At 46.0% G+C, this 54,073-nt stretch overlaps 6 protein-coding genes across 6 annotated transcripts; all 6 read left to right on the forward strand.

Annotated features, from left to right (window-relative positions):
* The first annotated feature begins 1,427 nt into the window (after positions 1 to 1,427).
* On the forward strand, positions 1,428 to 4,123 carry PCDHB2 (protocadherin beta 2). Its single transcript, XM_017341109.4, has one exon. It carries the CDS (start codon positions 1,631 to 1,633, stop codon positions 4,088 to 4,090), a length of 2,460 nt encoding a protein of 819 aa, XP_017196598.3. The 5' UTR covers positions 1,428 to 1,630; the 3' UTR covers positions 4,091 to 4,123.
* Positions 4,124 to 7,464: 3,341 nt separating this feature from the next.
* On the forward strand, positions 7,465 to 11,641 carry LOC108176547 (protocadherin beta-3). The gene has a single exon (XM_051844361.3). It carries the CDS (start codon positions 8,989 to 8,991, stop codon positions 11,380 to 11,382), a length of 2,394 nt encoding a protein of 797 aa, XP_051700321.2. The 5' UTR covers positions 7,465 to 8,988; the 3' UTR covers positions 11,383 to 11,641.
* A 7,525-nt stretch (positions 11,642 to 19,166) lies between these two features.
* On the forward strand, positions 19,167 to 22,028 carry PCDHB4 (protocadherin beta 4). The gene has a single exon (XM_070076211.2). It carries the CDS (start codon positions 19,348 to 19,350, stop codon positions 21,877 to 21,879), a length of 2,532 nt encoding a protein of 843 aa, XP_069932312.1. The 5' UTR covers positions 19,167 to 19,347; the 3' UTR covers positions 21,880 to 22,028.
* A 3,816-nt stretch (positions 22,029 to 25,844) lies between these two features.
* On the forward strand, positions 25,845 to 33,649 carry LOC108176548 (protocadherin beta-5). Its single transcript, XM_070076212.2, has 2 exons — positions 25,845 to 30,283; positions 30,722 to 33,649. The coding sequence occupies exon 1, from the start codon at positions 25,991 to 25,993 to the stop codon at positions 28,448 to 28,450; it is 2,460 nt and encodes an 819-aa protein (XP_069932313.1). The 5' UTR covers positions 25,845 to 25,990; the 3' UTR covers positions 28,451 to 30,283; positions 30,722 to 33,649.
* Positions 33,650 to 39,265: 5,616 nt separating this feature from the next.
* LOC103347895 (protocadherin beta-6) lies at positions 39,266 to 43,658 on the forward strand. Its single transcript, XM_070076219.2, has one exon. It carries the CDS (start codon positions 40,649 to 40,651, stop codon positions 43,091 to 43,093), a length of 2,445 nt encoding a protein of 814 aa, XP_069932320.1. The 5' UTR covers positions 39,266 to 40,648; the 3' UTR covers positions 43,094 to 43,658.
* Positions 43,659 to 45,052: 1,394 nt separating this feature from the next.
* On the forward strand, positions 45,053 to 48,499 carry LOC108176476 (protocadherin beta-17). The gene has a single exon (XM_070076220.2). The coding sequence runs from the start codon at positions 45,450 to 45,452 to the stop codon at positions 47,886 to 47,888; it is 2,439 nt and encodes an 812-aa protein (XP_069932321.1). The 5' UTR covers positions 45,053 to 45,449; the 3' UTR covers positions 47,889 to 48,499.
* The last annotated feature ends 5,574 nt before the right edge of the window (positions 48,500 to 54,073 follow it).

A 54,073-nucleotide genomic window follows, 5' to 3' on the forward strand; every position in this document is an offset into this window, starting at 1 on the left:
GTAGTATACTTTTTAAAACTGATGAATCAAAAATGATACATTATTAATATTTAAAATCCATAGTTTACTTTAGAGTTCACTGTATTTATAGTTGCATTGGTTCTGACAAATGTGCAATATTGCATATCACAATTATTGTCTTATACATTAAAGTCTCACTGTCATAAAAATCCTGGCCGGCGCCGTGGCTCACTAGGCTAATCCTCCGCCTTGCGGCGCCGGCACACCGGGTTCTAGTCCCAGTCGGGGCGCCGGATTCTGTCCCGGTTGCCCCTCTTCCAGGCCAGCTCTCTGCTGTGGCCTGGGAGTGCAGTGGAGGATGGCCCAAGTGCTTAGGCCCTGCACCCCACGGGAGACCAGGAGAAGCACCTGGCTCCTGGCTTCGGACGCAGCGGCCATTGGAGGGTGAACCAATGGCAAAGGAGACCTTTCTCTCTGTCTCTCTCACTGTCCACTCTGCCTGTCAAAAAAAAAAAAAAAAAAAAAAAAAAAAAAAAAAAGGAACCCAGTTGGAGTTCCAGGCTTCTAGCTTTGGCCTGGCCCAGCCATGTCTGTCCCTTGCACTTGAAGAGTGAGCCAGTGGATGGGAGCATGCACTGTCTCTGCCTTTAAAAGAAATTTAAACACACACACACACACACACACACACAAACACAGAAACTTTAAAAACCTAACAACAAACCGAAGCATCCACTGTATTTGGAACTGGACTTAACAATCTCCACAAGGCATTTTAAAAGAATATAGGGGAAATTGGAGTATTTCTGGGTATTTGATACTACAAAATCATTAATAACTTTGCTAGATGTGATAATTGAATTGAGGTTATGTTAAAAACATGATCCTGTGCATTAGAAAAAAAAATAAAAGTACTGACACATTAATGAGAAGAAAGAATCCACCTGTTGTGGGACATTTTCAAAGGTGACACATCCAAGTTTGAGGCATGGTGAAGAGAAATACTCCAGTGTCTGTGAGCATCCTCATTGCGATTCTGTGCTTTCCTGAGTCTCTGTACTTTTCCATTGGATTTGAAAGGGAGAATAGTAACCTGATCACACTGAGTTGTACACACACCCAGGCTCTCATAAAGCTGGGAACTTGCTAGCAAAGCCTTGTTTGGATCCCATCCTAGGACTGAGGTCACTCCCAGATTCTTAATTTTACTTTCTCCAGTGTGAAAAGAGATTCTTGGATCTGTGAGGAAGCTGGACTGGAGATTTGTTTACATTTGCCATGTTGTGAAGACAATGAAAAACCTTTCCAAACACAGATGAGGCAGCTATGCTTAGAGACACTACATGAAAATACTCAATTTAGATTGCCATCAGGCTGAAAGAAAGGACTGGGATTTTCTCAAAGTTCAGGGAGAAAATAAATACTCGGAAAGGACGCAGGGTGGCGCTGCAGCCTTAGAAGTAGAGAGGAAACGAAGCGACCCGCGGTCAGTCCTTTAGCCCGACACTCAGCTAAACACACAAGCAAGAAGAGGGGGCTTTGTGAGGCGGTGGCTCCGGGAAATCGGGGCCCTAAGATCGTCCTTATCCCAGAATCTGCGAGACACGGGGGAACAGAGTCAGCGTCAGCGAGAGCCCGAGCTGGAGTGGGTTTGCTGGCCGACCAGACGGCGATGGAGGCCGGAAGGAGAAAGGGAAAGGCACGCGTGCTGAAACAAAGGCAAGTCCTGACGTTCTTTGTTTTGCTGGGCATAGCTCAGGCTCGTTCGGGGCCTGGGCACTATTCGGTGGCCGAGGAAACGGAGAGTGGCTGCTTTGTGGCCAATTTGTTAAAAGACCTGGGGCTGGAGGTAGGAGAACTAGCTGCGCGGGGACCCCGGGTCGTTTCCAAAGGGAAAAAAACGCGCTTGCAGTTGGATAGGCAGACCGGGGATCTGCTGTTACAAGAGAAGCTGGACCGGGAGGAGCTGTGCGGCCCCGTCGAGCCCTGTGTGCTGCCTTTTCAGGTGTTGTTGGAAAATCCTTTGCAGTTTTTTCAGGCCGAGCTACGCGTTAGGGACATAAATGATCATTCCCCGATTTTTCTAGACAAGGAAATGATTTTGAAAATTTCAGAAGGTATTCCTCCTGGAACGACTTTCCTAATAGAGCGTGCCCAGGACTTAGATGTAGGAAGCAACGGTCTCCAAAATTACACCATCAGCCCCAATATCCACTTCCATCTTAAGCTACAAGGGAGTCCTGATGGCACAGTACTACCACAGCTGGTGCTGGACAAAGCCCTGGATCGAGAGGAGGAGCCTGAGATCAGGTTAACCCTCACGGCGCTGGACGGCGGGACTCCGCCCAGGTCTGGCACCGCCCTGGTCCGCGTTGAAGTTGTAGACGTCAACGACAATGCTCCCGAGTTTGCACAGCTGATGTATGAGGTGCAGGTGCCGGAGAACAGCCGGATTGGATCCCAGGTGGCCACTGTCTCTGCTAGGGATTCAGACATTGGAACTAATGGACAAATATCTTATATATTTTCCCAAGCCTCAGAAGACATTCGCAAAACCTTTCAAATAAATGCAAAGTCGGGAGAACTGATTCTAACGCAGGAACTGGATTTCGAATCTGTTCAGACTTACACAGTAAATATCCAGGCGATCGATGGTGGAGGTCTGTCTGGAAATTGTGTGGTGTTCGTCCAAGTGATGGACTTGAACGACAACCCTCCGGAACTGAGCATCTCAACACTCATCAGTCAGATCCCAGAAAACTCGCAGGAAACTGTAATTGCCGTATTCAGTGTTTCAGATCCTGACTCGGGGGACAACGGAAGGATAGTTTGCTCCATCCAAGATGACCTTCCTTTCTTCCTGAAACCCTCTGTAGAGAACTTTTACACTCTCGTGGCAAATGCAGCCCTGGACAGGGAGATCAGGGCCGAGTACAACATCACCATCACCGTGTCCGACCTGGGCACGCCCAGGCTGACCACCCGGCACCACGTCGCGGTGCAGGTGTCCGACGTGAACGACAACGCCCCGGCCTTCAGCCAGGCCGCCTACACCCTGCTGGTGCGCGAGAACAACAGCCCCGGGCTGCTCATCGGCTCCGTGAGCGCCAGCGACAGGGATGCGGGCGCCAACGCGCAGGTGACCTACTCGCTGCTGCCGCCGCCACAGCAGCCCGACGTGGCGGCGCTCGTGTCGGTGCACGCGGACAGCGGGCAGCTGTACGCGCTGCGCGCGCTGGACTACGAGGCCCTGCGCGCCTTCGAGTTCGGCGTGCGCGCCGCCGACCGCGGCTCCCCGGCGCTGAGCAGCGAGGCGCGCGTGCGCGTGCAGCTGCTGGACGCCAACGACCACGCGCCGGCCGTGCTGTACCCGCCGGCCAACGGCTCGGCCGCCTGCCCCGAGCTGGTGCCGCGCGCGGCCGACGCGGGCTACCTGGTGACCAAGGTGGTGGCGGTGGACGGCGACGCGGGCCAGAACGCCTGGCTGTCGTTCGAGCTGCTCAAGGCCACGGAGCCCGGGCTGTTCGGCGTGTGGGCGCACAGCGGCGAGGTGCGCACGGCGCGGCCGCTGAGCGAGCGCGACGCGCCCAGGCAGCGGCTGCTGGTGCTGGTGCGCGACCACGGCGAGCCGCCGCTGTCGGCCAGCGTCACGCTGCACGTGCTGCTGGTGGACGGCTTCTCGCAGCCCTACCTGGCGCTGCCCGAGGCGGCGGCGGCGGCCGAGGCGGCGCGGCCCGACTCGCTCACGGTGCAGCTGGTGGTGGCGCTGGCGGCGGTGTCGTCGCTCTTGGTGCTGAGTGTGCTGGCGCTGGTGGCGGCGCGGCTGTGCGGCGCGGGCGGGGGCGGGGGCGCGGGCGGTGTTGGTGTGGGGGCGGGGTGTGCGGTTGGCGGCGGCGGCGGCGGCGGCGGTGGCGGCGCGGGTGCGGAGGGCCGCTTCCCGGGGCCGCTGCTGGACGTGAGCGGCGGCGGGACGCTGTCGCACAGCTACCAGTACGAGGTGCGCCTGACGGGCGACGCCGGGACCGGGGAGTTCAAGTTCATGAAACCCATTAGTCCCAACTTCCTTGTTAACGGTGCAGAAAGAGTTAATGAGATAAACCCGAGTTTCCGAAATAGCTTCGAATTCAGTTAAATATAAATAAAAGTCTGCTGATTCTAATCTTAATTTATGAGGAGTTTCTTTTTCTTAGTACTTTGCCCATTGGAAGTGACTTTTTATTGGAAAATCACCGTCGTGTTCCGCTACGGTGTGTATTACTGGTATTTCTACAAGTGAATGTGTCTTTGGAGTGAGTGTGGTAATGTAAAATGCAAATATTCTTTTTATTCTAATTTTGTTTATTCTCACTGTAACTTAAAATGTGAAAGTTAAATGCATATTTTCAGAAATCTTTAATTTTTAAGTTAAGGCACCTTTTAACATTCACTTTCCACATTTCCTGGTGGAATTTCAAAGATGTACATTTTTAAAATAAGATTTATTTATTTGAAAGCCAGAGTTACACAGAGAGAATTAGAGGCAGAGAGAGAGGTCTTTCATTCGCAGGCTCCAGGTCTCCCACGTGGGTGCAGGGGCCCAAGCACTTGGGCCATCTTCTGCTGCTCTCCCAGGCCATAGCAGAGAGCTGGATCTGAAGTGGAGCAGCTGGGACTCAAACCAGTGCCCATATGGGACGCAGCTCTGCAGGCGACAGCATCAACCATTACACCATAGCACTGGCTCCTAAAAATCTACATTTTAAAGTGTTTACTATTGTCAGCCCAGAATATTTGTACTTGTTTTATCCCCTTAGACTAGTGTCACTTTTATCTTCTGAATTTACATGGACTAAATCATTCACATAAGTATATTTGTGAATAACAGCATTCTTCCTTTGTTTATCCAAATACAGACATCTTTAAAGTGTTAGCGTATGCAAATATTGACTCTTTAAAGATGGTGAAAACTAAGGGTATTCTACAAAACTTTCACATTGTTCTCAGAAATTTCTTTGTTGAAAATCAGTATTCTAAAATGTGGCTAGGTAGTATATGTCTAGTGATTTTTCAAAAGCATGCTATTTATATTTTTCTACTTCAAATAGTTTTGTATAAACTCTCAACTTATTTTAATACCCTCTTTAAAATGTTTTAATCATGAGAAACCCTCTATAACTGAGTACTTAATTAAAATCCAAAAATATGAGGGAATATATATTTTCGTCCTTTACCAACTTTTAGAAACTTTGAATGTAGCTTGGCATTGCCTTTTCCTTTGGAAAAAAAGATTCATTTTATTTGAAAGGCAGAGTTGGGGGCGGGGGAGAGTGTGTCTTCCATCCACTTCCATCCCCCCACATGGCTGTAGTGGTCCTGGCCAAAGCCAGGAGCCCAGATCTTCATCCAGCTCTTCCATGTGGGTGGCAAGAACTCAAGCACTTTGCCGTCTTCAGCTGCTTTCTCAGGCCATTAGGAGGGGGCTGGCTGGAAGATGGAGCAGCTGGAACTTGAACCAGTGTTCCAGCATTTTTCAAAAATTTCTGGAGCACTTTGATTCAATTACAAATAAGCCTTTGAGGGTGGAAAGATTTATGTATCTCTACTCACTATTTGGTTTACACTGACTACTTCTATTTCACTCCTTCAATTCTTTTGACTTTCTAATGCTTTTTTTAGTTGTTTGACTTCAGTTTCTCAATAGATCTCTATTTATTGCGTGATTAGCACAATCACTAGAGCATCAGATGTTCTTAATAAAATGAATGGCCAATTGAAAGAAAGAAGAGTCGGGGCTGGCACTGTGGTCTAGTGGGTAAAGCTGTTGCCTGCAGTGCCAGAATCCCACATGGATGCTGGTTCGAGTCCTGGCTGCTCCACTTCTGATCCAGCTCTCTGCTATGGCCTGGGAGAGCAGTAGAAGATGGCCCAAGTCCTTGGGCCCCTGCACCCATGTGGGATACTCGGAAGAGGCTCCTAGCCAACTGGGAGTTAACCAGTGGACGCAAGACCTCTCTCTCTCTGCCTCTCATTCTCTCTGTGTAACTCTGACTTTCAAATAAATTTTAAAAAATAATAAAAAATAAAGAAGAGTCTTATTTAAGTGCATGAAAATATTTGAAGGATAAAATTTTAGTGGAATTAAATGATGTCTGATGTATTATGTTTTGAAAATTTTTATTCATTTGTTTTATTTAAGAGGAAGGGTGGAAGAGAGGAGGGAAGGGAGGGGAAGAGAGAGGTCTTCCATCCACTGACTCACTCTGGAAATGCTGCAACAGCCAGAGCTGGACCGGGTAAAGCCAGGAGCCAGGAACTCAGTACTGGTTTCCCATATGCGTGGCAGCATCCCAAGTACTTAAGTCTTCACCTGCTGCCTTTCCAGCTATGCAGTAGCAGAAGCTGGACTGGACAGCATAGCAAGGACTCCAGTATGGGATGCTAAGTGTCCCAAGCATGGCTAAACCTCCATGCAAAATGCCCACCCTGAGTTGCATTACCTTTGTTATTAGAACTGGTCACAGTTATTCAAACTTGTGCATGTTTTAGTCCTTGGTATCTCTTTCCTTCAAAATGTCCCCCCCCCTTTTTAGAAAAAACTGCTTAATTTCAGTCTTTTTTCCTGTTCCTTGGCTTTTGGGGGGCAATTGTGTATTCAAGCTTATAATTTAAATTTCCTTCTATAATTCCCTACATGACTCATCCAAAGTTCTTCACTTGTTGCAGTTGAACTTCTGATCCATACACTAAAAATGAATTTTATCCTCAGTGTTACTCATCTTAATGTTTTTATACCATTTTATGTATATTTGAATTGCTTACATTATTAAAATTACAGTATATACTTAAATGGTCTCATGTTGAAGTTGACAGTGCTGAAGAGTTCTTTTTTGTTATTGAAAGTCTGATCAATTTGGTTGTAGGACCTTTGGTGAGCCACTTGATTGTCCAATGATAGCAGCTATTTCTTCTTTCTTTTCTTTCTGTTTTTCTTTTCTTTCTTTTTTTTTTTTTTTACAGAGTGGACAGTGAGAGAGAGAGAGAGAGAGACAGACAGACAGACAGACAGAGAGAAAGGTCTTCCTTTGCCGTTGGTTCACCCTCCAATGGCTGCCGCGCGCCGGCGCACCGTGCTGATCCGATGGCAGGAGCCAGGTGCTTCCTCCTGGTCTCCCATGGGGTGCAGGGCCCAAGCACTTGGGCCATCCTCCACTGCACTCCCGGGCCATAGCAGAGAGCTGGCCTGGAAGAGGGGCAACCGGGACAGAATCCGGCGCCCCGACCGGGACTAGAACCCGGTGTGCCGGCACCGCTAGGCGGAGGATTAGCCTGTTGAGCCGCGGCGCCGGCTGCAGCTATTTCAATAGCTGGCTGTTATGCTCAAATACAATGCAAAAGTGTAACTGCTATTATCAATAACGTTCAAAGTAAACCTCAGTGGGTGAGCCAGCATATAACATATCTGATAATTGTGTACAAATACAAAAGAGACAAGATGGACTACATGATACTGTATTGTTTCAATTTTTTAATCCACAATCTTGCAATAGCTTCCTTTTATTCTTAAAATATAATCACTCATTATTTGGCCCTGCTTTTTCTCTCTAGCCTCTCCTCCCACTTAATCTTTTTTTAAAAAATAAGATTTATTTATTTACTTTGAAAGTCAGAGTTACACATAGAGGGGGGGGGGTCTTCCATCCACTGGTTCACTCCCCAATTGGTGCAGTGGACAGAGCTGTGCCAATCCAAAGCCAGGAGCTTTCTCCGGGTCTTTCCACATGGCTGCAGTGGCTTAAGTGCTTGGGCCATCTTCTACTGCTTTCCCAGGGCATAGCAGAGAGCTGGATTGGAAGTGGAGCAGCCGGGTCTCAAACTGGTGCCCATATGGGATACTGGCACTGCAGGCAGCGGCTTTATCCGCTATGCACAGTGCCACTCCCCCCCCCCCACTTACTCTTGAGACACTGTATTGGGCACACTGTACTTCCTTCATTGTCTTTAACAGCTATGCGTTACTCCCCCAGGACCGTCTCTCTTCCTGGCATGCTGCTTCTCATCCTTCGTGTTCCAGACTAAATGATGCATGTTTCTTAAACCATGCCCTTAGCTTAGATCTCCTTATTATATGCTTTCAGTGCATTCATTATATATTTCCAATGTAGCACTAATTGGAATATATTTACATATGTACACTCCATTCACTGTAAAGCAGTATAAGATGTATAGCTATTGCCTTGTTGCTATTAAATACCTAACTTCTACAGACACAATAATTACTTGTGGAATAAAGTTGATACAGATGAAACTAGTAATTGCAAAATTGCTATAAAATAGAGAAAGCGCTGTAAATGTTTTTGAGTCTCAAAATGTGGAAGGAAGTAGGCATTTGCAACCCCCTGGATCTCCCCACTGACATGATGTATTATAATTTTTAGGACCTATCTTGAAGTTGTATGTTCACAGTGTTTTACAAAATTTGGAAAACAGAATACGAATAGGATAGTCCGCATGTTTTCTGAGCAACAGGTTTTTAAGTTTGTGTGGGACAATCACAGCATGATGGGGTAGGGGAAGCAGCAGCGTAACGTGGGTACAACTCAGCAAAAGTCACGAAAAGGAGAACTATACCAGAGACAGTCGCTTTTTTCAGATAGAATCGCATTTAATTTCCCTACTTATTGGTTTACTTAACTCGTGTAACAAGAGAAACCCCACTAGTAGCTTCACCTGGGCTTGATTCGTGGCCATAAATGATCCAACAACCAAAACCAAAAAACAAACCTTTCTCCAAGGTTTTAAAACTGCAAGCAAACGCATGGTGGCGCTGTTGGCTAAAAAGGCGAAGGAAACCGCTGGCCTGGTACAAATTCTGTGACGCCACGGGTTCAGCGCGGCCATCTGGGAGACGTGAACCTGGGAAGATTTTTCAGCAAGCCGAACTGAGCCCCGGAAAAGAATTATTCGCTCGGCCACCTCTAAAGGTTGAGGGGTAAAAGGCTGCTTTCCGCCGCTTTGTCTGAGGCTCCGCTTGGCGACATTCCCTGGGAGAACATGGCAGCGAGTGCAGTGGAAGCGGGAGGCGAGCGCTTTCGGAGACAAAGGCAAGTCCTGCTTCTCTTTGTTTCTATGGCTGGGTCTCTGGCGGGGTCCGAGTCGAGACGCTATTCTGTGGCCGAGGAAACAGACAGGGGCTTTCTGATAGCAAATGTAGCGCAGGATCTGGGGCTGAGGGCGGAGGAGCTGGCCTCTAGGGGCGCGCAGGTTACGTCCCGGGGGAGCAGACAGCCTTTGCAGCTCCACCAGCGGACCGGTGACCTGCTCCTCAATGAGAAGCTGGACCGGGAGGAGCTCTGCGGCCCCGCCGAGCCTTGTATCCTGCATTTCCAGATACTGCTGCAAAACCCTTTGCAGTTCATTACGAATGAGCTCCAGGTGATAGATGTGAATGACCATTGTCCGGTGTTCTTTGAAAATGAAATGCAGCTGAAGATCCTGGAAAGCGCTCCGCCCGGGACGGTGATTCCTTTGGGCAATGCCGAGGACTTGGATGTAGGCCCGAACGGTCTGCAGAACTACACGATCGCTCCCAGTTCCCATTTCCACGTCCTCACCCGCAGTCGCAGAGACGGAAGGAAGTTCCCAGAACTGGTGCTGGACAAAGCGCTGGACCGGGAGCAGCAGCCCGAGCTCAGCCTGACGCTCACAGCGCTGGACGGCGGCTCTCCGCCCAGGTCCGGGACCGCCCGCATCCACATCCTGGTAGTGGACGTAAACGACAATGCCCCCGAATTTGCACAGTCGCTCTATGAGGTTCAAATTCCGGAGAGCAGCCCCATCAACACTGTCGTGGTCACTGTCTCCGCTTCTGATTCAGATGCGGGAACTTTTGGGACAGTCTCATATGCATTTTCTCATGCTTCTGAAGAAATTCTCAAAACGTTTAAGCTCAATCCAATCACTGGTGCTATGCAGCTGGTCAAAAATCTGAATTTCGAGGCAGTGACGACATACGAAGTCGACGTCGAGGCCAAGGACGGGGGAGGGCTTTCGGGAAAATCCACCGTCCTCATTCAGGTGGTGGACATGAACGACAACGCCCCGGAACTGACCCTGTCCTCACTCACCAGCCCCATCCCCGAGAACTCGGGGGAGACGGTAGTGGCCGTTTTCAGCGTTTCGGACCAAGATTCTGGAGACAATGGGAGAGTCGTGTGTTCCATTCAGAACGACCTCCCGTTCGTCCTGAAACCCTCTGTTGAGAACTTCTACACCCTGGTAACCGATGGAGCGCTGGACAGGGAGGCCAGGGCCGAGTACAACATCACCATCACCGTGTCCGACCTGGGCACGCCCAGGCTGACCACCCGGCACCACGTCGTGGTGCAGGTGTCCGACGTGAACGACAACGCCCCGGCCTTCAGCCAGGCCGCCTACACCCTGCTGGTGCGCGAGAACAACAGCCCCGGGCTGCTCATCGGCTCCGTGAGCGCCAGCGACAGGGACGCGGGCGCCAACGCGCAGGTGACCTACTCGCTGCTGCCGCCGCCACAGCAGCCCGACGTGGCGGCGCTCGTGTCGGTGCACGCGGACAGCGGGCAGCTGTACGCGCTGCGCGCGCTGGACTACGAAGCCCTGCGCGCCTTCGAGTTCGGCGTGCGCGCCGCCGACCGCGGCTCCCCGGCGCTGAGCAGCGAGGCGCGCGTGCGCGTGCAGCTGCTGGACGCCAACGACCACGCGCCGGCCGTGCTGTACCCGCCGGCCAACGGCTCGGCCGCCTGCCCCGAGCTGGTGCCGCGCGCGGCCGACGCGGGCTACCTGGTGACCAAGGTGGTGGCGGTGGACGGCGACGCGGGCCAGAACGCCTGGCTGTCGTTCGAGCTGCTCAAGGCCACGGAGCCCGGGCTGTTCGGCGTGTGGGCGCACAGCGGCGAGGTGCGCACGGCGCGGCCGCTGAGCGAGCGCGACGCGCCCAGGCAGCGGCTGCTGGTGCTGGTGCGCGACCACGGCGAGCCGCCGCTGTCGGCCAGCGTCACGCTGCACGTGCTGCTGGTGGACGGCTTCTCGCAGCCCTACCTGGCGCTGCCCGAGGCGGCGGCGGCGGCCGAGGCGGCGCGGCCCGACTCGCTCACGGTGCAGCTGGTGGTGGCGCTGGCGGCGGTGTCGTCGCTCTTGGTGCTGAGTGTGCTGGCGCTGGTGGCGGCGCGGCTGTGCGGCGCGGGCGGGGGCGGGGGCGCGGGCGGTGTTGGTGTGGGGGCGGGGTGTGCGGTTGGCGGCGGCGGCGCGGGTGCGGAGGGCCGCTTCCCGGGGCCGCTGCTGGACGTGAGCGGCGGCGGGACGCTGTCGCACAGCTACCAGTACGAGGTGCGCCTGACGGGCGACGCCGGGACCGGGGAGTTCAAGTTCCTGGAGCCCATTAGTCCCAATTATCTGGCTCAAGGCACTTAGCAGGACTGTAACAAAACTCCAGTTTCAGTAATACTTTTATCATTAACAAAAGAATCAAAAAGTTGTCTGACTATGCATGTTGCTTTTTAAAGTCAGTGATTGTTCGTTGATATATTCTTGGCTGATGTTTTTTAACTGTGTAGTTAATCTATGCATACTCTTTTTATCTCTTCCTAGCTTACCAATGCAGTTTCAATACCTTGTTTTCTTAATTCATAGGGAAGCAAAAATAAATTCATTTTCTTTTAGTGGTGATTTTAAATAGGCTTGTTTCACTCATCTCAAATTCTTATCTCAAAGTGTTATAGAAAGTATTCCATACCACAAATTTTAGAGTTTACGTTTTTGGATATATTTATATAATGTGCTTTATAATAATTCTGAGGTTGTTCTGCCCACAGTTAATGAAGTGTGAGGATAGATAAGAATGTGTTTTCTTTAAGGCAGAGTAATATACCACCTTTCTAGATTACAGTACTTATTTGAATGTAATACATTTCATTTTATGTACTGACGTTTGTAATAATATTTTAATATTGCACGTTTGTACTGGCTGAAAATGGGCAAAAAAATGTATTCTACTATAACAAATTAGTCTTAGGTTTGCCTGAAGTACATTCGCCTTGACTGACGGGAGAAAACCAGGCCATTGGGCTTTTCTTATTGGCATGAAAACATTGTGTAGTAAGGCATCTGGTTGGATGCAAATCTGGTTTTCATAATTTTGAGATGCAAATTGCTATCAACCGGAGGCCATTTTTTTCCAAGAAATTACATAAATATATGATCTCTGAAAGCCTGTTGGTAAAATTAGTGCCCACTCAGCACTACTTTTGTCAGTCTCTACTTGCTATTTATGTGGTGTTTTAGGGAGAAAATATTTTCTTTGCTTCTTTTCTTGGTTCCCTCCTTTCGATTTCAAGCTGACATGACTTCGGATTATATATGATCCTTCTGGGATAAAAACTGTCCATCCACATCAGCATTCTATCTCCTACATTGTAATTAAAAGGAGATAGAGGCTGGCTCTGTGGCATAGTGGGTAATAAAGTCAACCTGGCAGCCCATATGCATGCAGGTTTCAGTCCCGGCTGCTCCACTTTCCATCCAACTCCCTGCTAATGTGCCTGGAAAAGAATAGGAGGATGAGGATGACCCAAATGCCTGGACCCCTATACCCATGTGGGAAACCCAGGAAAAGCTCCTGGCCTCGGACCAGCCCAACTCCAGCCGTTGAGGCCATTTGGGGAATGAATGCCTTTCAAATAAATAAGATCTTTTTTTAAAAAAAAAAAAAAGATACACAAGGATAGGAAGAGGAGAGCACAATATTGTGAACGTTTAAGTTATCTACAAATAATAAAATCTGGAAGCAACTAAATCATCAAATATTTTGAGTGGTATTGAAAAAACATTTTCATTGATTTAAAAGGCAGAATTAGAGAGAGAGAGAAAGATCTTCCATCCATTGGCCCACTCCCTAAATGGCTGCATTGGCTGGAACAGGGAACCAGGAACTTCATCTAGGTCTTCCACATAGGTACAGGGGCTCAAGCACTTGGGTCGTCTTCTTCTGCTTTTCCAGGCACATTAACAGGGAACTGGATTAGAAGGGGAGCAGCTGGGACTCAAACTAGTGCCCACATGGGATGCTGGTGTCACTGGCAGTGGCTTTACCCCCTGTACCACAATGTTGACCCTGAAAAGCTTATTTTTAAATAGCAAAATATTTAATCTCTAATTATAGAAATTTAGGGAAAATATGTTTTCTTCTCACAGGTATTTTGTCATCCAGAGAAACAAAACTTTACAGGAATTGAAAACTTATGACTAGTAAAAGAGAATTGAAGTTCTCAAAGATTTTGAAAATTACCAAAAGAGAAAAAATTTAAGATAGACATGCTCAATTGTACTTGAAGTGTGCATATAATCACATTAAAATGGCATCATTTTATGAAACTGAGCATCAAATGCATAAATCCTTAACAATCAGGAAAAATGACATTTCCTTTCATTTGAAGTACTTTGTAAAGATATTTGAATCTGATTATTTTAGTCATATTTTTTCATTGGACCACACTTAGCTGAGTTTCCATGAAGATCGAGAAAAAGGCAAAAAAAAAAAAGTCACATCCAGGGAAGTATGCAGTTATGGAAAGAACAGAGGGTAATTCCTTATTCATTTTTGAGCCAATGTATTATATGACCCAAGACTAAAGTTGGAAGGGCTCTATGCTAAGGACCATTTAGACCTGGAAGATAGAAGAACAGGTATTATTATAGTAACTTAGTTCATAAATATATTGTTAAATTCTGTTTACCTTCTCAAGAATGTATAAATCCAAAGCCAAACAGTGGGAATCTGGACTAAAAGTTGAAAAACAGTTACACCTTATTCTTGATTCAAAGTTGATTTTCTTTCTGGGCCTTCAGAAATATTTTAACTTTCTGTTCAAAGACAACTTTCAAAGACTTCTTTATCTGAATATCTCATTACATGTAGGATGGAGAAGGCATCACATGTGTAGTTCTGCTACTTTCTGGAATTCTACAAACTGCATGTTTGGCCCAAGATAAAGGAGATGATTTTATGTTTTAATAATAGTGAATTACTATTTTTTCTTCTAAGAGAGCTGATATATCCATCAATGTAAATTATTTACAAATTTTTCAATGCTGCTCCAGTTTTCAAAAAAGTAAGAGAAATTAAGTAAAAATTTGAGCCCTTCTCTCCAGAATACACTCTATGACCTTACTGGATTCTAAGCAGCTTGAAAGTAGAGTTGGTTTCTGTTTTATTCACAGTCACATTTCTAACAGAAAGCAAGTGTTTCAGACAGTTGATGTTCAACTTATATCTGCTGAATAATTGAAACATCTCTGAGAAATCAATGAATTTTCTAAGGACTTGTTTATCTGAAACTAATCTACACTGAATTTCAAAAGAACTATTTGTGTTTAGAAAGACTGAGGTACAAGACTATAATTCCAGCTTCCATAGAACCAATTTATTATTTGATGGTTGGTCTCTCTGCTTGTTCAGATTTCTGGAGACTAGGAGAACTGTAAAATGATGTATGAATCTCCAATTTAGTTCCAAATATTGAGCTCATTCATATCTTTGATTTTGGAGACAAAGAATAAATTAAATTCAGTATTTTTGTTAATAGAATTAACTTTCTGTAATCTATATTTAAGTTCTATGGCCTCTACTTGGTGCTTTCATTCAACTTTGGTTAGTCTTTATGGTATCCAAATTAAGTGAATTTTGCACATCCAAAAGACTTTAAAAAACTCTCTGTAGCCAGTTTTTTTAAAGCATAATTCTAGATCATATGTACTCTCCTTTTTATTCCTACAAACACATCAGTTTAGAAATAATTTTAAGTATTTCCTAGATTTTCATTCTGGATTTTAAATTTTAATATGGGATTGCTATAAGACTAAGCTATATTCAAATATCAATCATTAAAACTATGCATTAACTCACCATACTTTTCAAAAATCTACAGCCCTCATGTACTGCTTCCTTTCATATTAGGACTTTTAAAAATGTTGTTTACCTATATATCCTGCCACTATATTATTAGGTTATCTTTGGCTTCTCAGAGTAAATTGTTAGAGCTTTTCAAATCCAAAACCCTATTAGTTGCAATTTAGAGTTAATTTTCTGTCAAGTACACATTTGTTTAATCAGTTTTATTTAAATAGATTGAAACATTTAAACTCATTTTCCTTTTATTCTTTGGGTTTTCAACACTTTTGATGAACAGTATGGTATCACTGTACTCATTTTTTTTAATCAGTAAATAAACTTCTTCACTTTCATTTAGATTTTTCTTTATTCCTGATATTCTGACATTTTCTAGGCTACAACCTGAGATTGACTTAGTATGCTTTTCTCAGTAACTATAGTTTTTTTTTCATGATTTCTATTTGTCAGATTTTTACAACTTGTTCTACAATTGCTATTTCCTTCTTTGTTTGAATAAATTATTGTAAGTTCTTTCCATATTGTTCTGAATCACTTTTTCTTATAGCAGAGGAATAGCTCTGTTATTTGTTGGGTCTATTTTTCCTGGTAGTCTTTCTCATATGTGATTTTTTTTTATTAATGGCGTTATCTCTTCTTGGTGGTTTCGTTCCCACTAGTACTGCTTTTGATAATCTTGGGGTAGGGAGGAAGAAAGGTCTCATGATGATTTTAGCTCCAACCTCTGCAAATCCAAACCTTAAATAAGAATTTTAACCCCACTTTGCCACATGTGGGTAGTAGTTCTGGAAAAACCTCTAAAGATTTGTTGGAGCTGGGTCCCAGGCTCCCTCAGGTAGAACTGCTCCGCATTCGCTCTATAAAGCAAGCATCTCAGGGAGGTTCTTTCTTCTGGGCTGTCATGGTGTCTGCCAAGGCTGTGGGTATGGAATCTAATGGGTAACTTTTTACTTTGCAATCTTAAGACAAAATAAATTGGTTTTGAAAAAAATGTAATAGTAGCTAAAGTAATTCATGCATGGGGGATATATGGAAAACTCAGTCTTGATTCAGGTTATAAATACACATTATGATGCTCATAAATAGAATAGTATAATCCAGGATTTCTCTGAAGTGGTGGTTCCTATTTTTTATATATATAAAATAGCTTGGGACTCTGGTGATGGAAAATTGACTTGGACCTTCCAATACATCATCTATTTAGGAAACAATCTATCAAAAATACCATCTGGTAACAGAGGTCAGAGTGACTTCCATTTTTTCCATAAGGGCAGGGTCTTAAATGCAGAAATAGAGCATAACATAACTACTGTTGTCCAGGAGTGTCAAAAATTTGCTAACACAGACCTCATGTACCTTTTTAGTTCACAAAAAAGTCCTACCCTTCCTGCTGGTAAAACTGGAGACTATCTAAGGACTAACACCTAAGTCATTTTTGCTCTGTTCCCCCAGGTTGTTATCTCAAACCTCTTTTTATGTATCAATATAAGCAATGGAACTGTATGTTTTGGTGTCTCTGGTTTTTAAAACTCTTGATGAGTTTGTGTTCACAATGTTCTGGGTTCTCTAGAATTGAGCAACAAGGCTGTTGTATGCAGTGATCCTGAATGACATGCACAGCTAGCTCTGTGACAGAGAAAAGTCACAGCAAAGCAGTTCTGCATTGTGCACAGAGCTGGCCAAGAACAGGGTCGTAACCTGGATGACAACTTGGGCTGGAATGTGTGATTATTTTATTAATGATCAGAGGCCTCAAAGTATTGGCTGTTTAGCACTGGCACAAACAGCTGGAAAATATGACATATGAAGCACATCCCAGCACAGCATTGTGCTATTATTAAGGAGTAACTAGAAGCCACCTCTGTCTTCCAGGATTACCCTGCTCCAGATGAAGGACTTCTCACTGCCTTCCCTGCTCTCATGCATAGGATACTCAAGCCAACAGGTTCCCCATCCTTAGGATCATTTACTTGATTCAGTCTTCTCTCTTGTTCAATTTTTTCTGCTTCTGAGATGTAGATGATGAACAAGGAAACTTTAATGGACTTCTGCTCATAAGAAGGTCCCTTTCTAAAAATTTGGCATATCAATGCTACTGGAATTGGTTTCAGAGCTGTCACTGTCAGAGGTTTATCACAGGGATGTCAGGAACAAATGTGTTCAAGTCTACAAAGTTAAACGTCTTCAGCATCAACTGTTGACGAGGAAAGACTTCAAGGAGAAAGTTAACTTCTAAGACAATTTCATGGTTATAAAAAATTAAAAACCATATTCTCTAGTGTCATTTTGGTTTTTTCTTATATTGCTTTATCTCTGGGGAAATGGATGTCTTCATCTTGAATGTCTCATCCTATTCAATTTAGAGTAAACAGCTGGCTGGGTTGATGCTTTGTTGCTCAAGTTTGTTATGACAAAATGTATTCCATCATATTTTACTGTAATTTTTTAAAAAAAATATTCTGGCCATCAGTGACAATAGTAGAGAGAGGACCTCTGAAAAACTCTTCTCCATAAAAGCAATTAGGAAAGAGGTCAGAATCAACTTTTTCTTTTTCTCTTTTTTTTTTAAAGATGTATTTGTTTATTTGGAAGGCAGAGACAAAAAGAGAGAGATCTTCCATCTGCTGGTTGACTCCCCAGATGGACTCAATCCCAGAGCTGGGCCAATCCAAAGCCAAGAGCTTCTTCGGGTCTCCCACGAGGGCACAGAGGCCCAAGGACTTGGGCCACCCTCCACTGCTTTCCCAGGCCTCAGCAAAGAGCTGCATCAGAAGTGGAGCAGCTGGGTGGGACTCGAACTGACACCCCTATGGGATACCAGTGCTGCAAGTGGCAGCTTTACCCACTGCACCACCGCACTGGCCCCCTCAAATTTTTTAAAAGGAATTTAACCAAAGGTTTGCAGCAATATTGGGAGAATTTATTGAAGAAAAATAGGCTTAACTCTTGGCTTAAAAAAAAAAACAGTGATTTTCTGGTGCTTTAACTTGCCCTATTCCCATCTGCATTTCTCTAACTTCCCGGTGAGCCTTAAAACCTAACAGCTTACAGTCACAGGGGAAACAGTCAGTTTAGCAGCTGCAAAAAAAGAGAACAAACTTGGAGCTCCTTCAAGCTCACAGAGAACTGTCATTGTGTGGTCAGTTTGCTGGTTTCCTGGAGGTCTCCACTTGCAAGGCTGTCTTTATCTGACCCAAACCAGAGCTTACCTAGTGAAGAAAATAATTTTCTTTGAGGGCATCTGTTGAAACCATTTAGAGGCATTTATTTAATTTTACAGCTCCCAGGGTGTCACACAAAATTTGGTAAAACAATAGGCTGATGGAGTAACTGAAATGAAAAATCTGAGGAGACATCCGTAAAGGCTTTGAAAAGTTCTTATATATTCCTCAGAATTCAGAAGGCCACAGGCATGTGTAGGCTTTTCATGTGCTCAGGGCTGTATGCATGTTAAGGAAAGACCTGAGGGGCATCAAAGCTCCCACTTCTGGATGGGCTTTGGTCTCTCTGTACAAGTAGGAAGGGAAGGCCAAGGTGGAGTTGTCAGTTGTCCCGCTGAATGTAGAAGGAACAGCCCAACGTGAACCTGGAGTCCCTTAGCAAAGACTAGAAGACCATTGGCTCCCTGAATGTAGGTGTGTCTTTGTCCAACCCTTAAGTAAACTGAGCAGAGAATTTTGTGAGCACATATCAAAGAACACAGAATTGACAGAAGCCATGCAGAATACAAGTCCAGTCACCCTGTGAGCTTCATATCCATAAAGCCCTTTTCATTTTCTCTCCGGCTCTCAGAAACTGTGGTTCTAATATTTGCCTGACTTCTATACTTAATGTGGGTTCACACTGTACACGACTCAATACAAACCAAGATATCTCTTATTCAACTGCATTGTTATTTGCACACTACTGTGGAAAAATAGAACCTAGTCCTTTAGACCATGTGGCATAGTACATCATAAACTTTTGCATCATCCTAAAGTCTCCACATTCTTGGAAACAAACACATATAGCTAATATGAATCAAACTGAATTTTTAGAAGAACTACCTCCCCTCATTAGTTTATGCAAAGGTAAGTGGAGTTCTTTGAAGTTCCACTGGTAAAGGTGTGGGGCGACTGCCTGTGGTACAACAACGTTATCAATTATACAACTGAAAGAAATAACACAGTTAGAGAAGAGTCTACACTTAAAAATTGGCTTTCCTTTGGAAACCTCAAAAAAAAACTTTGACTTGCATATATGAATTTCTCAGTCAAGACGCTGGGTGGCGCTGCAGGCTAAGATTGTAAATGCACAAAGAATCCTAAAAAGCTTGCGTATTCTTTTGTGTTGCAAAACGTAATAAAACACACACATAGGACGCTTTGCAAAGCAGTAAGGGATGACCACCGGGTTTGGGCAAATACATACTAAAGGAATTTAAGCTTGGGAGCTACTGTGGCGCTTTCTTCCAAGCAAGAAATCAGAACTGAATGTCTCGGGTCCTTACTGTGACTGCGGAAGGAATTAAGCACCCGGACTCCAACATGGAGCAGCCACAGAAAACTCATCCACACAGGCAAGTGGTGCCCTTTATTTTCATGGTGTTCTTGTCTCGGGTTCGTGCCGAGCCGATTCGTTACTCTGTGCGGGAGGAGACCGAGGGCGGCTCCTCCGTAGCCCGTCTGCAGGAGGACCTGGGCCTGGGGGCAGGGGAACTGGCGGCCCGGTCGGCACGGGTGGTGTCTGACGATGACCAGCAGCCTCTGCTGCTGGATCCTCAGACCGGAGATTTGCTTCTGAGGGAGAAACTGGACCGGGAGGAGCTGTGTGGCCCTGCGGAGCCCTGTGTGCTGCATTTCCAAGTGTTCCTGGAAATGCCGGTGCAGTTTTTTCACGGAGAATTATGGATCCAGGACATCAATGACCATTCCCCGGTATTCCCTGATAAGGAAGTGCTCTTGAAAATACCCGAAAACAGCCTGCCAGGGACTCTCTTTCCTTTGAAATTAGCCCAGGATTTGGACGTGGGCAGCAACGGGCTTCAAAAATACACCATCAGCCCCAATTCTCATTTTCACGTTGTCACTAGAAATCAGAGTGAGGGCAAGAAGTATCCGGATTTGGTACAGGACAAAGAACTGGACCGGGAGGCGCAGGCTGAGTTCAGCTTAACCCTCACCGCACTGGATGGCGGCGCTCCTCGCAGGTCTGGCACAGTCCTGGTTCGAATCCTGGTCATGGACGTCAACGACAATGCTCCGGAGTTTGTGCACACCCCGTATGAGGTGCAGGTCCCGGAAAACAGCCCCCTAGACGCCCCTATTCTTAAGGTCTCAGCCAGGGACTCAGATGCTGGAAACTTCGGGAGTGTTTCCTATGCCTTGTTTCAACCCTCAGACGAAATTCAACAAACATTCTCTGTAAATGAAGTCACAGGAGAAATACGCCTGAAAAAGAAACTGGATTATGAAAAAATAAAATCTTACAGGGTGGAAATCGAAGCCACCGACGGAGGAGGCCTTTCTGGGAAAGGCACTGCGGTCATAGACGTGGCAGACGTGAACGACAACGCCCCGGAATTGACCCTGTCCTCACTCACCAGCCCCATCCCGGAAAACGCTCCCGAGACGGTGGTCGCCATCTTCCGAATTCGAGATAGAGATTCCGGGGACAACGGGAAGACGGTTTGCTCTATTCCAGATAACCTGCCATTCCTGTTAAAGCCGACTTTCAAGAACTTCTACACCCTGGTAACCGATGGAGCGCTGGACAGGGAGGCCAGGGCCGAGTACAACATCACCATCACCGTGTCCGACCTGGGCACGCCCAGGCTGACCACCCGGCACCACGTCGAGGTGCAGGTGTCCGACGTGAACGACAACGCCCCGGCCTTCAGCCAGGCCGCCTACACCCTGCTGGTGCGCGAGAACAACAGCCCCGGGCTGCTCATCGGCTCCGTGAGCGCCAGCGACAGGGACGCGGGCGCCAACGCGCAGGTGACCTACTCGCTGCTGCCGCCCGCCGCGCCGCCGTCGCCGTCACAGCTGCAGCAGCAGCAGCCCCAGCCCGACGTGGCGGCGCTCGTGTCGGTGCACGCGGACAGCGGGCAGCTGTACGCGCTGCGCGCGCTCGACTACGAGGCCCTGCGCGCCTTCGAGTTCGGCGTGCGCGCCGCCGACCGCGGCTCCCCGGCGCTGAGCAGCGAGGCGCGCGTGCGCGTGCAGCTGCTGGACGCCAACGACCACGCGCCGGCCGTGCTGTACCCGCCGGCCAACGGCTCGGCCGCCTGCCCCGAGCTGGTGCCGCGCGCGGCCGACGCGGGCTACCTGGTGACCAAGGTGGTGGCGGTGGACGGCGACGCGGGCCAGAACGCCTGGCTGTCGTTCGAGCTGCTCAAGGCCACGGAGCCCGGGCTGTTCGGCGTGTGGGCGCACAGCGGCGAGGTGCGCACGGCGCGGCCGCTGAGCGAGCGCGACGCACCCAGGCAGCGGCTGCTGGTGCTGGTGCGCGACCACGGCGAGCCGCCGCTGTCGGCCAGCGTCACGCTGCACGTGCTGCTGGTGGACGGCTTCTCGCAGCCCTACCTGGCGCTGCCCGAGGCGGCGGCGGCGGCCGAGGCGGCGCGGCCCGACTCGCTCACGGTGCAGCTGGTGGTGGCGCTGGCGGCGGTGTCGTCGCTCTTGGTGCTGAGTGTGCTGGCGCTGGTGGCGGCGCGGCTGTGCGGCGCGGGCGGGGGCGGGGGCGGGGGCGGGGGCGGTGTTGGTGTGGGGGCGGGGTGTGCGGTTGGCGGCGGCGGCGGCGGCGGCGCGGGTGCGGAGGGCCGCTTCCCGGGGCCGCTGCTGGACGTGAGCGGCGGCGGGACGCTGTCGCACAGCTACCAGTACGAGGTGCGCCTGACGGGCGACGCCGGGACCGGGGAGTTCAAGTTCATGAAACCCATTAGCCCCAACCTCTTTGTTCAGGACCCTGGGAGAGAAATTAACGAAAATCCTAATTATAGGAGTAGCTTTGTATTCAATTAAGTGTTGACCACGGCTAAATGAATCTCATTACTTTTGCCAACTTCTCGTTGCAATGTTTGAAGATATTGTATTGCTATGTAAATACTCATAGTACAATTCCAAACCTATGCACGTCTCTGATCACGCTGTTTACCTTTTTTATTGGTGTTATTTGCATTTAGTATTTTTAGTGATACTGGCTTTATTTCCTTCATATTTGACCTCTTGGCGATTATTCTTTGCACAACTATAAATTACTCAAGCAGTATAAAGAGAAATTTTATTTTAATGATGCTCTTAAGTTTTTTTTTTTTTTTTTGACAGGCAGAGTGGACAGTGAGAGAGAGAGAGACAGAGAGAAAGGTCTTCCTTTGCCGTTGGTTCACCCTCCAATGGCCGCTGCGGCAGGCGCACCGCGCTGATCCGATGGCAGGAGCCAGGTACTTATCCTGGCCTCCCATGGGGTGCAGGGCCCAAGTACTTGGGCCATCCTCCACTGCACTCCCGGGCCACAGCAGAGAGCTGGCCTGGAAGAGGGGCAACCGGGACAGAATCCGGCACCCCGACCAGGACTAGAACCCGGTGTGCCGGCGCCGCTAGGCGGAGGATTAGCCTAGTGAGCCACAGCGCCGGCCAGTTGGTGTCTTTTTTAATGAAATCTTTTGAAGCTTTTCCGTGATCTTGATTTTTTTATATTGGTGATGCCTTTTTTACCATTTATCTTTCACGTTTCAAGTTCCTAGTAGTTCCCTCCACATTTACTGATGATGTCCTGCAGGGTTAAGACTCCTAGAGCCCTGGCATAAAGTGTGGCACGCTTGTGTCTTCCAAATTTTGTATGAACATGCACTTTTCTTGTCGTGAGCAGCCTTCATACTCAAGATTGCATTGTTTGGTTACTACCTACCTAGCTCATTCTAAATGCCTCATAAATACTAATAATAGATTTCTACAATAATTTTTATTTACAGCGAAAGACACTATCTCATATGATTTGCCATCCTTTTCATTAAGAAAATCTATTCAATAACTGATTGATATTATCCTCTTTTAAAAATCTCAGACCTGAAATAAACCATAAGCTTCTCTCAAAGAATACACAAAGCTTCAGAGCATCATAGTTTTCCTTGCTTTTGCCACGTCCAAGTGCACATTAATGTGTGCATTTTCCTTTGGTTTTTCTGCAGCTTTTCCCAGATTTTAAAAAGAGACATGAAATTTCTTCTGAATCTTTGCTGCTCTGCTTCATTGGGATGATCAGTTGATCTTAGATTTTTCACTTTATTTTACTTTGCAGGTATAGACAAGTCTTTATCAGCAAAATAGTGCTTTTTATGTTTAACCACCTTTTGTCTTTTTTTAAACTTCAGTTATTTTGAATCAATATAATTTATTAATAATACCATTACATTAGTATGAAATATGCAGATATTTTGTCCCTAAGTAGATTGGCGTGATAATGAATTTAGCTGAATCATAATTCCTTTATTTTGTGTTATGTAAGCCACTTCTAACTAGTTAAATGTATGTGTATATAGCTCTAAGACAGTTCTGTTATAAGCTTGCTTAATAATCTAACTTTTGTTTCTAAATAAGAAGTGTCATCCTACTGCAGTATACATGCACTTTTGACCAAATACTATAATTAAATAAAAATGGAAAATTGTTCAGCATTTAAGTCATTCAGCAAACAATTTTTGGTCTGTATTCAATTTAAATCTTAAACTTTTTTGAAAACTAAAAGAAAATTTTACTTATCTTATTTTTTAAAAGATTTATTTATTTATTTATTTGAATGTCAGAGTTACACAGAGAGAGGAGAGGCAGAGAGCGAGAGTGAGAACAAGAGAGAAAGGTCTTCCATCCATTGGTTCATTCCCCAATTGGCCGCAATGGTGGGAGCTGGACCGATCTGGAGCCAGGAGCTTCTTCTGGTTCTCCCATGGGGATGCAGCGGCCCAAGGACTTGGGCCATCTTCTACTGCTTTCCCAGGCTGAGAGCTGGATCAGAATTGGAGCAGCTGGGACTCAAACCAGCACCCATATGGGATACCAGCACTGCAGGCACTGGCTTTACCCCCATGCCACAGCGCTGGTCCTAACTCATCATAATTTAAATATTTAAAACCTTCCTACTCCAATTCACATTGGTGAATTCTTCCAACTACTTACCTAAGAATTAAACCAATTTATGCAAACTCATAGGATAGAAAAAACAATGTCCAAACCTTTTCAGTGCCAGCATAATCTGAATAGGTTATGACAACTGAACCTGAATAGGATTTTGTGAAAAAGGAAAATTATAAGCCTATCTCTTTCATAAACAAGGACAAATAATCTTTTAAAAGATCAGCAAATTAAATTAAATTTGCAAATCTATAAAAGGAAACAAATTATGAGAAAGTGAGGTTTATTTTAGGAATACAAGTGCATTTACTATTTGAAAATTAGTAGTATGATTCACCATAAACACAGATAAAGGAGGAAAAATATAATCATCACAATGGCTATATTGAAAGTGATATGATAGATCAGTTAATGGTAAAACTTAGCAAATAAACTGGAAGGGAACTTTCAGAGAATCTTTAAGACCTACAGTAAATATCATTAATAGCAAATTATGAAGAATTTTGCCTGGAGATCAAGAATGAAACAAGGATGCGCACATTTACTCCTTCAGGTTTTTATTATAGGTTGTAACTGGTGAAATAAGACAACAAATAAAATATAGAAGTTATGGTAGTTTCAGTACCCAGGAACAAATCTAACACAATATTCATAATACTCTACACTAAAAACTGTAAAACATTGAGAAAATAAATGAAAATCTAAATACAGCATTTACTAGTTGGAAGACTCAATGTTGGGAATACATCAGTTTGTCCCCAAACTATCAACACAAGGAAATCCTAAACAAAATTTATCAGCTATCTTTGTAATAGTCAATGAGCTGAATATAAAGCTTATGCAGAAAAAAAGGACAAAAGTAAAGAAATCTTGAAAAGAAAGAAAAAACCCAGAAAGGCACGATCCAAAGGAGAAAGGATTGATAGGCTAAACTCCCTTACAACTCTATGCCCTGCCATACGTGGTTCTAGCAAGAGAATGCAAAGACAAGCCACTGGCTGAGAGCAAATATCTGCAAAACACACATGTGATCAAGAACTATTAAAGCTCAGCAATAAGGCAACAGACAACTTCATTTACAATGGACCAAGGAGGAGAACCACGCGGAGAAGCAGGCTAAGCCTCCACTTGGGACATCCAGATATCCTGTTGGAGTGCCTGGTTCAAGTCCCAGCTTCTGATCCAGTTTCTTGATAATCTGCTTAGGAGACAATGATGATGGCCTGACCAAGTATTTGGGTTCCTGTCACTCATGAGGGAGACCTGGCAGGAATTAGTACCTCCTGGCTTCCACCTGGCCTAGCATTTGACAAGTGAACCAGCACATGGAAGATATCTCTGTCTCTGCTTCTCTGTGTCACTCTGCCTTTCAAATAAAAAAGAAAATATTTTTATAAGTGGCCCAAAGACTTTAGTAAAAACTTTACCAAAGATTTTTATTTGACAAATAAGCATATGAAAAGATGCTCCACATCTTACATCTTCAAGGAAATGTAAATTAAAATAACAAGGAAATACTGGACCCTATTAGAATGACCAAATTCCAAACACTGACGTCAGCAAATGCTTGCGAAGATGTGGCGCAACAGCAGCTCCTGTTCACTGCTAGTGAGAATGAGAAATGGTGCGGCCACTTTGGAAGAGAGATGGGAAGCTTTTAATGGAAGCACACATGCTCTCACTGTGTGATCCTGCAATCATTGTATGGAACGAAATAGCACAAGTTGCATGCAATAGTAACTAAGGACGCCTGGTGGCGCTGCAGGCTTGCGAGTGTGAACGACCGGCTCTCCAATTACCCAGGTCGCCATTAAGCTGCGAATCAGAACTCTGAAGGCTCTCTGAAAGAAGGAAGCGTTTTGGGTGAGCTCCAGGGGAGAGATGCTCAGTGAGCCTCGTTTTCAGTGCAAGTCGCTGAGGAAGGTCTAATTCGAGGTAACCGAACTATCTGGGTGGACGGTGTACTGAGTGGAAGAAACTGCATCTTCTGGACCAGCTCAGAACAATGGAGACTGCGCTCGCAAAAAAGCCACGCAAAAGGCAAGTTGTCTTTCTTGTCGTACTGTTGCTTTTGTGGGAGGTTGGCGCTGATGTACTTAGATATTCCATTCCAGAAGAAACAGAAAGTGGCCATTTTGTGGCCAACCTGGCTGAGGACCTGGGGCTAGGGGTGGGAGAACTGGCGGCTCGGGGCGCGCGAATCCATTACAAAGGAAACAAACAGCTCTTGCAGCTCACTAGAGAGACTGGCGATTTGCTTCTCCGCGAAAAACTGGACCGGGAGGTGCTGTGCGGGACGACAGAGCCCTGCATTTTGCATTTCCAACTGTTACTGGAGAACCCAGTGCAGTTTTTGCAAGCTGAGCTGCAGCTCACAGATGTAAATGACCATTCCCCCGAGTTCCTGGAGAGGCAGATGCTGCTAAAAATCCCTGAGAGCGCCCAGCCGGGCTCCGTGTTTCCTTTGAAAACAGCCCAGGACCTGGACACGGGTAGCAACACTGTTCAGAACTACACCATCAGCCCCAACTCCACATTTCATGTCGTTACTCAAAATCGCGGAGACGGCAGGAAGCACCCAGAGCTGGTGCTGGACAAAGCGCTCGACCGGGAGGAGCAGCCCGAGGTCGTGTTAGTCCTCACGGCGCTGGACGGCGGGGTTCCGCCCAGGTCGGGGACTGCCACAGTGCGCGTCGAAGTCGTGGACATCAACGATAATGCCCCCGAGTTTTTACAGACGGTGTACGCGGTGCAGGTTCCCGAGGACAGCCCCGTGAGTTCCTCGGTGGTCAAGGTCTCTGCCCGGGATTCGGACGCAGGAGCGTACGGTAGAGTAGCCTACGCTCTGTTCCAAGGTGATGAGGGTGCCCAGCCATTTGTAATAGACGAGGTCACGGGAGAAATTCGTCTGAAGGGGGCGTTGGATTTCGAGACTACTAGAGGTTACAGCGTGGAAATTATAGCCACAGACGGCGGAGGCCTATCAGGAAAATGCACCGTGGCTGTAGAGGTGCTGGACGTGAATGACAACGCGCCGGAACTGACCATGGCCACGATGACCAGCGCCATCCCAGAAAACTCGCCCGAGACCATGGTTGCCGTTTTCAGTATTTCTGATCCGGACTCCGGAGACAACGGGAAGATGGTTTGCTCCATCCAGAACGACCTTCCCTTCCTTTTAAAGCCCACATTCAAGAACTTCTACACCCTGGTAACCGATGGAGCGCTGGACAGGGAGACCAGGGCCGAGTACAACATCACCATCACCGTGTCCGACCTGGGCACGCCCAGGCTGACCACCCGGCACCACGTCGCGGTGCAGGTGTCCGACGTGAACGACAACGCCCCGGCCTTCAGCCAGGCCGCCTACACCCTGCTGGTGCGCGAGAACAACAGCCCCGGGCTGCTCATCGGCTCCGTGAGCGCCAGCGACAGGGACGCGGGCGCCAACGCGCAGGTGACCTACTCGCTGCTACCGCCGCCACAGCAGCCCGACGTGGCGGCGCTCGTGTCGGTGCACGCGGACAGCGGGCAGCTGTACGCGCTGCGCGCGCTCGACTACGAGGCCCTGCGCGCCTTCGAGTTCGGCGTGCGCGCCGCCGACCGCGGCTCCCCGGCGCTGAGCAGCGAGGCGCGCGTGCGCGTGCAGCTGCTGGACGCCAACGACCACGCGCCGGCCGTGCTGTACCCGCCGGCCAACGGCTCGGCCGCCTGCCCCGAGCTGGTGCCGCGCGCGGCCGACGCGGGCTACCTGGTGACCAAGGTGGTGGCGGTGGACGGCGACGCGGGCCAGAACGCCTGGCTGTCGTTCGAGCTGCTCAAGGCCACGGAGCCCGGGCTGTTCGGCGTGTGGGCGCACAGCGGCGAGGTGCGCACGGCGCGGCCGCTGAGCGAGCGCGACGCGCCCAGGCAGCGGCTGCTGGTGCTGGTGCGCGACCACGGCGAGCCGCCGCTGTCGGCCAGCGTCACGCTGCACGTGCTGCTGGTGGACGGCTTCTCGCAGCCCTACCTGGCGCTGCCCGAGGCGGCGGCGGCGGCCGAGGCGGCGCGGCCCGACTCGCTCACGGTGCAGCTGGTGGTGGCGCTGGCGGCGGTGTCGTCGCTCTTGGTGCTGAGTGTGCTGGCGCTGGTGGCGGCGCGGCTGTGCGGCGCGAGCGCGGGCGCGGGCGGGGGCGGGGGCGGTGTGGGGGCGGGGTGTGCGGTTGGCGGCGGCGGCGGCGGCGGCGGCGGCGGCGGCGGCGGCGGCGGCGCGGGTGCGGAGGGCCGCTTCCCGGGGCCGCTGCTGGACGTGAGCGGCGGCGGGACGCTGTCGCACAGCTACCAGTACGAGGTGCGCCTGACGGGCGACGCTGGGACCGGGGAGTTCAAGTTCATGAAACCGATTTATCCCAATCTCTCTCCCCAGATCGCTGGAGAACAAATAGGAGAAAACTCTGCCTCCCGGAATAGCTTTTTATTCTCTTAGATAACTGATATGAAGCAAGTTTTCTGCCCTTTATCCCTACTTGCACAGACATAGGAGTTGAGAATGTCACTGAAAAAAAAAATCCACTTTCAAGTGTAGCTTTGTTTTCCCCTCTGTAATTGATCTATCTGTTTATCTTCTCCTATTTTGGAAAATTCCTTTCTACTTCCTTGCATATATTTACATATTGAAGTTCCACACCCTTGCATGCTGTAGATTTCCTCTTCCTTGGTCTTTAATCTGATGAACTGTCTGTCTTAATAAAGTCAAACATTAATTATATTTTCTACAGAGTGTACCCATTCTGATTCATCTTACTCTATTTGTATTTGGTGCTAACTGAAAAAAAAATTTCACATCATTTTTTGATAGGAATACATACATATGGTAACAAATCAAGTAGGTGAGAATAAAGGATAAAAAGAGCATAAGTTTGGCAGCAGTAATATTGCAGCCAGGGCTGCCTGAATGTCAAATCAGAGAGCCTGGGTTCCAGTCCTGCCTGGCTCAGCTCCTATTTCCAGCTTCCTGGTAGTGCTCCCCGCCCCCAGTGGGGTTGGTAGTGGTGCTGGTGCTGGTGCAGTAGTCACGGTTCAGGTTATTGAGTCCTTGACACATGGGAGACCTAGATTGAGTTCCTGGTTTCTGGCTTCCACCTGGCCCAACCCTGGCTGTCATAAGCATTTGGGAATTGAACCAGTGGTTGGAGCACACCCACCTTGCTTTTGAAATAAATAAATAAATAAATAAATAGTAACAAATAAAAAGGCTCAGAATCATCTACTTTATTTCTGTATCTTTAATTTGTTGTTTGAAAGAGTAGCAGAAAGAGAGTGAAAGATCTTCCATCTGGTAGTTCACTCTCCAATGGTCACATTGGCTAGGGATAGGCCAGGCTGAAACCAGGAGCCTGAAACTATCTGAGAATCTCATGTGGATGACAGGAGTCTGCTACTTTCCCAGGAGCATTTGCAGGGAGCTGGATTGGAAGTGGAGAGGCTGGGACTTGAACTGGTGCTCATATGGGATGGCAGCTTCTCAGGCAGAGGCTTAACGCACTGTGCCACAACACTGGCCCCCAAACTATTTTTAATTGAATTATGGCATATATGCAGAAAAGTGAATAAATCCTTTAATGTACAGTTTACTATACTTTCACAAAATAAACATGCCTGGTGGCAGTAGACTGATGAGGAAAAGAAACATTATGAGTGCTCCTGTTGCCACACAAGTTACTCTGCAATCAGTACCATCCCAAGTTGTCAATTATGCTTTCTTTATTAAAAAAAGATTTATTTGTTTGAAAGTCAGTGTTACACAGAGAGAGGAGAGGCAGAAAGAGAGAGAGAGGTCTTCCATCCACTAGTTCACTCCCCAATTGGCTGCAACAGCTGGAGCTGTGCAGATCCAAAGCCAGGAGCCAGGAGCTTCTTCTGGGTCTCCCACACAGGTGCGAGGCCCAAGGACTTGGACCATCTTCCACTGCTTTCCCAGGCCATAGCAGAGAGATGGATCAGAAGTGGAGCAGCCAGGACTAGAACCAGCACCCATATGGGATGCCGGCACTTCAGGCCAGGGTGTTAACCCACTGCACCACAGCTCCGGCCCCTATACCGACTTTCAATATCACAGTTTAGTTTGCATCTTTTGAATTTACATAAATGGAATAATAGAGTAAGGACCACTCTGCATCAGCTTCTTTCATTCAACACTATGTTGATCAAGTGTATCTATAATAGTTTTTCTTTTTAGTTCCTTCATTCTTGTTGCTGTATAGTTGCCATTGCATGAGTGTGCTACAATTTATTATCCTTTAGAGGCATATTAGGGTAGGTGCAAGGTTTGGTGTCACAAATGATTCTCCTATGAACATTCTTTTTTTACTTTTTTTTTTTTTTTTTTTTTTTTTAATTTTTTGACAGGCAGAGTGGACAGTGAGAGAGAGAGACAGAGAGAAAGGTCTTCCTTTGCCGTTGGTTCACCCTCCAATGGCCGCCGCGGCCGGCGCGCTGCAGCCGGCGCACCGCGCTGATCCGATGGCAGGAGCCAGGAGCCAGGTGCTTTTCCTGGTCTCCCATGGGGTGCAGGGCCCAAGCACCTGGGCCATCCTCCACTGCACTCCCTGGCCACAGCAGAGGGCTGGCCTGGAAGAGGGGCAACCGGGACAGAATCCGGCGCCCCGACCGGGACTAGAACCCGGTGTGCCGGCGCCGCAGGGCGGAGGATTAGCCTATTGAGCCGCGGCGCCGGCCTAGAGGCATATTAGGGTAGGTGCAAGGTTTGGTGTCACAAATGATTCTCCTATGAACATTCTTGTACATCCTTTGGCAGGAGGTGGATATGTGGTTCTGTTGGGTATATATCTACAGGGGCGATCGCTGCTTATTTAATAAATACAGTACATGTTCACTTTTGATGATATTTTGAAATAATTTTCCAAAATGGTTGTACTCACACCACTGCATCAGTGACTGGATGTACAAGTTCCTCCACACATTTGCCAGCATACGATACTGTCTCTTTGTTTCATTTTATCTCATTGGAAATCACTTTTAAACATTTATAAAAGCCCTTTTTTATTTACTTCCTTATCACTAAGGAATATGTTGTTAACAAAGACTGAATTGTGCTCTCTAACTAGGTTAATATGTTGATGCTCTAACCTCTACTACCTCAGAGACAGGAACTTTAAAGAGAGAACTACATTAAAATGAAAGTAGTTGCAGTGGATCTTAATCGAATATTACTTACAAAAAGAGGAGAGTGGGAGTGGAGGTGAGGAAGAGGGATCGTGGGAGGATATGGGCACACACACAGCAGTGATCATGTGCAGACACCAGAGGAAGGTGGTGATGCGTCAGGCAAGGACAGAGGCCTCAGAGCAGGGGACCCCGCCAGCACCCTACTGAGACCTCCAGCCCCCAGAGCCCTAGGAAACAAATCCCTGCTGGTTAAGCCTCCTGTTCTGTGCTGTTTGGGATGGCAGCCCTATAAAATGAATGTAGTATTTTTTCTTCCATAAACTTTGCACCAATTCCTCTTAGGATTACTGAGTACCCACCTCACTTAAAATAACTGCGGTCATTCATTCTTCACACCCAGCTTTATCACTATTCTTGGGTAGTTCCATAGTCAAACGAACCTGTGATTACTGTTCAATTAATAAGAGTTTCACTTAATTTTTTGTATGAATGAAAAGAATAACCTTTATATCTGCTTTTCCTTTAAACCTTCCAACCTCTCTCAATTAAATTATGTTTGAATGGCCAAATTTTGATGACATTTTACAGTTCTGCAGCCATAGCTAAGAATTCCTTGTGTTGCCTATAGATCCATTTCAGAAACTGATAAAATATGTATGCCTTCCCCTTTCTCTCTCAGATTTCAGAATTTTCTCTTTCTTCGAGGTGACTTAAATTTCATAATATCTTGATCTTTTTAAAATTCATTTTGCCAGAAACTGAGTGTACTGTTGTTCTAATAATTCATACCTTTCACCTCTGGAATTGTTCCCACCATTATTTCCTACATAATTGTATCTCTGGAGTTGGCATTTGGTTAAGATGCCATTTAGGTTGGCAGTACTTAACATGTCACCTAGGACGCCTGCTTCCCATGTTAGTGTCTGGGTTTGAGTCCCAGCTCTACTCCTGATTCTGGCTTCCTGTTAATGGGCACCATGGGAGGCAGCAGGTGTTGGCTCAAATTCTTTGGATCATGATACCCACATGGGAGACCTTGATGGAATTTCTGGCTCCTAGCCTAATCCTGGCTTTTTGTGGGCATTTGAGTAGTGAACTAGTATATAGCAGACTCTCTCCTCTCCTCTCCTCTCCTCTCTCCTCTCTCCTCTCTCCTCTCTCCTCTCTCCTCTCTCCTCTCTCCTCTCTCCTCTCTCTCTCTCCTCTCTCTCCCCCCACCCTCCATCCCTCCCTCTCTCCATCCCTTTCAAATAAAATGATTTTTAGTTGTATCCTTAGCTTTACCTTCCTGTTCTGAGTCTTGAGCTTGTCAGATATTGACAATTCAGAATTGTATCTCCATGTGTCTTATATTTGTTTTATCATACATCTCTGTCTTTTCCTCTACATTCTGACAAGTCTCATATTATTTTTTAGTATTTCTAACAAATTATTAATTTTGGAAGTGTATTTAAATACCTAAGAATGTTTTTGTGACTTGATTATGCCTTTTCCATAGTATTGCTTGGCATTTTCAAAGTTCCTTTTATTTCTAGTATCATCTGTTTAGTACAGTGTTCATATTTTTCTTTATCTTTTTGTTGGTAAGTGTTTCTGATTTTCCTGTCTGATGAGCTGTGCTTACCTGTCCACATGTAAGGAAGAACTGTGTAGATGACACAGCAGGGCAGTTTTACACATCTCTGCTCTTGTATGAGGCGGTCTCCACAAAGGCTTCTGCCCTAAGGAGAAATTCCCACAGGGTGCTTGTGTGAAGCAGTGCAGGGCCAGGTTTGCAAAATGTCAGACTTTAATTTAGGGTGCACTGTGACGAGCAGGCAGGGAACTTTTTATAGGCTATGGTTCTTTCAATGCTGGAATGTCAAAGGTTTTATGCTGAGATTCCAAAATCTCTTCCAAATGTCTTAGTGTTCACCAGAAGATTTTTTTGATTTATTTAGAAATGAGTCTTAAGCATTTTTTGGGGGGAAACATTTCTTGAGGGAAAATAATAATTATTAATCATTATTATATATTATAGTTCATTATTATACTTTCTATGTATTTGAATATTTTAACAATTATTTATATATACTTCATTTAACCCTTGAAATAATGTATAGTTGATTTTCTATTTGTTGTACGAACAATCTGGAACACACAGAGATAAAGCAACTTGCCCAGGCTGCTGATTTAGTTCGGGCTGCAGTAACAAGGTACCACAGATTTGGTGGCTTACCAGGGCAGGCACTTATTTCTTACAGTTCTAGGGCCTGGAAACCCAAAATCAGAGTGCCAGGATGACTGCATTCTTGTAGGGCTCCTTGCAGATACAGCCTGCTGACTTTTCATTGTGTTCTTCCATGGCACACAGTGGGTGAGAGAGCTATCTGGGTCCCTTTTATAGGGACCCCAACCCTATTCATGAGGGATCCACCCTCCATACTTAATTACCCCCCAAAGGCCCCATCTCCTAATGTCATCCCACTGGCAGTTGGGATTTCAGAAGGTCCCCAGCTAGTAAGTGCTAGAATCAGAATATGAATCCAGACAATTTCCACAGAAATTGCTTCCCTATTTTATTTTACTTTATCATATTTTTAAAATTTATTAGAAATTCAAAAAAGTATATACAATACTACATCTATTAACAAATTATGTCTACATGTATAATTTTCAAATAACTGTTAGTGAAATAATAGGCCATGTACCCATTACCCATTTTAAGAATCAGGTCAATGCCAAAATTTTGGAAGTTCCCATGTAGCTCCATCATAACTTCCTTTATCTCAATAAAAAACATGCTATAGCCTAAAAGTTTAATTTAATCATTTGTTCTCTATAATTTCAGGAGATATGCATATATTCTTTAAAATATATATCGTCTAATGTAGTCTGTCTTTGTAGCAGAGAGAAATGGCTTCATATATGGGCTTTCTTTTACTTAGTCTTTATCATGTTGAATTCATGAATGGTAGTACAGTTCATTTATTTATATAACTTTATAGTAGTCCATTGATAAATACACTTTTACCTTCATATTAATTTTACTATGGATTGACTTTCTGATGGCTCTAAAAGTTTTGTTAAATGGACACTGGTGGTATAAGCATTCTTCAATATAGCTCTGCATGCGTTCAAGTAAGATTCCTTTTGGCTGAATACACATCAAAGAAGGGACTATTTTTTTCATATCAAGAAAATCTCAAAGTGAGTTCAATAGACAATATATTCCAGCATCAAGATAACAGAGATGTTAGAATTATCTGACAAAGATTCAAAAAGATTTCATGAAATGTTTCAACAAGCAATTATGAACATAACTGAAAGAAATGAAAAAATATGGAGTCCAAGCAATGAAATATAAAGTCACAGCAAAAAAAAAAAAAATTGGAAGATATAAAACCACCAGTGGGGGCTGACACTGTGATGTAGTGGGTAAAGCTGCTGCCTGTAGTGCTAGCATCCCATATGGGTGCCAGTTCACATCCAGCTGCTGCACTTCTGATCCAGCTCTCTGCTGTGGCCTGGGAAAGCAGTAGAAGATGGCCCAAGTCTTTGGGCGCCTGCACCCGTGTAGGAGTCCTGGAAGAAGCTCCTGGCTTCTGATCACACAGCTTCAGCTGTTGTGGCCATTTGGGGAGTGAACCAGTGGATGGAAGACCTCTCTCTCTCTCTGCTCTCTGCCTCTCAAATAAATAAATAAATCTTAAACACACATACACACACACACACACACCAGTGGAGGGCTGGCACTGTGGTGCAGCAAGTGGTGGGAAGCTAGCAACCCATATCAGAATGCTTTGAGTCCTGGCTGCTCTGCTTCCAATCCAGCTCCCTGCCAATGCACCTGGGAAGGCAGCAGAACATGGCCCAAGTACTCGGGCCCCTGCCACCCACATGGGAGACCCCGATGGAGTTCTGAGCTCCTGTCTGGCCTGGACCACCCTTGCCATTGTGGCCATTTGGGGAGTGAACCAGCAGATAGAAGATGGATCTCTCTGTCTTTCTCCTCTCCCCCATCACTCTTCCTTTCAAATATGTAAATAAATCTTTAAAAATAAAAACATCAGTGGAAATCTTAGAAAATAAAAATACATTTGAAACAATTCAGTGGGTGGGCTCAATAGCGGAATAGAGAGGACAAAGAACAAGTGAACTAGAATCTAGAACAATAGGAAATACCCAACCTGAACAACAGGGAGAAAATAGACAGTAAAGTAATGAATGAAGCCTCAAGGACCTTTGGGACCTTAATGAAGTTCTGAGATTTGCATCATTTGAGCCTGGGAGAAAAGAAGAAAGAGGGTGTGATTGAAAAGTTATTCAAGATCGCTGAAAACTTTCCAGATTTGGCAAAAGACATAGACCTAGAGGATGAAAAAGTGAAACAAATACCAAAGAGGATAATCCCAAAGAAATCCACACCAAGAGACATCATAATCAAACACAGGAAAATTAAGATCGGGGAAATATCTTGAAAGCAGTAACAATTTGAATACCACAACCACGGAAGTCAGAAGGAAGTTGCACACTAGTTCTCAGTGCTGAAAGGCAAGAACTGCCAGAGCGAGACCCTCTATCCAGTGAACATTGCCTTCAGGAGATTTTCTTGCCTCTCAACCTACTCTGAAAGAGTGGGTAAAGGAATTTCTCCAACCATATGGGAAACCTAGAACAACCACTATACAAGCTATACCAAGTGATACTCTAAAAAACACTATAATTAAAATGAAAATCTAGAGAAATGTTCTAATAATCCCCAGGAACTTAGAAAAATCAGAGGAAAAAAAAACCAGAGCAAATAGGAAACAAAAACAAAAAGTCAAGTTTAATCTCTACCATATGAATAATTACATTAAATGTAAATGGTTAAACTTACCAATTAAAACCAAAAATTTTAGAATGGGCTTGAGAACATGTTGTCTATAAGAAACTACAAATAAAATCATATGTATGTGTGGATATATATATATATATATATATACACACACACACATATAGGGAGGTTGAAAGTAAAAAGATGGGACAGCTTACAAACATTAACAAAAAATTAAACAGAAGTGATTTTATAAATATCAAGTAAAGTAGAAGTCAGGACAGGGAAGATTTCTGTAGATAGAGTACAACATTGTAGAATGATAAAGGAAGAAACATAGCACTTCTAAGTAAACACCAAATAACAGAGCTGCAAGTTATAGGAAGCACAACAGACAGCATGCATTGAAGAAACACAAATCTACAATTATAGTTGGAGACTTCAACTACACTCTCTCAGCAACTGATAAAACAACCAGACAGAAAATCAGTATGGAATATGCAAGAACCTGTACCCTCATTCACCAAAAGGACCTAACCCATATTTATGGAAAACAGAACTGACAACACCAGAATACACATTCTTCTCAAGTGCTCATAGAATATGTACAAAATAAACCACCCTGGGTCACAGAACAAATCGCAGTCAATTTAAAAGTGAATCATACAGAGTGGGTCTTCAATGACAGTGCAATCAAACTGAAAGTCAGTAATGGAAGGACAGCAGGAAAACCTTCCACTTGGAAACTAAAGGTCACACTTTGAAATAATACATGAGTCAAAGAGGAAGTCTCAAATGAAGTTTTGAAAATGTACTTAATGGGGGGCCAGTGCTGTGGTGCAGTGGGTAAACACCCTGGCCTGAAGCACCAGCATCCCATATGGCCGCTGGTTCGAGACCCGTCTGCTCCACTTCCAGTCCAGCTCTCTGCTATGGCCTGGGAAAGCAGTAGAAGATGGCCTAAGTCCTTGGGCCCCTGCACCCACGTGGGAGGTTGGGAGGATGCTTCTGGCTCCTGGCTTCGGATCAGCGCAGCTCTGGACATTGCGGCCATCTGGGGAGTGAATCAGCCGATGGAAGACCTCTCCCTCTCTGCCTCTCCTCTCTCTCTGTAACTCTTTCAAGTAAATAAGTAAATCTCTAAAAATAAATACACAAAATGAAAGGAATGGAAATTTAAAAGTGAAGTTTTATATGCTTTAAAATCCTCCATCAATTAAAGCACTATTTCAGGACAATGGTAATTAGCCTGCTAAATTACTGTTTAAAATATCTGTTGGGGCCAGTGTTGTCTCATAGTGGGTAAATCCTCCAACTGCAATGTCAGCATCCCATATGGGTGCTAGTTCGAGTCCCAGCTGCTCCACTTCCAATCCAGCTCCCTGTTAATGGCCTGGGAAATGCAGTGGAAGATGGCCCAAGTGCTTTGGCCAGTGCCACACATGCAGGAAACCCAAATGAAGTTCATGGCTGCTGGCTTCAGCCTGCCCCCAACCCTGGCCATTGCAGTCACATGGGGAGCGAATCAGTGGATGAATGATCTCTCTGTTTCTCCCTCTTTCTCTGTAACTCTAACTTCCAAATAAAACTTTCAAATAAACATTTGGGCCATCCTCCACTGCACTCCTGGGCCACAGCAGAGAGCTGGACTGGAAGAGGAGCAAGTGGGACAGAATCTGGTGCCCCAACCGGGACTAGAACTCAGTGTGCCAGCGCCACAGGTGGAGGATTAGCCTAGTGAGCCATGGCGCTGGCCCCAAAAGCTACATTCTTGACAGACCCCACTGATATATTTTTGGGGTATGTTGAGATATTATATTCTTTCTGTCATAGCTACCAATGTTCTCAGGGGAATTTGAATGACCTAAATTGAGTTTAACCCAAACTATATTGCTGATAACATTTGCTTTAAAATAAAAAATAACTAAAAATCTGTGTTTGAGGATGCCTGGTGGTTCTGTAGGAAAAGAGAGAAAATAAATGATGCTGTGGATGCCATCAAGCTGGAGTCAGAACTCAGGATGTCGATTCAGAAGGACACATTTAGGGGTAGTTGCTGTGGCACAGCACATTAAAGCCCTGGCCTGCAGCATGGGCATCCCTCATGGGTGCCGGTGCAAGTCCCTGCTGCTCCCCTTCAGATCCAGCTCCCTGCTAATGTACCTGGGAAAGCAGCAGAGGATGGCCCAAGTGTTTGGGTTCCTGCAACCTGGCCACTTGGGAAGTGAACCAGCAGATGGAAGACCTCTCTCTCCTCTGTTTCTACCTCTCTCTGTTACTCTGCCTTTCAAATAAATACAATTAAAATAAAATAAAGGACACATTTAGAAATGAGCTGGAAGCAGCCTGTTTCAGAGAAGACACTAAACCCAGCCAAGCACGATGTTTATTGGTTTGGCTCCATCAGCTCATTTTGTTATCCATAACCTCAAGACTCTGTTCTCAGTAACATTTACCAAGTGAGTCCTGGAGGCCACATTGATATTGTTATCTCTCTAGCTCCTTTCAGGTGTTTTTTTTTTTTTTCTTGACCGGCAGAGTGGATAGTGAGAGAGAGAGACAGAGAGAAAGGTCTTCCTTTTGCCATTGGTTTACCCTCCAATGGCCGCCACTGCTGGCGTGCTGCGGCTGGTGTACCGCGCTGATCCAATGGCAGGAGCCAGGTACTTCTCCTGGTCTCCCATGGGGTGCAGGGCCCAAGCACTTGGGCCATCCTCCACTGCACTCCTTGGCCACAGCAGAGAGCTGGCCTGGAAGAGGGGCAACCGGGACAGAATCCGGTGCCCCGACCTGGACTAGAACCTGGTGTGCCAGCGCCGCTAGGTGGAGGATTAGCCTATTGAGCCGCGGTGCCAGCCTCAGGTGGTTTTTAATTACAAAATGAGCTAAGCTGTTTAGATTTAGATTTATTTTACCTAGAGTTGAAGTATTTTGAAAAATACTCACTTTTGGTCTTCTATCTTCTTGGCTATGTTACTTGAAGATAATTTTTCTTGAACTCAACTGATTTGACCTCTTGATAAATGTGAATCCTGAAATGAATTATGTTTGGCCTGTTTTGTTTTATGTGTGCACTCAGCCACATGTTATTTACAGATCCATTTTCCAGTTAATCAGAAACTGGTGAGATAGGAATGGATCGAGCCATAGTGTTCCATAATTGATGTCATTCACCAAATTGTCAGTCACCTCATTTTTTAAAAGATTTTTATTTATTTGAGAGGTAGAGTTAGGGAAGCAGAGACAGAAGGTCTTTTTTATAAAGATTTATTTATTTGAAAAGGAACACCAAAGCCAAATTATTTATTTATAAAGAGACAGAGGCAGAGAGAGAGAGAGGTCTTCCATCCACTGGTTCACTTCCCAAATGGCTGCAACAGCCAGAACTGAGCTGATCTGATGCCACGAGCCTGGAGCTTCTTCCGGGTCTCCCACACGGTACAGGGCCCAAGCACTTGGGCCGTCTTCCACTGCTTCCCCAGGCCACAAAGAGAGAGTGGACTGGAAGAGGAGCAGCTGGAGCACTAATCAGAGCCCATATGGCATGCCAGCTATGCCACAGGGCTGGCCCCAGTCATCATTTCAAATCAGGTTATCTGCCCGTATTAATAAAGGATTTGATGTCCTCTGCTGCGAGAGGATCATGGAGGTGATTCTTGAATGCTTATTTTTCTGCATTACATCACGTTCTTAAAACAGAGTAATATATTTTGACCTTAATTAAAGAGTGCAATTCAACAAAAAATCGAATACAATGCACAAGCCCGTACCATGACCAAATGTACCCAAACAAAAATGAAGTGGAATCCCAAAATGCTTATGATGAGTAACACTTGGTTACTCTTAGATCCCCATTTAAATAGCTTGATTTGCTTAGAATAGCTAGTTCTCTCAGGGGTATCTCTTGATCTCCATTCTCCTGCAGGTAGCCCAGTTGTTCCCTCTCCTGCGTAGGCATAACTGCATGACAAAGTAAGTCTATTGCTCAGGCATTCATGAGTCCTGTGACTTACAGAATTTGCTGTTTGTTTTACATTACGGTTGCTAACCAACTTTTACATTCTGTATAGCTTGTTGATGTGTTTTGGGGACAATTATAGAACATATCTCTGGGACTCACAAATGCAACTGCTTCTCAGATGTAAATCGCACTGCTAAGGAAGTTTACCTTGCCTGAGGGAATGGTTCTTAAACACCACTTATGCATAAGAATCACTTCAGGAGACAGACTGAAGTGCGGATTCCCACAAGAAGCACCAGAGAATTACATTCCAGAACTGAAGAGAGCCCAGGAATCGGCTTTGAAAGCAACACCAAATCCCAAGGGCAACGACAGGGCTCCCCGGTAATTTTTTATGCATGTGGCTCACACACCAGCCTAAGATGCAGTGGGAAATGATGTTGACCTGAAAACACCCCCTGAAGTTACTAGCTTGACCGCATGGTGGCGATGCAGGCTAAGAGAATGAATGAAAACTAGAAAGCTGGAACGCTTCCGTGGACTCCATTTCACCCAGAAGCTGAGGTAAAAATACAGAAGGCAATCCAAGCTAGGCGCGTCCGGGGAGGCAGTTGTCGCCGGACGCGTAAGAATCGAATCAAAAGTCGACAGCACAGACATTGCAGAGGGTCTTGCGTGGTCGTGGTGATTAGGAGCTGGGAAGGATTCCTCCTCTGGATTCCGGCGTGACAACAAGGATGGCGGAAACAAAAGCGCAGTACAAGAAAAGGCAAGTGGCACTCCTCATGGTATTGTTGCTTTTGTGGGAGGTGGGCTCAGAATTCATGCAGTATTCTGTACTGGAAGAGTCAGAGAGTGGCACGTTTGTGGCCAACTTGACAAAGGACCTGGGGCTTAGAATGGGAGAGCTGGCTGCACGGGGCGCCCGGATTGTTTTCAAGGGGAACAGACAGCATCTGCAGCTTGACCCGCAGACCCATGATTTGCTGCTAAACGAGAAACTGGACCGGGAGGAGCTGTGTGGCTCCGCTGAGCCCTGCGTGCTGCCTTTCCAAGTGCTGCTGGAGAACCCTCTGCAGTTTTTTCAGGCTGCCTTGCGGGTCAGAGATATAAATGACCACGCCCCGGAGTTCCCTGCCAGAGAAATGGTCCTGAAAATATCAGAAATTACTGTGCCAGGAAAGGTATTCCCTTTGAAAATGGCACAGGATTTAGACAGCGGCAGCAACGGCCTCCAGAACTACACCATCAGCTCCAATGCTCACTTCCACGTTGTCACTCGCAATCGCAGTGACGGCAGGAGGCTCCCGGAGCTGGTGCTAGACAAAGCGTTGGACCGTGAGGAGCAGCCCCAGCTCGGACTGACCCTCACGGCGCTGGATGGCGGGTCTCCGCCCCGGTCAGGGACCACGAAGATTAAGGTACTGGTGTTGGACATCAATGACAACGCCCCGCAGTTTGCTCAGGAGCGCTATGAGGCACAGGTGCCTGAGAACAGCCCCCTGGGCTCTCGCGTTATTACTGTTTCAGCGAGGGATTCGGATGCAGGATCCTTTGGGGAGGTGTCTTATGCGCTATTTCAGGTAGATGACGTCAATCAACCGTTTGAAATAAACGAAATCACAGGAGAAGTTCGACTGAGACAGACTTTGGATTTTGAAAAATCTCGAATTCATCATGTGGATATTGAGGCCACAGACGGTGGGGGCCTAACAGGGAAATGCTCGTTAATCGTCAAAGTCCTGGATGTGAATGACAACGCCCCCGAGCTGACCCTGTCCTCACTCACCAGCCCCATCCCTGAAAATGCGCCAGAGGTCATAGTGGCAGTGTTCAGTGTTTCAGACGCAGACTCCGGACACAACCAAGACGTCGTTTGTTCTATAGATGATAATCTCCCCTTCTTTCTAAGACCATCCGTAGAGAACTTCTACACCCTGGTAACCGATGGAGCGCTGGACAGGGAGGCCAGGGCCGAGTACAACATCACCATCACCGTGTCCGACCTGGGCACGCCCAGGCTGACCACCCGGCACCACGTCGCGGTGCAGGTGTCCGACGTGAACGACAACGCCCCGGCCTTCAGCCAGGCCGCCTACACCCTGCTGGTGCGCGAGAACAACAGCCCCGGGCTGCTCATCGGCTCCGTGAGCGCCAGCGACAGGGACGCGGGCGCCAACGCGCAGGTGACCTACTCGCTGCTGCCGCCGCCACAGCAGCCCGACGTGGCGGCGCTCGTGTCGGTGCACGCGGACAGCGGGCAGCTGTACGCGCTGCGCGCGCTCGACTACGAGGCCCTGCGCGCCTTCGAGTTCGGCGTGCGCGCCGCCGACCGCGGCTCCCCGGCGCTGAGCAGCGAGGCGCGCGTGCGCGTGCAGCTGCTGGACGCCAACGACCACGCGCCGGCCGTGCTGTACCCGCCGGCCAACGGCTCGGCCGCCTGCCCCGAGCTGGTGCCGCGCGCGGCCGACGCGGGCTACCTGGTGACCAAGGTGGTGGCGGTGGACGGCGACGCGGGCCAGAACGCCTGGCTGTCGTTCGAGCTGCTCAAGGCCACGGAGCCCGGGCTGTTCGGCGTGTGGGCGCACAGCGGCGAGGTGCGCACGGCGCGGCCGCTGAGCGAGCGCGACGCGCCCAGGCAGCGGCTGCTGGTGCTGGTGCGCGACCACGGCGAGCCGCCGCTGTCGGCCAGCGTCACGCTGCACGTGCTGCTGGTGGACGGCTTCTCGCAGCCCTACCTGGCGCTGCCCGAGGCGGCGGCGGCGGCCGAGGCGGCGCGGCCCGACTCGCTCACGGTGCAGCTGGTGGTGGCGCTGGCGGCGGTGTCGTCGCTCTTGGTGCTGAGTGTGCTGGCGCTGGTGGCGGCGCGGCTGTGCGGCGCGAGCGCGGGCGGGGGCGCGGGCGGTGTTGGTGTGGGGGCGGGGTGTGCGGTTGGCGGCGGCGGCGGCGGCGGCGGCGGCGGCGGCGCGGGTGCGGAGGGCCGCTTCCCGGGGCCGCTGCTGGACGTGAGCGGCGGCGGGACGCTGTCACACAGCTACCAGTACGAGGTGCGCCTGACGGGCGACGCTGGGACCGGGGAGTTCAAGTTCATGAAGCCCATTAGCCCCAACTTCCCTCCGCAGCTCTCTGGGAGCGACGTGGAGGAACGTCTCAGCATTCGGAACAGCTTCCCATTCAGTTAAGTATTCTACTAAACCTTGTTTGGAGACGTCTTTTAAAGTTACTTGCTGATGCATGTTAATTGATTGTTCTTGTCTTGCTTATTTTACTACCATTTTAGGTTCAAGTTTTTACAAAGATGCTAGGGATACACAGTTTTTCTCTAATTTGTTTTATAGTTTTAAGGTACTCCCACTTCTCTGTTTTTGACAACTTAGAAACTAACACTTTTTGCACAAGTTAAAAAATTTGAAATTGTCACCTTTTAGGGAATGTTCCAAATTGCTTTTTTGAGATTGTTTTTCTAACAGTTGGCTACAGTTGTTTCAATACTGCTGCATTGGAATATTCTTAAAATGTATTTGAGCTTAATTTTCCAATAGAAGTTAACTTGCTGGTAACCTCTCCATGTGTACAGAACTAAAGATGGCTGAAGCTCACAGGGCCTTTCACAGCTATATGTATACGGTAGTAGCGCATATTTCTATAATATAAACATTACTGTGAACTTCATTTAAAAACATGATGGTCTTTTGAAGAAACACCATGTCAATTGTAACTTTCGAATAAATATTAGCTGAATGAAAATTTTGCATTTCCTATGAGTCTAGAAATGCTAATATGTTGTTATATTAAAACACCATTGAAATTATTAAATAGAAAGGTTATTTTTAAATTTCATGAAAATTCATATTATGAAGAAATGCATAGATTTCAATATTTTTTGCAGAAAATAAAGTTGCCATTCAACTCCATTTTCCCAAGAACTTTCCGCATCCCCTAGTTAAATGAGTTATGTTTTCCTTCAAAACAGAAAACACCCTTCCACTCACCGTTTATTACAAAACATAGAATGCTTGAGAAGACATTTTGTCTCCTTTGTTTAAAAATAGAAAAACTCAAAAGTATTGTTTTGTCAACTTCGATTTTTCATACTCTTTCTCTTGCTTCCTCAAGCTTCTGTGGGTGCTATCTGCCAAGATCTAAGTCAGATTTAGTGGCCATTTATCAATGTAAGATTTTTCCTTCTTGTGCTGTGTAAGCATCATCTGTCTGTAATTAACACAAATTATTTACTCTTGCAGTTTAGCCAAAGTTTGGTCATTTGTGTACACGGTGATTCTGCCATATTTTATGAAAAAAAAAAAAAAACTCTTTAACTTCAAGAGCAGGCAATTTATAGTCACATGATAATTGAGTTTATTTTTATTTTCATATTTAATTAAAATGGAACTAGGACTATCTAAAGTATATTTGGCTGTGTTTTGTGGCCAAATAAGTGAACTGACATGGATGGCTACCAGCTGGTTACTGTTTTACTTTCTCAGATATTTACTGTGTTCCTTGGAATAGGATTCTTCTTGGGGGGGGGGGTGCTTTCTCCACTGTTCCTACTCCAGCCACCATTTCAGTGGGCGCACTGGGGATCTTCCACAACCCCTTCCTCATAGTCCCAGAGGATACACACAGGGACGGGCGCCCAGTCCAGTGCAGATCGGTCAAATCCTTCCTCAGAATGTGTAGTTTTGATTCTTTTATCTTCTTCATGTTTGTAGAAAAGATGTTGCCTAGATTCTGAGCTTACCTGGTTTCTAATAAAACAAATGGTTGTTTTCCCTCACCTTCACTGGGCATTACACACATTGAATTTATAAAGAAAAAATATTTCCAAGGGTTACATAGCCCAAAGACTGACAAGAAATCACACTTAAATTTTATTTCGGAAGTTACAGGCACATTACAATTTGCGAGTAGAATTTTAAAATCCATAAATTTGTCTAACAAAAACAGATCAGCATTTTTGTAATAAAAATGTAAACTCTCCAAGAGCAAGGATTTTTGTGTTGTATTTACCTGCGTTATCTCAAGAAGCTAAAAGAGTGCCGGCACAGATACTTATTAAGTGAATACAAATTTATCTCAGCAGAATTTTATGTACTGAACGTGTACATTTATAAAGAAAGTGAATACAGACATGGGTAACACTTCTGATTTCACAACTACTGTTTGTTACCTGAACAGGACTGCGGAACAGGTAGGAAAAGGGGGGGTTATAATCTGCTGTGACCTGTTAAGCCACAATGCATTTCTTTACAAACGTGCTTTGAAGCGAAAATTATCTGAAGTTGTAAAGCAGAACGCTTGGTGGCGCTGCAAGCTAAGAAAATGAAAAAACGATGCAGAATCCGTGCCTCCTTAAAAACTGAACAGTCTAGGAGCTTGAAAAGGAAACATTTTACACTACTGGAGACGGAAGGCTTCAGAGAGGTAGCTATTCTTACCTCGTCAAGGAGAACAACTCAAGATCGCTACATTTAACCGAGCTGGCTTAGAGCATTTGTGGTGATTAAAGACTGCGCCTTTGGACCCTGAGGAACGATGGCGACGCCGCTCCCCGAAGCGCTGCAGAAAAGGCAAGTGACCGCCATTACGTTCTTATTACTATTGTGGGGGGCGGGCAGCGCGACCCTGAAGTATTCTGTTCTGGAAGAGAGGGAGAGTGGCTTTTTCGTGGCCAACCTAGCAAAAGATCTGGGGCTGGGAGAAGGGGAGCTGGCCGCGCGGGGCGCCCGGATTCTTTCCAAAGGGAACAAACAGCACTTGCAGCTGGAACCGAAGAGTGGAAATTTGCTCGTCAAAGAACAAATGGACCGGGAGGAGTTGTGTGGTGACACGGATCCATGTATACTGCACTTCCAGGTATTGCTGAAAAACCCAGTGCAGTTTATTCAAGGTGAACTACAGCTGCAAGATGTAAATGATCATGCTCCAGAATTCTTGGAAAATGAAACCCTCCTCAAAATCTTGGAAAGCAGCCACGCTGGGTCTCTGTTTCCTTTGAAAATAGCTCAAGATCCGGATGTGGGTAGCAACACGGTTCAGACCTACACAATCAGCACCAATTCCCATTTCCACCTTTTCACCCGCAATCACAGCGATGGCCGGAAATACCCGGAGCTGGAGCTGTACAAAGCCCTGGACAGGGAGGCGCAGCCAGAGTTCAGGTTAACCCTCACAGCGCTGGACGGCGGGTCACCGCCCAGGACGGGGACTTCGCAGGTCCTCATCCTAGTCCTAGACGTCAATGACAACGCCCCCGAGTTTGCTCAGCAGCTGCACCATGTGCAGGTCCCAGAGAACAGCCCCATAGGTGCCCTCATCACCACTGTGTCCGCTAGAGACGTGGACGCTGGGACATACGGCGAGCTCTCCTACTCATTTTTTCAATCCTCAAATCAAATCATGCAGGCCTTTGAAATAAATACAGCCACAGGAGAAATCAGATTAAAAAGACTACTGGATTTTGAGGAAACTCAGTCTTACCGAATGGAAATTGAAGCCTCAGACGGCGGAGGTCTCTCAGGAAAATGCACTGTGGCCATAGACGTGATAGACGTGAATGACAACGCCCCCGAGCTGACCATGTCAGTACTCACCACGGACATCCCCGAAAACTCCCCGCAAACCGTGGTCGCTGTGTTTGGAATATCAGATCCAGACTCAGGAGACAGTGGAAAAATGGTGTGCTCCATTGAAGAAGATCTCCCCTTTCTTCTGAAACCGACCTTAGAAAATTTCTACACTCTAGTAACCGATGGAGCGCTGGACAGGGAGACCAGGGCCGAGTACAACATCACCATCACCGTGTCGGACCTGGGCACGCCCAGGCTGACCACCCGGCACCACGTCGCGGTGCAGGTGTCCGACGTGAACGACAACGCCCCGGCCTTCAGCCAGGCCGCCTACACCCTGCTGGTGCGCGAGAACAACAGCCCCGGGCTGCTCATCGGCTCCGTGAGCGCCAGCGACAGGGACGCGGGCGCCAACGCGCAGGTGACCTACTCGCTGCTGCCGCCGCCACAGCAGCCCGACGTGGCGGCGCTCGTGTCGGTGCACGCGGACAGCGGGCAGCTGTACGCGCTGCGCGCGCTGGACTACGAGGCCCTGCGCGCCTTCGAGTTCGGCGTGCGCGCCGCCGACCGCGGCTCCCCGGCGCTGAGCAGCGAGGCGCGCGTGCGCGTGCAGCTGCTGGACGCCAACGACCACGCGCCGGCCGTGCTGTACCCGCCGGCCAACGGCTCGGCCGCCTGCCCCGAGCTGGTGCCGCGCGCGGCCGACGCGGGCTACCTGGTGACCAAGGTGGTGGCGGTGGACGGCGACGCGGGCCAGAACGCCTGGCTGTCGTTCGAGCTGCTCAAGGCCACGGAGCCCGGGCTGTTCGGCGTGTGGGCGCACAGCGGCGAGGTGCGCACGGCGCGGCCGCTGAGCGAGCGCGACGCGCCCAGGCAGCGGCTGCTGGTGCTGGTGCGCGACCACGGCGAGCCGCCGCTGTCGGCCAGCGTCACGCTGCACGTGCTGCTGGTGGACGGCTTCTCGCAGCCCTACCTGGCGCTGCCCGAGGCGGCGGCGGCGGCCGAGGCGGCGCGGCCCGACTCGCTCACGGTGCAGCTGGTGGTGGCGCTGGCGGCGGTGTCGTCGCTCTTGGTGCTGAGTGTGCTGGCGCTGGTGGCGGCGCGGCTGTGCGGCGCGGGCGCGGGCGCGGGCGCGGGCGGTGTCGGTGTGGGGGCGGGGTGTGCGGTTGGCGGCGGCGGCGGCGGCGCGGGTGGCGAGGGCCGCTTCCCGGGGCCGCTGCTGGACGTGAGCGGCGGCGGGACGCTGTCGCACAGCTACCAGTACGAGGTGCGCCTGACGGGCGACGCTGGGACTGGGGAGTTCAAGTTCACGAAACCTGTACTTTCTAACTTCCTAGGAGAGAGGGTGGATATGAACACTGAGGAAGACTCTAACTTTAGGAATCATTTGGCATTAGGAATCTAACTTTGAGAGCATGTGATAATTCATGGTATTCACTAACCTGGAATTTTCTAACCTTTTCATTCCCATAAATGGTGTGCACATTCAAACAGTGATTACTGTTATATAGCTATTTCAACCTATTGACTTATTTTACTTTTCCCATGTTGGGCATCTCATATGCATGTGGACACAAAGAGAAATCGTGTTTCCTGAATTTTCTTTCGGTGAGATTTTCAGAAGTCACAGATGTTTTCAAGTTTCTGCTGTTTGAGCTTGTTCGTTGATGTATTGTTAGGATTAAGAGAACTGTGTTCTAGACTTCCTGAGTAGCATCAGCATGAGCTATTATAAATGATGGCTTTGAGTTCTAAAAATATTTTTCATTTATGCAAAAATTCTAGTAAGATAAATTGTTGGATTTCTGTTTTGTCATTTCCATACACTCTTGTTTTTCCTCAACTGGACCAGTATCTATTTGGATGTTGTTTTCGAAACTGAGTAATTTCTTTGAACAGTAGAACATCTACTGTTATTCTAAATGATTCAATTCCTGTTACATTAAGAAAAAGGATAGAAAAAGTGTTGGTCGACTTGTGGCTACTTTTTCCTAATAAATGGCTTTGGCATGTAAATAATGACTCTCATTCTTTAAAAATAATATATAGAGGACAGGTGCTATGGTGTGGTTGATTAGGCTTATCACTTGGGACCCTATGTAAGAGTGTCAGAGTCCTGGCTTGTCTGACTTGGATCCAGCTTCCTGCCAGCATGCCTAGGGTGGTGGGGAGTGATCCCACAAGTGTTTAGATCCCAGACACCCGCATGGGAAACCTGGGTGGATTTTGGGGCTCCTGGCTTCTGCCTGGTCCAGCCCTGACTGCTGTGAGCATTTAGGAAATGAGCCAGTGAGTGGAGGATCTTTCTCTCCCCCTTCTCCCTCTCCCTTCTCTTCTCTCTCTGTTGCTCTGCCTTTCAAATAAATAAATATTCAGAAAAAATATATAAAGGCAGGCATTTGATTCAGAAGTTAAGATGCAGTTTGCTACTCCTACACCCATATTAGAGTGCCTGGGTTGGAGTACCAGCTCCACTTCTGATTCTTGCTAATGCAACACCTTGGGAGGCAGCAAGTGATGGCTCAAATATTTGTGTCCCTGCCACCCTTGTGGGAGACTAGGATTGTGTTCCAGGATCCTAGGTTGGCATGACCCAGACCCAGCTGTGGCAGGCATTTGGAAGATGAACCAAAAGATGGAAGACTTGAGTCCACTTTTTCAATAAAAATTCAATGAAAATATAATAGTATGTAACATGACTCAAACATATATAGTGAATACAAAGAAGAAAGGATGTTAACATTATTATACCATTCAGAAATAATTAAGTCAAAATCGTTTTAATGATTTGTATGATGCATATAAGAATAGACTAATAATTTTATGAAACAGATCTATAATAACTTGATAGTTAATTAAAACTTTCAGATTGAATATAATAAAACAAAATGTGAAGCTATGGAACTTAAGCTTAGATAACAAGGTTAAAAATATTTTGATCCATGTGAAGATACTAGCATCTCTTAACTACCCACTTAAAAATCAATACACTACCATTCTTATACCTCTACCTCCTTCTCATCACTCAGACTTTTTGCATTTTTATCTGATGCTGCCTTATAAATGTTTGTAATATTTGTATATTTTGAAAGGAAAAGTCCCATGATTTTATATTTAAAATTTTTAACCTAAAGTCACAAAATGCTACATTTCTAAAAATTTGCATTCAAATCTGACCATCCAGAGGTAACCACTTTTAAGAATTTTGGTTTTTTCCTCATTTCTTCCATATTTTGTGAAAAGACTTATTTACTTATTGGAAAGGCAGAGTTACAGAGAGAGAGAAGGAGACACAGAGATTTTCCATCTAATGGTTCATTCCCCAAATGGCCTCAACAATCAGGCTTTCCAGGAGCTTCTTACCAGTCTCCCATGTGGATACAGGGGCCCAAGGACTTGGGCCATCTTCTACTGCTTTTCCAGACACATTAGCAGGCAGCTGGGTTGAAAGTGGAGAAGCTGAGAATCAAACAGGTGCCCATTTGGGATGCCAGCACTGCAGGCTGTAGCTTTAACCTGCTGTGCCACACCACCAGTCCCAGTTTCTATTTCTTTAGTGAGATAAAGTTTACATGTCATAACATTTAGCTTTAAAATATAATTCAATGAGTTTTAACATATTTAAAAGCTTGCATAATTATTGTACCACCACCTAATTTCAGGACATTTTCCAATTTTATTGTCCCCAAAAGAAACCTAGTACCCATCAGCGGTCACTTCTAGCTCCTAGTTATCATTAATATTCTTTCTGTCTCTGGATTTGCCTGTTTTGGACATTTCATATAAATGGAATCATACTGTATGTGGCTCTGTGTCTGGCTTATTTATTTTCACATGATGGTTTTGAGATTCACCAATATTATAGTATCTATCATTACCTCATTCCTTTTTATGACTGAATAATATTCCATGTTATGGATGGACTATATTGTTTGTCAATTCATCAGTCGTTGGACATTCAGATTTGTTCTACTTTCTAGTTATTTTTAATAATGATGGTAATGAGCACTCTAAGTTTGTGTGTGGGCACATGTTTTCAATTCTCTTGAGTATATATCAAGGATTGGAATTTCTGGATCATATAGTTACTCTATAACCTTTGTAACCTTTTAAGAAATTGTCAAACTGTTTTTCAAAGTGATTTTACAATTTTGCATTCCTGTCTAGCTTGTTTGAGGGTTATAATTTGTTTATATCTTGAACATTTATTATTTTCTTTTTGCCTGTAACCATCCTAAAAGGTGTGAAGTGGTATCTTTTTTGGGTTTCATTGGCATTTCCCAAATGAGTGATGTTGTGATGGGCATTTTTTCAGATGATTATGGGCCACTGGAATATCATCTTTGGAGAAATATCTACTCCAATTCTTTGCTGATATTATAGGTGACTTTCTAGTCTTTTTATTGTTGAATTGTAGTCATTCTTTACATATTCTAAATACTATGATTTACAGATATTTTCTCCTGCCCTGTATGTTGTCTTTTCCATTTTATTGATAATTTCCTTTGAAGCACAAAGTTTTTTGTTTCTTTCTTTCTTTCTTTTTTTTTTTTTTTTTGATCCAATCTATTTTCTCTTTGGTTGCTTGGACCTTAAGGATTTATATCTAAGAAATCATCACCTAGTCCAGGGTATGAAATTTTATACCTGTATTTTTTGTAAGGATTCTTTGGTTTTAGTCCTTACATTTATGTCATTAATTTATATACAGCTTTCTTTTTTTGTTTTATCACATAGGATAGGTCTTTCCTTATACCTCTGAAGATATTTATTTTATCTTTTAATTTTTTTCTTCTGATTCTAGCATTCATTTGTCTTCTGAGTTACATTCTTCAGCTTTGATCTCTGCCTTCAAGTTAGTGATTTTCTTTATTACACTGCTTGGGTATCTGTTTTTAATTTTTAATACACCCTAAAAACTGACTAGTCATTGTATGTTTTGGTAACGAAAGGAGGGAGATGACTTTTACCTGCTGGTTCACTCCCCCAAATGGCGCAACAGCCAAGGCTGGGCCAGGCTGAATCCAGGAGCCTGGAACTCCATTCAGGTCTCACACATGGGTGACAAGGACCCAAGTACTTGTGCCATCTTCTGCTGGCTTCCCAGCCACATTTGAGGATGCTAGATCTGAAACAGAGCAGCTGGGACCTGAATCATCATTCCAGTGTGGGATGCCAGCATTGCAAGTGGCAGTTCAACCTGCTGTACACAACTCCAGTCCTGGAAACATTTTTGTTTAGGGACCAAAAGTCAGTATCTGTAAATCTTTTCTCTTGAGCCCACATCATTCTTGGGGAATTAATTCAATGAGCATAAGGATGACAGAGATAGGGTAGATACTGTAAAGGTGGCCTCCAGCACTTTGAGAACTCCTTGGCTTGGGGAAGAAATCCTAATTAGCATGTAATATTTCACCCTCTTCTCATTAATGTCTGAATCCTGTGCTGGTGTCTGTCAGTCCACAGGCTTTTATATTTAATTTCTGCAGATATTATACTCCCATTTTCTGTCGCTATAAGAAAGTACAAGGCAGCTTGCTGTACTGACTAAGAAAGGAATTCTCAGATTTAAGTACTCATATAGATTTTTAGTCAAATGTTGTGGGTTTTTTTTGCCTCTTCTTTGATCCAAAATATGAACCATTACTTTAGCTATATTTTATTTTCTGTTTGTAAACTTTCCCACTTCTCATGTGCAAGCAGAAAGAAAGGAAATCTGTCAGTTACCAAAGCTTTGCATTTTCCAAAATGCTAGTGACTGTCTCCTCTCCTCTCCTCTCCTCTCCTCTCCTCTCCTCTCCTCTCCTCTCCTCTCCTCTCCTCTCCTCTCCTCTCCTCTCCTTTTCCCTCCCCTCCCCTCCTCTCTCCTTTCTTTCCACTTCTCTGATTCTTTCCATTTTTATAGATTCATATTTAACCTTTTATCTCCATCATTTAAATTGAGATAAACTCAGGGGCTCAAAGTGTAATTCAATATAATCCTTATTGTCAGTCCTGTTCCACCAACTTCTCCATGACTGAATCATTATTGCTGTTTTATCTCTTGACTTGCTTCATTTCATCAGATGTAGTTCTTCAGAGTGTTTATGGGTGCTGTTTGAGAAGTAAAATATAGCTGGGTATAAAATTCTTCACTCAACTTTCTTTTCCTCAAAGACTTTTTTACATCAAATATTACATTAATTCTTTCAACATAGGTTCTCCATTCATCTGCAGGTTAGCTGAATTTCATCCTAAAGCAATTTTTTTAGTAAGCACTCATGACTCTAATTCAGTCTTTTATGAATTCTTTCCTTCATTTATATTCATACTTGAGCAACATCTTAGTCATAATCTGTTTCCCTCAGAACCTTGCAGAAATTTCCATTATTTTTGGTATTAAATGTTGTATTAAATGTCTGGAGCCTGTTTTCCTCACCTGTGGGTAATTTGCTTCTACCATTGACATTCATTATCTTTACCAGATTATGTCTTACTAATTATCACTGTTTCCTGAACTTAGTAAGCCTTTTCACTCTGTTGCAAGTATGACATTTTTATTTACATATTTTAGAGACATAACTAGTATTTAAAATCTGTTTGACACTTCTTTTTTAAAAGATTTATTTATTTATTTGAAAGTCAAAGTTACACAGAGAGAGAAAGAGAGGCAGAGAGAGAGAGAGGTCTTCCATCCAATGGTTCACTCTCCAATTGGCTGCAGTGGCCAGAGCTGTGCCGATCTGAAGCCAGGAGCCAGGAGCTTCCTCCAGGTCTCTCACACGGGTGCAGGGGCCCAAGGACTTGGGCCATCTTCCACTGCTTTCCCAGGGGATAGCAGAGAGCTGGATGGTTCTCGAACCAGTGCCCATATGGGATGCCAGCACTGAAGGAAGCAGCTTTACCCACTATGCCACAGCGCTGGCCCCTATTTGACACTCCTAATATCTGAAGTGTGTGTGGACCTATCTGCTTATTTTGTTTTCATGTCTTCTCATTCATGTTGTGTTTGTTTCTTTATGTGACTCATGTGGTTTTTTACCCTTGGAAATTCATATGACTGTACAGCCTAGACTACATTTAATACCAAAAATAATGGAAATGTCTGCAAGAATCCATGCTTCAGAATGGATTTTCATTGTTTAAGTCAGAATAATGGAAACACTATCAGTAGGTAGCCCATCAAACCAAGTTTATGGCTTGAGTTTCCTTGCAACACAAACCATACAATTCATATCACAAATATATACAAGGACCAATCTGAAGCTACAACTTTCCAAGCATATTTTCTTCCCTTTTCTTTTTCTTTGGCTCTGTGTGATGGTCGTGAAGTTGGAGAGAGAGGGAGGTTTAAAATTATTGGAGTTTCCACTGTGTTTACATTATGGGTGTAAACACATTAAGCATCTTTTAACAGGGAGAAGATCTTTCTGTATGCTGCAACTTTAACTACTCCTGAGCCTTGGTTTATATTTCTTTAATCCCACATGGCTCTGATCAAAGCTAAGGACAAATATTTTCAAATGCTGTGAGGGCATAACAAGTTTTTTTCCCCAAATATATCACTATCCCTTAATCATAGGCTCCCATCAAGAATTGGACTTTTTTCAC

The sequence above is a fragment of the Oryctolagus cuniculus genome, chromosome 6 (genome assembly GCF_051225735.1).
Source record: "Oryctolagus cuniculus isolate XC-2025 breed Fujian yellow rabbit chromosome 6, ASM5122573v1, whole genome shotgun sequence".
Classification (NCBI taxonomy): Eukaryota; Metazoa; Chordata; class Mammalia; order Lagomorpha; family Leporidae; genus Oryctolagus; species Oryctolagus cuniculus.

What these genes read in the sequence shown, in the direction of transcription:
- PCDHB2 (XM_017341109.4), top strand. Translation starts at nt 1,631, where the DNA reads ATGGAGGCCGGAAGGAGAAAGGGAAAGGCACGCGTGCTGAAACAAAGG.
- LOC108176547 (XM_051844361.3), top strand. Translation starts at nt 8,989, where the DNA reads ATGGCAGCGAGTGCAGTGGAAGCGGGAGGCGAGCGCTTTCGGAGACAA.
- PCDHB4 (XM_070076211.2), top strand. Translation starts at nt 19,348, where the DNA reads ATGTCTCGGGTCCTTACTGTGACTGCGGAAGGAATTAAGCACCCGGAC.
- LOC108176548 (XM_070076212.2), top strand. Translation starts at nt 25,991, where the DNA reads ATGGAGACTGCGCTCGCAAAAAAGCCACGCAAAAGGCAAGTTGTCTTT.
- LOC103347895 (XM_070076219.2), top strand. Translation starts at nt 40,649, where the DNA reads ATGGCGGAAACAAAAGCGCAGTACAAGAAAAGGCAAGTGGCACTCCTC.
- LOC108176476 (XM_070076220.2), top strand. Translation starts at nt 45,450, where the DNA reads ATGGCGACGCCGCTCCCCGAAGCGCTGCAGAAAAGGCAAGTGACCGCC.